This window comes from Anomaloglossus baeobatrachus, chromosome 4 (genome assembly GCF_048569485.1).
Source record: "Anomaloglossus baeobatrachus isolate aAnoBae1 chromosome 4, aAnoBae1.hap1, whole genome shotgun sequence".
In the NCBI taxonomy this organism is placed as follows: Eukaryota; Metazoa; Chordata; class Amphibia; order Anura; family Aromobatidae; genus Anomaloglossus; species Anomaloglossus baeobatrachus.
Window position 1 is genome coordinate 626,296,038 of NC_134356.1, and position 66,167 is coordinate 626,362,204.

The window sequence follows — 66,167 nt, forward strand, 5'->3', positions numbered from 1 at the left end:
ACGGAGGGACAACACAACACCTGGCTGCTCCGCATCACCATCCCCGGGACCCCCGAATTGAGCAGCGGTGGTGAAATCACCACAACCGTGGGTGGCGTCACGAACTATAACAATCCCCCACACCCAACCACAAACCCCTTTCACTCACGGGCGAGGAGTGTCGCTCGAGAAGCCCCGGGATCCGGCCCACAGCTCGAGCCACCACTGAGCAGCTGCCGGACCCGAGCAGAAGGGGTGAGCGTAGTGTGCCGACACCCTCCTCCCCGCCCGCAACACTCACACTTCCCTTCCTTATAGCAGCCAGGAGCTATCCTCTCCTGGTCTGCTCTCCTCACACTCCAAATTCACTCTGCTCCAGCCCCTCCCCTCCTGCTCTGTTTAGCTCTTACACTGGGGGGGGGTGTCTGTCCTGCTGCACTGGTGTGGGATCAGGTTACCAAGGAGGAGTATGGCCTGCACTTTGCTGGATTTATGCAGGCTCTATGACACCCTGGTTTTGCCAGGGCATCACACATGGTGCATAGAGCTAGAGGAGCTGACCAGAAATAATTTTGAAATAAAGGATTTAAGATAACGTTCTTTTAAATCCATGCTCCATGATTAGGACTCCGGTAGGTGGTCCCAGCTAGTAATCAACTATTTCATTATGTAGTCAAAAATGGAAGGATCAATCATTAAATAAGATCATCCATGGACTACAAACAGGGGCGTGAGGGTTGTCCATTGGTGCAGGCACTACTTTTAGACTGATATGCATTTTTGGATGCAAATTCAGATGATTACAGTATTACAGAGAAATGGGCCCCTTGATCCCTACCACGTAATACTTATACCCGCCACAAACCTATCAGAAGCCTTCAGCTGACAGTGGCGCCCCGTCACAGGGGGTTCAATGGTGTCACTGCAGTGCGCCACCTGTTCCGGCTAAAGAGGAGGTAAAGAATGCAGTTCATCGTGAAAGCCGGGACAGGTGAGACGAATGGCTTTTTTTTATGTCTATGGGAAGATTACCAAAATGGGGGAAATTATTATAGTATTGGGTCTAAGACGGGGGCAATATTACAGTATTGGGGCAAAAATAGGGGACATTACTAGTCTATAGGGACTATTGAGGGACATTACTGTATTTGACCAGTTGGGCAACATTTTTACTATTAGGGCCAATTGGAGGATATTTTACTATATGGGTTCAATTTTTTGGACTGTTTAGTGCTAAGTGGGGTACACAATCTGAATGTGGGATTTGGAAACAGATATTACGTGACCCTCTGCATAGATCAAAAATATAATTGGGGGGGGGGGATCCTAGGTCATTTCAACTTGGGCTGGAAATTATTTAGTTATTTAGTATTAGTAATAACTGTACTGTCTGTATATACCAAAAGGTAAACTACAGGTGATCTCGTACGCTGTGCAATCCTGTCTGTGTGGATAGAGATCAAGGAAAGGAACTTTTTGTGGCCACATCAGAATGCAGCATCCTGACCTCAAGAACAGGCAGCCGTCTGTGCCATTATCTATTGTCCTCAGCCACCCCACACACCTTCCCGCTCTCCACCCTTCCCACACACAAACCTCCACCTCACACCCATGTACGGAATTTTCTATGTCTGGATCTCGCCAGCCATAGATACCACCACCAGAATAGGGTTACCATCCAATATAATAAGCTTATGAATGACTAATGTAATGTTTTCTTGGTCAGGAAGCCACCACATGCGTCATGGTTTTTCATGCCCCAAGGTGGTCAAGCCCCCAGTAAAATAGACCTCCCTACCCTCCATGAATAAAATTCTATAGCAAACCTTGTGATGCATCCTCTTCATTCCAGTTTAGAATTTTTAACTAACTGTATTATTGGGATACAGATTTGTAAGTGATCAGATAAGTAGTGCCCTTGGTGTCTAGCAGGAGCTTCACCCCTCATCCAGTGGCTTGGCTTAAAGGGTTATTCCTATATCCAAGATCCTATCCCAATATGTAGTAGGTGTCATAATAATAATAATAATAATAATAATAATAATAATAATAATAATAATAATAATATAATATTATCAAAAACTTCCAATTAGAAATGTAGTATAGTTCTCCTGATTGGCTATGTCTCTTACCTCATGTGCAGGGCATTGCAGCTTAGGTATCCATGGTTAGGACCACAAGCAACTAACTGTCACTATATGAGTGGACATAATTATGGATACCTATGCAATGCCCTGCACATGAGGTAAGAGACGTGGCTAATCAGGAGAACTATACTACATTTATAATTGGAGGTATTTTCTATTATATTATTATTATTATTATTACACCTACTACATATTTGATTCTATTAAAAAGAAAAAGTGCACATAGGGTCTTATCATAAATCACACAGTGGGTAAAGAATCGTCAGATACTCACCCCTGTGGTTGTGTGAAACTAACAGACAAGCATAAGACTAGCAGCTGCAGCCACTGACAAGGATCCAGTCCAAAGAGAAAACAGAGTGGTAATAAGAGAGCCGTGCTCGCCAGTAAGAAGGTCCAGACTCGGTAAAAGAATAATATCTTTATTCTTCCAGTTACCACACTACGCGTTTCGAGGATATGCACTTACCCCTTCATCAGGTGTTTAAATGACCTACAACATATTGGGATAGGCTCTTGAAGATGGGAATAATCCATTAAGGGAATCTAAAAGGGCAGTTACCCCAGCCTCATTCTATGGGGTGCAAAAAATGTGCCCCGGTCTCCATTACCTCTTCTTCTTAAAGTAGTGCAAGGGCACAATGCCTTCCCCGGTAAGCTAAATGAGTAAAGCAGCCAAAGATTGCTACTACACCAAAGGTTCATATTGAGAGCAAACAATTCTGATGATTTTCTCATCGGCTTCTGCAGTCTACATAGATTGCGACCAAAATAACAAAGCTCTCAATATGAACTGAGCTTTGTCTTCTTGACTACTGCCTATGCAGAGCACAGCAGTTGACGACTGCTGAAATCTGCAGATGACAGCAGCTATAGTGCTCTCCCACAACTACCTGTCTTTTTCTCTCACTTGTAACCCAAATTTAAAAAAACTGTTGTCATTAAAAAAAAACCAATATCTTTATAATAAATTTTAAGTTGCTAGGGTTAGGGATAGTGATAGCATTAAGGTTAGGGTTAGAATTAATGGATGATCGAATACCTCAAATATTCGGCTTCGCGAATATTTTCCGAATAGGTCGCCGCTATTCGACTATTCGCAAATATTCGATGCGCAATGTAAGTCTATGGGAAACCCGAATAACAACTATTCAGAACTATTCGGGCTTCCCATAAACTTACATTGCACATCGAACATTCGCATAGCGGCGAGCTATTCGTCAAATATTCACGAAGCCGAATATTTCAGATATTCGATCATCCCTAGTTAGAATGCATACCTGTGTTAGTATTCGGAGGGGCATTCTTCTATCCATGATTTTTTTGTGGACCGTGCGGTTGGTGGAAAATTGTGGAGACCCGTCCAATTTTGATCCTAGGGTTCAATCAAAATCATCAATGCAAGTCTATGGGCGCGTGAAAAAATTGGACCGAAAGAAAGGTTCAGAAACTTTTTTTTTCTCCATATATGACACTCGGACCACACTCGAAGGCTAAGTTCACATGTCCTGTAATCATCCGTTACAAAAGATCCATTGGGAAACTGTTTTCTGCTGCATCCGTTTTTTTAACATGGGAGTCTATGGACAACGGATCAATTAATGGATTGATATTTAGCCAACTGTTGTACTTGCATTTGTAACAGATCCGTTACAAATGGATGATAAATAGCAATACATTAACAGATCCGTTGTCCATAGACACCACATGTTAAAAACTCATCCGGCCGACATCCGTTATTTAACAACGGGCAAAAAAGTTGTTTTTGCACAATTTTTGGCAAATGGATTTCTAATGGATCCGTGATAACGGATGACTACAGGACATGTGAACCCAGTCTAATCAAAGTCTGATCTAAAAATGGAAAAATCGGACGTCGGAATGAGGCCTTAAGGGTAATAAAATATACAAAATTGACACAAATGTAGTTAAAAGAATATAAAAAAAATTGTGTATCTAGTTTTGCAAAAAGTAAAAAAAAAAAAAAACCAAAGGGTCAAAAGAATGTTTATAATTACATCAGTATTTTCAAAAAATATGATACCAAGTGCTTAGGGGATAAGGGGTTCAATACTGGCAGAAGGGATTCTGGGCGTGGTACCGGTCCGTAGACAGCGGGGGCGAAATTATGTTATGCCCTTGGCACCTGTGTCTGACGCTGCACCACTGCCCCTCCTGTAACTGGGAAAATGCAATTAGTGGTTGTCACCAGTGATGGAACAATCACGGTCCAAGGGATCGCAACCATGACTGGGCCCAGGGGTGCGCATCGGAGGCTGCACATCCAGCTGAAATGCATCATGGTGCAGAGACCTGTCTGGTCCCTGTACTGCGATACATGCTGCCGGCCAAACAAGTTGGCAGATTTCATCAGCGTCCAAGTGACTGAGGGTGGCGCATGACAAACCAGGCTGTGTTCATAACCTTTATAGCAGGAGTCTAGCTGCCCAAACATGGAGGTTAGTCCAAATAGTGGCATGTCAAGTTAGATTTTTTAGTCTAGCTGCCCAGACACGGATGTTTTTAACCTAGATAGGGGCATTTAAGTTAGGTACCCAGATTATTAAGATTACCTTGGCATTGGTTTCCGGGCTTACATGCATTGGCCAATACATAAACTAAAATTCTCATTTTTTCATATAGCAGTAATGCAGTACCAGAGTTCCCTTATACATTGTTGGCTTTTTAGTGTGCAGCTGTATGCATCTTATATTGCGCATGACAATGACGTCATGCGTTGCAATAGCACCGACACCAATGAAAGCTGCCGGCCACTGTGCGCTAGCTACACAGGAGGACGCTGTGCAACGTGGGAGCCAGGGAGGGTGAGTACAATATTGTTGTTTTTTGCATTAGACAGAACGGAGACATATTTACCAGGATGGAAACATATATACCAGGAGGGGGACAGTAGCTACCTGTAGGGGCCCAGTATGGGGACACATATACCAGGATGGTGACATATATACCAAAATATTAACATATATACCGGGATGGGGGAAAATTTTACCAGGATGGGGTTACATATACCACGATGTGGGCTAGAATGGGGAACATATATACTAGCATGGAGAACATACCAGGATGGGGGACATATATACAAGGATGGGGACATATATACCAGGATGGGGACATATATGCCAGGATGGTGGACATATTTACCTGGATGGGGGGCATATTTACCAGGAAGTAGCCCAGGATTGGGGACATTTATGAGGCTGGGGTACATGTTTACTAGGAAGGAGCCCAGGATGGGAGACATTAGAAAAGGATAGGTGGGGCAACTCATGTCTTTATAGGATTTAGAACACTAAATGTATACATACATATACATACATCTAACCAACATAAGGTTGGGCCAAGGTCCAAATTTTGCACCAGGGCCCATCAAACTCTAGTTATGCCACTGGTTGTCACCGATCATTTGTTCCCAGAAATATAGAAGGTAGTTATTTTTTTTGTTTAGAGGGCGAAAGTATGCCATATTGAATACTATGAATTTCTTCCCACAGTCTGAAAACACAGGGAAAGGTAATACGAGCTCTCGTGGGACATTGTCCAATGTGACTAAATTCTCTATACTCTGTTGTGTCACGGAACAAAGAAGACATAATTATATGGCCATATTTCATACTGTACATCAGGATTTTAAAGGGGTCCTCCTGTACCCCATGTATAGAAATGAGTGCCCTGCACAAGGCATGCATCCACACACAGAGGCAATGTGAGCCCTTATTTTACGCTGCAGAAATTTCACTTTAGGGAAAATGCGTGAGATTTCTTCATTAATTTTAGCTATACGACCCCCATCAAAAGGAACAAAATACCAACATTAAAGCTTTAGTTATGAATGTAATGCACACATGTTTCTGCCCAGCAGTAATACGTCACTGGTAATGAGCTATAAACTGGCAGAACTGGTGCTCACTTATTTATATACTACCGGAAAACCACAGTATTATGGAAAGAATGTGTAAAACAACATGGCCCGCCGTACAGTCTGTACTCATGAAGTGGAATAGGCCTTTTATTTCAATGGGTGAAAACTGCCTCAGAGAAACGGTGGCCTTGGTGTCTTAGCAACCAATCAGAGTGCAGGGTTCATTTTTTTTTTTTTTAAATTGTCTGGAAAAAATGAGACGTGGATTCTGATTGGTTGCTGTAGACCAGGTGTCTGAAACACGAGGCTGCATCATGCGGCCTGCAGGCACCGTTGACCCTTGACTATCACGCCCCGGTCCATTGGGGCACTGTCGTCAGCACTTTATTTCAGTTCAATTGAAATATATTGCCGGCTCAACACAGAGACAAGTTCTCTGCACAGCAATACCAATGCCAGCCACCGGCCAATCAGAGGCCAGCAGATGACATTGGCTTATGATGTTAGCTGCTGGCTTCTGATTGGCTGGTGGCTGGCATTGCTATAGCTGTGCAGAGAGCTTGTCTCTGTGCGGCGCCGGCAATACAGTATATTTCAATTGAACTGAAATAAAGCGCTGATGATGGCGCCCCCTTGGACTGAGCCACGATCACCAAGGGTCTACGAAGCCTGCAGGCTGCACATGCAGAAAAGAAGAAACCAAGGACAGGTGAGAAGAATCTTTCTTATTTTTATGTGTATGTGAAAAACAGGTTTTGGTCTACAAGTGAGCAACTGAAACACTTCAGGTTTTGGCATAATAGTGAGCGACTGAAACACTTCAGGTTTTAGCGTACAAGTGAGCGACTGAAATACGCTCATAATTCTAGTCGCTCACTTATATGCCAAAACCTGAATATTTGGAATAAATTCTCATGAAGCAAAACTAGAAACAGAAATATAGTGTTCAGTCGTTATGTCACTTATCGAGTTTGGTTGAAGTTAACCTGTCCACTATCACCTTGCTCCACCCAGTGTGTGCACGCCAAACATTTTGAACATTATTTGAAGAACAGCACAATAGGGGAAATTACTACAAGAAGGAAACCAGGAAGGGGAAAATTACTAAAAGATGAGAACAAGGATGTCGACATTACTACAGGCTGAGGACCAGGATGGGGACATTACTACAAGAAGGGGACCAGGATAGGGGACATTAGTGCAAGATGGGGATACGGATGAGCACAGTACTACAAGAAGGGGGCCAGTATGGGCAAATTACTACAAGAAGGGAGCCAGGAAGGGCATATTTCCACAAGAATGGGACCAGTAGGGAGAGCATAACTACAAAAAGGGGACCAGGAAGTGGCACATTTGTACAAGATGAGGACAAGAATGTGGGACATCAATACAAATGGGGACAAGGGTGGGCACATTACTACAAGGGGACTAGGATGGGGAACATTAATACAAGATGGGGAAAAGTATGAGCACATTACTACAAGAAGGAGACCAGGATGGGGGGTATTACTACAAAAAGGGGACAAGGCTGTGGCATATTTCTACAAGATGGGGACATTACAACAAGAAGTAAACCAGAATGGGCACATTAATACAAGATGAGGACAAGAATGGGGGACATTAATACAGATGGGGACAAGGATGGGCACATTACTACAAGATGAGGACCAGAATGGGGACAAAACTATAAGAAGGGGACCAGGATAGGGGACATTAATGCAAGATGGGGACAAGGATGGGCACATTACTACAAACTGGGGACCAGGAAGGAGGACATTACTACAATATAGGGACCAGGATGGGGCATTATTACAAGATGAGGATCAGGATTGGGGACATTACTACATTACAGTACTATATGGTGCTAATTGTAAAGATTTTCTTTAAATAACTTTCAGTAAGCGTGTTCAATAATTTTTCCCTGTATCCTCTCATTGTTACACATCACTAAATTTATGGACATCTATGGTTTCATTACTTACCTGTGTGAGTTGGATGGGTTATTACTGACATCTGGTTAGAAATTCATTTAAATAGCAGCTTTAGAGATATATTTACTTAGAAAATTGGTGACGTGTTCAATACTTATTTAACCCGATGTAAATATCACACAAGAGTTTTTGACATAGATTTTCTAACTCCTTCAAGCTACTTTCCTATGATGAGTATTTGGTTAGTTTTTGATGTTGTAGATTTTCTGCAGCTATTAGATAAATTATGTTACTTGCATTTTTTTAGTACATTTTTTTACTTGCATTTTAATTGCATTTTGATGCTGCATTTTATGTCTCTTGTTGGTATATCATGTTTTAAATAAAACTGCTTAGTTTTTTATACTTCCTGGTATTTGGCTTAGAGAAAACCTTGATACAGTCATGTGTTGCAGCAGAAATGCATTAAAAAACCCTATATTTTTTACCTGCAGATTTTCCGCATCTAATGCAAGTCTAGGGGGAAAATCTGCACCAAAAACTCAGTATCCACAAGAGAAATTGACATGCTGCGGATTTCAAACACGCACCGCAGGTCTGATTATGCAGCATGAAAAAAAAAAAACAAAAAAAAACAAATGGGCGTAAGCTGTTCTCGATGCCGGTGGTGGCAGCAGGTGGTCGGAAATGCTTAGTTCCGTAGCTGCTCCACGTTCTGATAGCAGCCACGGCCGGGATCACAGGGTTTTTCTCCAATATCACACAATTAACAATTAGAGAGAGATGGATGAACAATCCAAAAGAACATTTATTCCAAGCAAAATCAGACGATCCATAAAATTATCCACCACACAGAGGGTAAAGTAGTCCAGTAATGGGATAAATGTTTCAGGGATCAGTCACAATCCTCCAGCAGTCCTTTTCCAGGGAAACTGGGGTTTCTCAATGGCTCTCTGGGGTGCTTACTGTAGCTGCAGCTTCTCCCCCAGAGAATGAATCTTCCTGCTTCTCTCGTGTCTTTCTCACCCAGAAAGAATAATCCCCCAGGTAAGCAGAGAGTTTAGGTGGATCCCAGGCCAAAGAAGGAAGGAAGGCGGCACTTCACAGTGGGGTTCTGAAGTTTTTAATGGGCAATCATATGAAAGTTACATAGGTGGGGAGGGAGGAGTGCAGGTGCGCCGTACGACGGTCGTTTTGCACTGAGGCTAAGTGCTTCCATGGGTCCAAGATCCCAGGCCCCTCTCCCCCAGACTTAGGGACAAAAGCCCAGCAGGGGGTGATTAATCTGCAAACAGGACAATGTACACACAAGGAATACACAAAATGGACAAAGCACCACGCCTAAAATACGAACGTACACAAAATTATTCACAACCCCCCGCCCCCCCATATTCCACCATCACAGCCGGGTACTGCACATCTGCCTCCGATTCAAATCAATAGGAGGCAGGTGTGCAGTACCCAGACGCAGCCACTATCAGAAGACAGACAGAGTAGCTCTGGAACTGAGCATTTCTGGCTGCGTGCTGCTACCAAGAACAGTCGGGTGTTGGACCACGGACGATCAGACATTAATGACAATTCTAAGGATAGGACATCAATGATCAAGTAGTGGACAACCCCTTTAAATTGAATGAAAAGGGGAGAGGACATGCAATAATAATGAAATTGGTTAGTGAGAGGAGCAAAGTGGTGGGGGGTTGAGGACACAAGAAAGTGACTGGTAGTATATCTATATATGTGACTTTTATATTTTCAAAGGCACGGGGATTTATTGGGGCAAACTGTAGTGACCAGGTCACGGCTTTAAAACATCGACATGAAGGTTTGACAAGATTTAGAATCAACAAAGAAAAGCGGCAAGTTACAGGATGCAAATATTTATTCTGTATTAGGGTCGGTTCACACAGACCGACTGGCAGGCAGACAGCAATGAGCGATCATGAGGCTTTACACGCTGCGACATCGATAGTGATCTCGTTAGCGATGTGACACGCCAGATCGCAGATGCAATCTGCCGAGATCGCCCATAGGTCGTTTTTATAGCGCCAGTCACCTGTGCGATCTCGGCAGATTGCATCTGCGATCTGGTGTGTCACATCGCTAACGAGATCGCTATCGATGTCGCAGCGTGTAAAGCACCCTTAAGTGATCTGTAGTAGATTGCTCAGGAAGAATCTTTGATCATTTCACCTGATGAATAAACATTTTGTTTCTCCACTGGGTGATCGGCAGCGTGTTTGCACTGAAAGATTATTATGAAATGAGTGTTTTTAAGAACTCTTATTCACAATTCTCTTTTTATGTAATGCAGTTTTACTTGCAGACAGACGAGAATAGTTCTCTTGTTTGTAAAATAAACTCCTTAATTATGTATAGCGATGTCCCCTAGTATATAGTGTCCTCTCTAGCTATACACGGTGTGCAGAATTACCGTATTAGGCAAATGAGCATTTTGATCACATGATATTTTTTATACATGTCGTCCTACTCCAAGCTGTATAGGCTGAGAACCAACTCCCAATTAAGTAAATCATGTGATGTGCATCTCTGTAATGAGGAGGGGTGTGGTGTAATGACATCAACACCCTATATAAGGTGTGCTTAATTATTAGGCAACTTCCTTTCCTTTGTGAAAATGGGTCAGAAGAGAGATTTGACGGGCTCTGAAAAGTCCAAAATTGTGAGATGTCTTGCAGAGGGATGCAGCAGTCTTGAAATTGCCAAACTTTTGAAGCGTGATCACCGAACAATCAAGCGTTTCATGGTAAATAGCCAACAGGGTCACAAGAAGCGTGTTGGGTAAAAAAGGCGTAAAATAACTGCCCATGAATTGAGGAAAATCAAGCGTGAAGCTGCCAAGATGCCATTTGTCACCATTTTTGCCATATTTCAGAGCTGCAATGTTACTGGAATATAAAAAAACACAAGATGTGCCATACTCCGGGACATGGCCAAGGTAAGGAAGGCTGAAAAACCACCACCTCTGAACAAGAAACATAAGATAAAACGTCAAGACTGGGCCAAGAAATATCTTAAGACTGATTTTTCAAAGGTTTTATGGACTGATGAAATGAGAGTGAGTCTTGATGGGCCAGATGGATGGGCCAGAGGCTGGATCAGTAAAGGGCAGAGAGCTCCACTCCGACTCAGACGCCAGCAAGGTGGAGGAGGGGTACTGGTATGGCCTGGTATCATCAAAGATGAACTTGTGGGACCTTTTTAGGTGAAGCTCAACTCCCAGACCTACTGCCAGTTTCTGGAAGACAACTTCTTCAAGCAGTGGTACAGGAAGAAGTCGGTATCGTTCAAGAAAAACATGATTTTCATGCAGGACAATGCTTCATCACATGCATCCAACTACTCCACAGCGTGGCTGGCCAGTAAAGGTCTAAAAGATGAAAAAATGACATGGCCCCCTTGTCCACCTGATCTGAACCCCATAGAGAACCTGTGGTCCCTCATAAAATGTGGGATCTACAGGGAGGGAAAACAGTCCACCTCTCGGAACAGTGTCTGGGAGGCTGTGGTGGCTGCTGCACGCAATGTTGATCGTAAACAGATCAAGCAACTGACAATCTATGGATGGTAGGCTGTTGAGTATCATCATAAAGAAAGGTGGCTATATTGGTCACTAATGTTTTTGGGTTTTGTTTTTGCATGTCAGAAATGTTTATTTCTAAATTTTGTGCAGTTATATTGGCTTACCTGGTGAAAATAAACAAGTGAGATGGGAATATATTTGGTTTTTATTAAGTTGCCTAATAATTCTGTACAGTAATAGTTACCTGCACAAACAGATATCCTCCTAAGATAGCCAAATCTAAAAAAAACCCACTCCAACTTCCAAAAATATTAAGCTTTGATATTTATGAGTCTTTTGTGTTGATTGAGAACATAGTTGTTGATCAATAATAAAAAAAACCCCTCTAATATACAACTTGCCTAATAATTCTGCACACGGTGTATGTAATGCTGTTGCTTAATATATAGTATCCTCTCTTATAGTATATAGAGCGATGTGTCTTATTCCATAGCATCCCCTCTTGTTACGTATAGCACTATCCTTTAGTACATAGCCTTTCTTTCTCCTTGTTATATATACATATCATTCCCTCTTGTTATGTGTAGCGCTGTCCCTTATTACATAGCATCCTCTTTTGTCATATGTAGCCGATCCCACATGCCCCCTGCTGTGATTGATGCCTCCAGTCAATACACAATCTCTACTAAGAAACAGCTCTGCTACACTCAAATTTGAGATAAAGTCAGAACGCTTGCACCCTGTCATCTAAGTTAAACAAGTTTAGATTCAGAATCTCTTTGCCTACATTTTGCTGCTCTCAGATGAAGTAGAAAAAATCTGGTGACAGATTCCCTTTAAATGTCGTTGTGTGCTCATACCCGGCAGAAAACCCTACAAGTATGTGCCCTTATCATATGTTCTAACTGCATGTTTTGCAGGCAAAAAGCGCCTGAAAAAAACACTTAATAGATGGATTTCTATGTAAAAACGACTTGCTATGCTCATGTTTAGGCTTCTGAAAGTCTATTACCTGCTTTAGATCTCTAAAATCGGCAAACAGTTATAAGAATTGACCCGACCATTCCGCTTGAAAGATGCTCTTTATTTTACAATGCAAGTCATAGGGCTGGAGTGGTCCTTTGAATGCAAGTCCCCTGCCCCATGTCATATACTCTCCTGCTGCCATCTTCATCTGTTTACAGCGTTGCTCCGGTCGGTCTTCTGCAATTTGTGACCTGCCGGCAGATCCTGTGTTTCATGGAGCGTGCCGGAGATCACAACTCAATACAAGTCTATGGGAGCTCTCATAGACTTGTGTCTGTAAGGCTGCTTTCACATTTCATTTTTACCTATGTTCACTGGTCCCGTCGGAGCTTCCATCCGAAAACCCCCGCAAAACGGGTTTCGGACGCAGGTGGGGCCATTGACTATAATGGAGCAGACAGAGTCAGTGTGTACTAAGTCTTATACCATTTTCAAGCATATACACTATCTGCAGGCGGACACCCAGATGTAGCAGCCAGCTGTTACATCACAAGCTCCCAAGACAAATCTATGAGAACCAGGATGAGGCTGTCATAGACTTGGATTGAGTTGTGACCTCGACTCCATGAAACTCTGGAGCTGCCAGCAGGTCACAGATTGCCGGTGTGACCCTGGAAAATGATGACGACAGTGGAGGGTGATATAAGACCGGGGGCAGGGGACTTAGATTTAAAGCACCACTCTGGCAGGACTATAAAAATTAAAAATAAAAAAATGCTGGAGTGGTGCTGTAAAGATAATGGGGAGTTTTTAAAGGGAATCTGTCTCCAGGTTTTTGCCACCTAATTAAGAGGATGATAATAAAGCAGATTAGTGCAGGCAGCACAGTGCTGTGCACACTTAACTCTCTCTGATGATATACACAGGCTGCACAGCACTGTGCACACTTGTAGCTCTCTCTGATGATACCCTGCTCCTTATGGATGATATATACAGGCTGCACAGCACTGAGCACACCTGTAGCTGTCTCTGATGATACCCTGCACCCTATAGATTATACACACTGGCTGTACAGTGCTGTGCACACTTGTAGCTGTCTCTGATGATACCCTGCACCCTATAGATTATACACACTGGCTGTACAGCGCTGTGCACACTTGTAGCTGTCTCTGATGATACCCCTGCTCCTTATGGATGATATACACAGCGCTGTGCACACTTGTAGCTGTCTCTGATGATACCCTGCTCCTTATGGATGATATACACAGCGCTGTGCACACTTGTAGCTGTCTCTGATGATACCCTGCACCCTATAGATTATACACACTGTCTGTACAGCGCTGTGCACACTTGTAGCTGTCTCTGATGATACCCTGCTCCTTATGGATGATATACACAGCGCTGTGCACACTTGTAGCTGTCTCTGATGATACCCTGCACCCTATAGATTATACACACTGGCTGTACAGCGCTGTGCACACTTGTAGCTGTCTCTGATGATACCCCTGCTCCTTATGGATGATATACACAGCGCTGTGCACACTTGTAGCTGTCTCTGATGATACCCTGCTCCTTATGGATGATATACACAGCGCTGTGCACACTTGTAGCTGTCTCTGATGATACCCTGCACCCTATAGATTATACACACTGTCTGTACAGCGCTGTGCACACTTGTAGCTGTCTCTGATGATACCCTGCTCCTTATGGATGATATACACAGCGCTGTGCACACTTGTAGCTGTCTCTGATGATACCCTGCACCCTATAGATTATACACACTGTCTGTACAGCGCTGTGCACACTTGTAGCTGTCTCTGATGATACCCCTGCTCCTTATGGATGATATACACAGCGCTGTGCACACTTGTAGCTGTCTCTGATGATACCCTGCACCCTATAGATTATACACACTGTCTGTACAGCGCTGTGCACACTTGTAGCTGTCTCTGATGATACCCCTGCTCCTTATGGATGATATACACAGCGCTGTGCACACTTGTAGCTGTCTCTGATGATACCCCTGCTCCTTATGGATGATATACACAGCGCTGTGCACACTTGTAGCTGTCTCTGATGATACCCCTGCTCCTTATGGATGATATACACAGCGCTGTGCACACTTGTAGCTGTCTCTGATGATACCCCTGCTCCTTATGGATGATATACACAGCGCTGTGCACACTTGTAGCTGTCTCTGATGATACCCTGCTCCTTATGGATGATATACACAGCGCTGTGCACACTTGTAGCTGTCCTCAGCTGCTGTAGTGATCACCCTGGAGGTGTGGAGCCGGCCCCTCCCTGTCCCTTCCTCCTCCTCACTGTGCGCTCAGTGATCCCGGAGCCGGTGACTCCCCCTCCTGTAGCCGCAGCATGGTCCGGCCCGGCAGGAGATGAGGCTCCGCTCTGTGTGAGTCCGGAGTTGGGATCCGTCCTGGTAAGTCCAAATCCGGGGATGAGGGGGGATCGCTGCTACCTATATATACTTCTCCCACTACCTGTATACAGGGAGCAATGTGAGACACATATCAGCCCCACGTATCTGATCACAACTGCTGATATGAGTGTACAGAGTAGGACTACAACTCCCAGCATGCAGCATTAATGGCAGTGCTGCTGGAACACAGTAACATTAGTCATGGTGTAATAAGTAATGATGGTCCAGTGGGTTCAGCAGCAGTCTGCTGGTGGTTGTAGTACTTCACTGGTAATTACTGCAGGAGTTAGTGATGCTGCTGCATAATGTGCTGTGATTATTCTGCCATTATAGTATTATGGTATTGATGGCGGTGTCAGTAATGTAATGAGTGGTAGTATCGGGTCCAGCACTGATACTGTGGGACTGATGTATAGGGCTGGAGCCTGTATGTGGGGGATGGGGAAGTAAATCATGGAGCTGGGTGTCTGGGTCAGATGAGGGTAGTAGTCCTATAGTCCTGTACCTCAGGGCTCTGTATATATACTGTATATGCTGCTGGTATACGGCCGCCTCGCACGCTCCTTCACGGTGTCATATAAACTTTCAGAAAATCCCACTAGGTTTACCAATTGAACCAAGTAAGAAAAATCCATCATGGTGAGAAAAGTGTCTGCACCCCACCCCTCCCCTCCCCCGAGTACCACGACCCCTGTCAATCGGCGGATCATGGTGACGCTAATCCTCGGACCCCACTAATGTAAAGCCAACTTGTTTAAAAACCTGGATAACCGATTTTAATTTCAAACGGGTGACATTTTTTTGTGTATTAATCGTCAACGGGAAAAACTCCGAGGTCCCCGGTGGCCCCTGTACTGGGCCATGTCTGGCCTTGCTCTGGAAAGGGTCACACGTGCGCCATTTGCAATGTTCGGACTGAAAATGGGTCTCTAAGCGTCAAACCTGAGACGTCCGTCCGCCCTCGGCCCGTCCGTCCGCCCTCGGCCCGTCCGTCGACCCTCGGCCCGTCCGTCGACCCTCGGCCCGTCCGTCGACCCTCGGCCCGTCCGTCGACCCTCGGCCCGTCCGTCGACCCTCGGCCCGTCCGTCGACCCTCGGCCCGTCCGTCGACCCTCGGCCCGTCCAGCCACCCTCGGCCCGTCCGTCCACCCTCGGCCCGTCCGTCCACCCTCGGCCCGTGAACATCGTATGTGTGAAACGAGTCTTGTCCAGAGATGCATTCACAATTCTACGAGCTTCACAGCTGAAATCCCTTCGCCTTTCCTGCTGGCTCAGAGTCTCAAAGTAAGGAAAGATGTTATTTCCCTGTATTATAGGAGCTCTAAGACTGTTCACATTAGTACACAGCTTTCCACTGAGCACTACACCAGGTTTCTGTATCCCCAAAAAACAGGATCCTCCTCCAAGGAGCCATTCACCTTAATGAAGTTGCCGGAGTCACTGGTAGAATTCGGCAGAAAATGTTTTTGTACAAATTTTGGAAAAAGATGAATACCTCTGAACCCAGAGAGTGTTCACTGTGACTCAGTCAGCTTCATTCACTTAGGTGTCTCTCTTGGTAACCCCCCCCCCCTTTTTTTTTTCCCCCTCCAAGGATTTAAACAGAGATACCAATGTTCAATCAGAATTGTGAATTCAGCTCCGGAGGCTATTACAGGTTCAGAAATGTGTCCTTTTAAGTGCTTTTAAAATGTTCCTAGTAAAATATATATAGATAACAGTATCTCCAAAATATGAAAAAAAAATAAATAAATATACTGTATATAATAATGGGTGGGTACCAAGATGGGGATAAGTTCCCAATTATTGAGGGTCTAAATGCTCCTTCATGAAATCTGTTGGGTTCCCAGTAACTGGCATGTTGTCCTCTATCCCATGGATGGGGTATAAAGTCCAAACTTACAGCCATATAGTAGAGTAGAGGGATCGGTGGTCACTGCGGGGGCCAGTGGGGCATGTTCTCTAGTAGGTGGGCCATCAGCTTCTGTAGACAACAATAGAAAATAACCCAAAAAATGTAAATAAATTGCCCCTGTGACTCCTGTCCTTAGCAGACGTTGCTGTATGTTTTCTGATCTGCGATCTCACGTGTCTCTATGTAAATATCTTACCTAAGAATCTAAGCAATCTGCCGACTTCCTCTAGACATAAAGGCAAATCTTCCAGCGCTGCCTCTGTACCGGGACCTGGTGGGGAACAGTCAGGCTCCATAAGTGTTGGCAGTCACTAAAAGCTACAGGTGACCCAACATTCTCACTTTCTTCCTAGGAGTTAATATAAGGAATGCTTAGCCTGGTTTTTTACTAGGCATACAATTTTACTTTTCTTATTTCTGTATTGTGGCAAGAGCCGCTTTCTTCTACAAAGCTCCATACCTCCTGTATAGACACAAATGATAAAAATTGTCTCCCAGCAGCGGCCACTAGAGGGAGCTCATTGTAAACTGATCTAAAATAGAAGACAAATGCACTGAGCTCCCCCTAGTGGTGACTACCAGCTGACTGAATTCTATCTTTTAACTGCATGTTGTCTACGGGAGGGAAGGGGAGGGGGGGAATTTAAGTTTTGTATTAGAGCAAACCTTTACAGGAGTTTTCTACAAAATTGATATTGATCACCTATCCTTAGACTAGGTCATCAATATCAGATTGGTGGGAGGTCAGACAACCCCAGGTTCAGCTCTTACTAGTCAGATGGAAATGGTGAGTAGAGCAGAACTCCTCAGCTCCATCACGTTCAATGGCCTCTAATGTATGTGGACTCTAATTCCGTAAATAGGACAAGTGCACGATACCTGCCAATGGTGCATATTGTCCATTACTGATCACTTCTGCATCTGGAGGTCAGCAACCCTCACGGTCAGCCCTTACCAGCCGGATGGAAATAGTGAGTGGAGCAGAACTCCACAGCCCGGACACGTTCAGTGGCCACTAATGCATATGGACTCTAATTCCGTGAATAGGACAAGTACATGCTTGGTCCAGTACTTATTATTATTATTATTATTATTTATTATTATAGCGCCATTTATTCCATGGCGCTTTACAAGTGAAAGAGGGTATACGTACAACAATCATTAACAGTACAAGACAGACTGGTACAGGAGGAGAGAGGACCCTGCCCGCGAGGGCTCACAGTCTACAGGGAATGGGTGATGGTACAATAGGTGAGGACTTATCACTTCTGCATCTGGAGGTCAGCAACCATCAGCGTTCCTCACCTCCTGATGCAGAGGAGATCATGTTGGACAATCCTTTTAAGCAAATAAGTGGCGGGGGGTCTTAATATTTTGGGGTTCTTCTACAACCAAGATGGAGAAATTACACAGAAGTCTTATGATCCCAGGGGTCAAACACTTGGCCACAGCTGTGAACTCCCTACTATTGGGGTCAGGTTTATAGCCATTTTTTTTCCTTGTATGTGTATCTTAATATATAGAATACCTGTGTCTTTAAAAATCCATGTTCTCAAAAAAAAAAAAAAAAGCAGAGGTTGGAGTCAAGCACCGAGAGGCCCCTTTTAGCAAGGGAAGGGTTAATGGGTAAGCAAACAAGGACTAGCCCCTATAGCGCATCCTGCATGCTTCCCTACACCGTGCATACAGTGGGGCCTGACACGACGTGCTGGGACAGGCCGGGCCTTTCACGTATCCGCTCTTGCGTGCTTATAGAATTGCTAATATATTAAAAGACTAAAAGCCCTGCGCAGAAGTTATGCTGCTCACAGCTGAGGGTTTGCAGATTCTAGGGTCCTCTAGCAGCACAGGATGGAGTTTTGCTCTGTCGTAAAAACCCCAGCTGTGAGAGTTTTGTCTAAATGGAAGAATGTCCTTATTCACGAACTGCAACCAGAATGTGAAATACAAAAGGGATTACCGGTACCTATTACCACCATTTTGTATACTTGATTAAGACCAAGATCGGTTTTACAGTGGCATAACTGCTTTTAAAGGATGGGCCTCCAAAAATGTAATAAAATGGGCCCCCGTCGCTTAATTCAAACGGCAGCCCATCCTAGTCACACGTCAGGATGAGCTGTAGTATGATGAAACGCAGCTCCCAAGACCTGTGTCTCAACTGACAGAGGAGCTGTATTGTAAGCATAAGGCTGGAGTCACATTTGCATGTGACTTGCACGAGGATCACATTGCCCTGCCCGGACCGGCCGCAGCTTCATGTATTTATATGTAGCTGACATGCTCCTTTCAAGAGAGCCTGCAGCCGGTCCAGGCAGTGCTATGCCATGCTTGCGTGAGTCACACGCACGCAAGTGTGATTGCAGCCCAAATATTGGAGTTGCTGGAGAAGGGCTGTGACAGGAGAAGACATAAATGTTCTCAGCTGCCTAGGCATGGAAGAATGAGGCTGGAGAAAACAATCATTTGTGCTCAGTCAGCAGAGGAGGAAAAAAGTGACATGACCCTATATCTCCAGAGACCCCCATATAAATTTCATGACTGTCCATCAAACCTGTTGATTTCAATGGGGTTGGGTGGCAATCTGATTTTTATGGGGGACTGATGACGCTCTCCTGACAGATGATGTTTTGGGGGAGAGGGGCGAAGGCTTGGACCGTTGAGAAGGCTCGGACCATTGGAATTTCAATGCCTGATCTTTTCTTTTTGGGTGAAATAACTGACTGGCAGACACCTATTTTCTATTCCTCGTGTTGACAATGCTTGAAAGCTCGGTTGAAGGAACGTTGGAGTATGAAGTGGCCAAAAGTCCAAATGACCAAAATCATTTGACATCGATGAGAATCTCCAGCTTAACTCTAGGGATAGTTTCCATTCTTTTTGAATGTGAAGTGGCTGATAGAAGAGAAAACTGCCTACATACAGCTGTAAGGATGTGATATATATTTTTTTTAACGTCCTTCAGATCGATCTTACGATCTCGAGCCTTGTCGACTTGATGGATGAACGCTCTGTAGGAAGATCGATCTTGTGGAATCCAAGATAGGTCCACCAAGGTGTTCTCCACCGTTTTGTTGATAGTATCAAACCATCAGGTGGTTGGTCTTCCTCTTCACCTTGTTTTTTCGATTCTCCCGAACATGATGTGTCCTTCTCCAGTGATTGCTCTCTTTGTATGATGTGTCCAAAGTAGGCAAGTCATAGCTTGGTGATCATTGCTTCAAGTGACATGTCTGGATGATGTGACTACAGTGCTAAACATATTGTATATCTCTGAAGATCATTATCATAGACAACCAGGGAGTCTCTCATAGATGTGATGAAAGAGAACAATACCTCACTCAGTGGTCAATACAATGACTAATCTCTAGCTGGGGGGAGGGGGAAGCGTTATCGTAGATGGTTTCTAATTCACTTTCTTTGAGTCACTTTCTCTTGGTGCAGTCCGTAATCAGGATCTGTGGTTCATTGTGGGAATGTGCCCGGGTCAATGTTTCACTAGTGATTTCTCTGTAGCTACTGTGGATATGTGTTATCTTCATGATAAGATTAGAAAAACCTCATTACTACAGTTTATAGTCAGTGGCCTCCAGCGGCGCACCCATTCATACACCTGATTATATCCGTGCTGCTCGCTATCAGCATGTGATCCCCATAAACGCTAAAGGGGCCCTCCAAAAGTAGTACGCTCTAATGTCATCTGTGGGGTCAGTTTTTAAAAGAACCTGTAACCAGTTTTTGGTCTTATTTTATTCCTGTTGCTTTCTTGAGTAATCCAATTAGGCCTAGGACACTTGGCAAGAAAAACGGTGCGAGTGGAATGCGATAAAAAAAATCGCATTCCACTCAGACCAATATTAGTCTGTGCCCGCTCCCATGAGCGATTATTTTGTCAGCCCTAATCGGACCGAGAAAACAGTTGCAGCAGGTGTACCCGGTCTTGTTCCACTTGCACCCATTCAAGTCTAGGGGCCGAGAGAAACATCACATTGCTCTCACGTTACACCGGTGGAACGCGAGAGCAGTGCGATTCTCGCATCAGCCGGCAACGGAGGAGAGAGGGAGAGAAATCCCTCCGTCCCCTCCTCGTATGACCCTCGGCTTCCGATGTGCTGCGAGCGTGAGCCGAATGTCATGCAAGGATCGCACATAACCCCCTTGTGGCCTCGGCCTTATACTGCCATACAGTTTCAGAGGTTTTTGGTGCTAATTTCCTTGGTCTTTTCCAAGAAGTCCTTAGCTCCACCCATGAACTGGTGTAAAAAGGCCAAAAGTCACCAAATTTTTGTGCAATTTTTTTTTATGACTTTTTCAAACGTTTTACTCCAATTTTCCTTTCCTATGTAAAAGCTTTGATCAGTTGGTCCCTCTGTGTTTACGTTTCATGGTAACATGGCCTACAAGCAAGCCCACCTTCATTACAGCAGTTTCCAAAAAGATTGATACCATCCTTATGGGTTTAGGTTGGTAGACACCCGGCTGAGCTGGGATTTGCAGTTGTAAGGCACGTACGGAAAAAAAAAATGAATTGCTGTGATCACACGGGTGTTAACATAATGGGGCTCGCCATGTCCCCAAATTGCAGATGTGACTTGGCCCAGATGCATCGTGAATGGGTGTAGGATCTGCCTGTGATTTACTATTTTTTTTTTGTCCATTTTAATGTACGGTATGTTGGGTTTTTTTTCCCCCACGTGGAAAATATCTCGTGTGGACCTAAGTTGGCCGACATTTCATTCCCTCTGTCTGGGGGGGGTGCATTGTGCACACAGATATTACATAGACTGAAAGTACAGTTGTGTAAACCTGGTCATAATACAGGTGACAGTGGCTGATGGTGACGTCACCATCTGACGTTTAAATATCCATTGAAGGGCAGAAAAAAAGTCATAAAGTAAACACGCAGTTACACGTCACCCTAAGACACCAAAAACAAACACGAGAATGAAGCTTTGGGAAAACAAGACCTGTCTGTCCTCTTTGTGTCTTCTAGGGTTGACTAGACTGAGGCGCGGGTTTAACTTACCGTATCTGATCACACTGTTTATGACCAAATAATGAGGGAGGTTGCTGCTGCAGCATGCTGCTTCTCAGCCAGAGATGGTAAACGTACTAAAATACTAGATTTAGATGAGCAGACTCCCCCCTCCCCCATACACATTAGACAAATATAGACCAAACTTACCGATATCTGTGGGTTCAGTCTGCAGTCTGTCTATGGGAGCTCAGAAACACTGATTGGGGAGTTAGTGGTTGTCCTCTACTAGGGCAGGCCGTGCTCATCCCTAATGTTTTCCTCAGGTAAAATTGAAAAGCTTACACTTGCCTCCTGTACCGGCACTGATTTAGTGATGTTGGCACTCACTCTCCCACTTCAAGAGCTGCAGATGGTCACTCACTTTCTGTGAATTACTTGTATGTCTGAAGGCTGGGAGAGGGAAGCCGGCGGTGATTTGGTACAGGCTCGTGTAACCTCACGTGAGTGCCGACACTGCTGCAACCGCGCCGTTGTGGGAGGCAAGTGAGCTTTTTTTTTTTTTTTACTTTAATGGGGGCAAACATTGGGAATAAGAAGTGGACAACCCCTTTAAGGATGCCGATTCTTTTGTTCTGCAGATAAGCCACCACCAGAGATGTCAGGCGATGGCTCTCCCTCTTGGCCGAATGACCTGTGTGTGTGGGGGAGATGGCAGCCAAAAACCACCTGTGTATGGGGGGGCATAAGACCCTTAAATTGTGCCAGTGGCCTGCACAGTGTCGATAGCCACTTAAGGAAGGACTTGTACTCCTCTATTGTCTTCTTATTGACATAAGTGGAAATTCCCTTTTAAGAAATCTAAATAGAAAATAACTGAAGTGATGCGTGGGTTAATAAGTCAGGCTGAGGTTGCACCCTTCTTCTTGTAAATGTAAATTAATGCTACTTACCTCCATAAAGGACATAGTTATATTTAATCACTTTTCTGTACTATAGCTGAGGGTGAGGCCTAGAGACGGGAATTGGGGAGGGCTGACGTCATTTAGCACCATGTAATGCACCATGATACACTACAGTCCCTGGTGCGGATCATTGTACTCGTCTACAGTCCCTGGTGCGGATCATTGTACTCGTCTACAGTCCCCGGTGCAGATCATTGTACTCGTCTACAGTCCCCGGTGCGGATCATTGTACTCGTCTACAGTCCCCGGTGCGGATCATTGTACTAGTCTACAGTCCCCGGTGCGGATCATTGTACTAGTCTACAGTCCCCGGTGCGGATCATTGTACTAGTCTACAGTCCCCGGTGCGGATCATTGTACTAGTCTACAGTCCCCGGTGCGGATCATTGTACTAGTCTACAGTCCCCGGTGCGGATCATTGTACTCGTCTACAGTCCCCGGTGCGGATCATTGTACTCGTCTACAGTCCCCGGTGCGGATCATTGTACTCGTCTACAGTCCCCGGTGCGGATCATTGTACTCGTCTACAGTCCCCGGTGCGGATCATTGTAGTCGTCTACAGTCCCCGGTGCGGATCATTGTAGTCGTCTACAGTCCCCGGTGCGGATCATTGTACTCGTGACTACAGGCAGTTATGGTTGTTTCTGAATCCATATCAGGCTTAAGGGGGAGGTTGGACTGAAGATTCCCTTTAGCAAAAAAAAGATATACTGGCGCGGCCCCCTTTAATGGGATAGTATTCAATTGTTTTTGACTTTCCGATACTTGAAACCTTTTATAGTTGGCAAACATGATTGTCTGAGAACTTTTACCTCACCTTTTGGGACCTGCCCAAATCTCCACATCAAGCATCCCCTAACCCCTACCTTCATTCTCCGCACATGTCCATGGTGCATAACTACTTGCATTGCTGTTGGCTAATGAAGACCCTCAAATCCTGATTGCTATGACCCCAATTAAAACATGACTGTCCGCTTTGGGAAGGGGGGGGTGTTAAACTCTGCTCGTTTTGGCTAAGGACAGACTAATTTGTACTGATTATGTAATGACCCAGAAGAAGCCATTACAAAAGTTTCTGCATTCATAGGAGTCTGTAGAATAATTTATGATTTGATGTATTGCCTGGTGTCATTCTGTAAAATGTACTGTAAGTTGTTGCTCTGTAATACCACTGCAGACCAGCAGGTGGTGGTATAAGTGTTGGCAAGGGACTGTATTGGAGGATGTCTGGTCAATATCCTCTATAGCCTGGTCACTATGGTAACCAGGGAGAGATGACAGTTGGCAGTTGAGACAAGCCGGGCTGGAGGTGATGAGCAGGTGACAAGGGCGGTAATGTCCTGTACCTGCCACACAGGCTTTTCAGAGCCCATAGCAGCAAGGACAACATACCCCGGCAGATTTTTTTGCTTTCTTGGCCTTTTTTCAGAGAATATGAATGTTAGCACAAAACCCTTTTTCCCACTCATGGTTAGTGGTTGGGTGAAGCCATTTATAGTCAAACTACTGTGTTTTTTCTTTTTTTAAATTATAATGACAACCAAAGACCTCCAAATGACCCTGATGAAAAGTTCTCATACCCCACTTCTGAATACTGTGCACTGCCTCCTCTAACAATGATGACAGCTTAAAGTCTTTTGTGGTAGTTGTGGATGAGGCTCTTTATTTTCTCAGATGGTAAAGCTGCCCATTCTTCTTGGCAAAAAGCCTCCAGTTCCTGTAAAATTCCTGGGCTTTCTTACATGAACTGCACGCTTGAGTTCTCCCCAGAGTGACTCAATGATATTGAGGTCAGGAGACTGAGATGGCCACTCCAGAACCTTCACTTTGTTCTGCTGTAGCCAATAACAGGTCGACTTGGCCTTGTTTTTTGGATCGTTGTCATGTTGGAACATCCCAGTATGTCCCAATAATACTAAAGGATAACTGAAGTGAGCACCAATATGTATATATGTATACAGAGTGCAAGCCAAAAAATACATAATCAATAAAGATGAAGGCTGCACACACATCCAATAATATGATAATGGTATAATGCTACAAGCATGCTGACAATTATAATGAAAAATGCAATTTGCTAACTGGAAAGTGAACATGTGAATAATGATATGCATACCTGCCAAGACTATTAGGAAAATAGAGATATTTAGCAATCGCATTGATCAATGTAACTGAGCCACAATACCTTGCCAAGGTATATCTCTATATTGGGGTCCCTAGCTCTGTGACCCTAACTCTGTGTCATCTCATTGCAATTAAAAACTGCTGTGTGTGGAGAGGGGTAACCAAGGACTTGCTTATATAGGAGATGGGAAAAAAATACATGGCCGAAAAGGGCGGAGCTGTGTTCACATTTAGAAAAAAAAAGTCATTATACTTAAGGACGTCCCATGCGCAGCTTCCGGGCTGATGAATGCAAATTTGCTTCCAGTATTTGCTGATCACGTGCTGCTTTCATTTTTCCTTTAATTTTGACCAAGTTTACTGTGCCTTTTGTAGCTCACACATCCCCACATCATCGCGATCCACCTCCATGCCTTACAGTAGGAATGGTGTTCCTTTCATCATAGACCTTGTTGACACCTCTCTAAATGTAACGTTTTTTCTTGTGGCCAAAAAGTTTGATTTTGGTCTCATCACTTCAAATTACCTTGTTCCAGAAGTTTGGCGGCTTGTCTCTGTGCGGTTTGGCGTATTATAGGTGAGATACTTTATGGCATGGGTCCCCGACTCCAGTCCTCGAGGGCCGCCAACAGTGCATGTTTTCAGGATTTCCTTAGTATTGCACAGGTGATAATTTAATCACCTGCACAGTTGATGATTCCAACACCCATGCAATGCTAAGGAAATCCTGAAAACATGCACTGTTGGCGGCCCTCGAGGACTGGAGTTGGGGAACCCTGCTTTATGGCATTTGTGCAGTAATGGCTTTCTTCTGGCGACTCGACCATGCAAGTACTCGACCATGCAAGTACTCGACCATGCAAGTACTCGACCATGCAAGTGTTTTCAAGTGCCTCCTTATTGTGCATCTTTACACAGCCACACTGCTAGTTTTCAGTGAGCCCTGTATTTCAACTGATGTTATTTGTGGGTTTCTCTTTTTATCCCAAACAATTGTCCTGGCAGTTGTGGCCAAAATTCTTGTTGGTCTACCTGATCATAGCTTGGTTTTTACAGAGCCCTTAATTTTCCATTTGTTAATCACAGTTTTAACATTGCTGACTTTCATTATAAATTCCTTGAATATCTCCTTTGTATCCCTTTCCTGTTTTATATAGTTCAACTATCTTTTACTGTAGATCTGTTGACAATTCTTTTGCTTTCCCAATGACTCATAATCCAGAAACACGAGTAGCTGGATGAAAGATGCAAGAGTCTGTCTGGATCCAAGAAACTCACTCAGCTTTTATGCACACCCACTGATTACAAGCAAACAGGTCACAGTGAGGATGTTACCTTTATTAGCCATTCACACCCATTTGTGTTAACTTCTGTGTATGTTATCAGGCCAAAATCACTCTGGTATGTAAACTTTTGATCAGGGTTATTTGGATGTTTGTGGTCATTATGATTTAACATGAGAAAACACGTGTGTATGTATGTATGTGTATGTGTATATATATATATATATATATATATATATGTGCATAATTATATACCATACATACATAAACGCATGGTCCCATCTGTGTTATTTCCTGCGCTCAGCTCCTGTAAGAAAGCCCAGGAACTTATAGGAACTGGAGGCTTTGTGCCAAGAAGAATGGGCAGCTGCTTCTGTACCTACTCGATCAATGTATTTTGAATGGAATTTGGTAATGAAAAGTCTTGGCATTTTTACCAGCATCCTGTTTCCATCTAGTCATTGTTGAATCAACGTATTTTTCACATATATATTATATATTTTGATTCCTCACTTCACCAATTAGTCATTTTTTTGATGACCGATCACTGAGAAGTTACCTAATTGGGACAGTTAGCTGCCGGAATATCCTGTATTTTTTCAGTACTTGCCTTGGTGAGATGTGCGCCCCTCACAGGCTTATCGTAGGTGGGATACCAGTGCACATACAGAGCACATAGATTGGGGGAGAGAGATTTTCTCCATAAAACTTCTCGTAAAATGCAGCCAGATGTGGTTGTTGGCTTACATTTACCGTTACTGAGCCCTGTTGTGTTTCCGTCATTAATATGCTGAATGCAGGCATTGTCCCTTTAAATGCCAGACCTATTAAAGCTCTCAGGTTACACGCAAGCCTTCCAGCAAAACGGCCCAACCTACACGCATAGCAGGAGGAGAATGGTATAGAAACACTATAGCAGATGAGAGCAAGTCCTACGAGTTCCTTGGACAGGACCGTACCGCCAGCATGTGTCCTGAATATCCGCATGCAGACTTATAATGATCGGGAATTACATTGCTGACCAGAAGTCACTTATCGCACAGCAAACTGTATAATGTGGTGAGTATAATGTCCTCGATAGATCATTTTTGGGGTTGTAGTGTTTTTTGTATATAGGATAACAGATCTATATTCTGGTCATGTCTACTGGTTGGCCGACATGGAAATGCTTAATTTTGCAGCCCTTTTCTGACCAATTGTATATACATGTACTTGCTATGGTGGGAACCTCCATCTAATGGCAATATCCACCCTTTTTATGGGACAATCTACTAATTACCCAAGCCATCATTTATCCATAATCTTGGATTATTCCTCTACGTCCTTGGAAAGCTCTCCGTGGTCCGTGCCGTGCTGGGCAGCCCTGGGCATGGATGTCGTGAGGAGCAGAATCCAGTATTAATGGCACATTCAGCCAGAGGAACAGCTGTGTAGGGAGTGGAAACGTATCCCCTCCTGGAATGTACCATCGTTATGTGGAATGGTTTTGATGGTTCAGTATAATTGTGCTTAGCCGAGATTTATTGAGAGGAATTTCCAGAGAAACTTGGTCTGCAAACTAATACACGTCCCTGGTAAAATGCTCTCCTGAATGGCAGCTCTTCATGTATATAGTCATTCCTCCCAGCGGGAGCCTGCGACAGATGGGCAACAAGACCCGCAGGAGCTGAAGAGGCGGACATATTCCTACTTAAAAAATTAAAGTATCAGATGATCACTGGGTCTTTCTTTTTCTTTTTTTTTTCTTCCGAGATCCCAAACGATCAGTGATCATCTGTAGAGGAACCATGGCAGCAAGTAGTTTCACCGTGAGAGGAATGAAGCATTACGCACTGATACTTGAAAATATTGGGCGGTTGATATAACGTATTCATGGGCCGGGTCCTCCTGAGCGAGATTTGTGTGGCTGTTACCGGTGTTAGGTGTCACGGGTGACGGACACTCGTGGTTTCTGGCCATAGAAGGTCACAGCGTTTGGCTGAGCAGAATGCTCCCTGACTTTCCATTACTCCTGTTGTCAGTATTCATTGGTATAGGTAGCTTTTTTGCTGGATTCATGTCTCCCCCTTTTTGACCCAGCAGGAGCTCGCCTTCCACCCAGCTGCTGATCATCGGCATTATCTTGGTGCTTAAATACCCCTACAGAATTACTTATACTTGATTTTGTATGAAATTCTCTTTTTCAATAAACATTTTTGAAAAATAAAAAAAATACCCCTTCCTTCTTGCACTAATGCTGGTGATATTTTCAGTTTATTTAAGCCTTGGTTGCAAGCAGGTAGCGTGTACTCTCTGTGGTATCGTTGCTGAATACTTTGCAGAACTTCTACGTGTGTCATCTGTAGATAAGTTGTTCATGCATTTTCCCCCTGTGTGTCCTCCTTTTGTTGTCTATAGTTGTTTAGTGGGGTTGACGAACAGCTCATCCCATCCGTTCCCTATTTAGACCCCAGCACTAGGCATATCTAGGGTCAAGTATCTGGCTCGGTGCAGAACCTATCTAGGGTGGTAAGGGACCCCAGCAGAAGGTGTGGTCTGGGGTCACCATCTTCCCTTTCCCTATACACAGGGTTTCCCTTCCATTTCGCAGTTCGCTTGGTACTTCCCGGGATTTAGTGTGACACTAGGGATCTGGACTGTCCCCACCAGGTGAGGATGCACCAAGGTGACTGTTGACCATCAGTGTCCTACTGTGCTGATAGAAAAAAAACGATCAAGGCAGCACTCCATAAATTGCATAAAGGAAAGACCCTTATTGGCCCATGAAGTGTGACCGCAACGTTTCGGTTCCTGAGAACCTTTCTGAAGCTGTGCCGATATCTGTCTCAAAAAGTTGACTCTCTACCAAAGGCTGTCCAACTTCTGGGTTCATGTGGGGTTGCATATGTTGAGGGGGGAAGGAGATAGTGGAAAAACAAACTGTGGGTCATATAAAGTGCCAGTATATCCCTTCCAACTTATTGTGATTTATACTGATATTGAAGGCTATGTTTTATCGGTCTGGTAACTAAGACGCTTGGCGAATTCTCACATCTGTGTAAAGTGTCAGATATTATTTTATATATATCTATAGATAATGGTACACGGAACCTTTTAGGGTTTCATTGATCTATTCACAAGTTTCTGAATGTTACAGATCTGAGTGGGACATCAAAGAAGGTCCTATTCTGATCTGATTTTAGGATCAGTCTAGAATGTGTGCTAAAGGTCTGCACAACGACACTTCTCAACAATGTGTGAATGAGTCTTTACAGGCGATTTCCTTGCCTCTGTGTCCTCCATGATGTCATTGAACTCTGGCTACGGCCTAGTTAATAGGAAGCCCTTTGAGATGTCATCAGGACAGACCCCGGTCACGTATTCTCTTCCCATCAGCATCATTAGCTAATTGAATGAGGAAGTCTTTAAACCATAAAGTGGCTGGGAACAGCAGACTGGTAATACTGATATTGTCCAGGTCCTTTAGTGTTGTCTTGTTTGGTAATTTTTGTAATTTGTTTGTGCCAATTGCCAACATTTTAATTTGGAAGATCGCGTGTAACACTGAGATGATGAGGACCTCATTTATTACAATTGCGAAACTGCGTAAGACTGTTCTGATGGTACGAAAATTACTATACTTTGTAGTGTTCTCGTCTAGACATTGCCATTCATGTATTAGTCCTTAGAATCCCTAAATGTCGCCATAGGCGTATAATATTAGTGAGCAGACATCAGTCAGATGGGACATCAGATAAACTGTTAAGGAAATTCCGAGCCTTAGGGTACCGTCTCACTAAACGACGTACCAGCGATTCCAACCACGATACGACCTGGTCAGGATCGCTGGTGCGTCACTACAGGGTCGCTAGTCAGCTGTCAATCAGGCAGATCTCACCAGTGACCAGCCACCAGCGACTCGTGTAATGATGCTGCGCTTGGTAACCAGGGTAAATATCGGGTAACTAAGCAAAGCGCTTTGCTTGGTTACCCGATTTTTACCCTGGTTACCAGTGTACACCGCTTACAGGCTGCCAGCGCTGGCTCCCTGTATATGTAGCTAGGGTACACATCTGGTTACTATGCAAAGCGTTTTGCTTAGTTACCTGATATTTACCCTGGCTACGTGTACAGGGAGCCAGCGCTGGCAGCCTGTAATGAACCAGAACAGTCTGTGACGATCAGCGATTTCACAGCAGGGACCAGGTCGCTGCTTAGTGTCACACACAGCGAGATCGCTGATGAGGTCACTGGTACGTCACAAAACCTGTGACTCGGCAGCGATCTCGCTGTGTGAGAAGTACCCCTTAGCTACCTGGCCGAAGTGGGTTTTATTTGCTTTCCCTGATAAGTAGTGGTGTCTGGCACCCAATCATTACCCATGCTCTGTTGAAATAAGACCTCTTTCACATGTCCGTGGTTGTGGAATGTGTGGCATCTGTTTTTCACCACAGATACCCATTATAACCCATGGGGCTGCTCACTTGTCCATGTTTTTCTGGCAGCACGGATGACACTGGCCAATACAAATCTATGGGTCTGTGAAAAACGTGTACAGCACACGGATGGCGTCTGTGTACAGTCCACGTGCTGTACGTGTTTGAAATTACAAAGCCTCTTCTATACTTTGCAATGTTATCCTTTCTTTATCCACTCCGGAAAAAACACTGATGATAAAAATGGACATGCTGATGACAGATTCAAAACACTGATGACACCGGTACAGTTTTTCACTGACCTGTTTTAGGCTTTGTGTGCACTGGAAAATGGAATTTTCTCAAGAAAATTCCGCAAGCACTGAAAGATTACCGCACCCGCGGTAAAAAAACGCGGCAAACCGCATGCGGTTTGCTGCGGCTTTATCGCGGTATTGCCGCGGTTTTGCCGCGTGCGGGTTGGTACATGTGCTTTAATGCATTCAATGCAATAAAGCACATTGAAAAAAAAAAAAAAAAATTTCCATAGATGGATAGAAGAATAGATAGATAGCTAGATAGTTAGAGGGATAGACAGAGTCCCTGTGAGCACACGCTGCATTTCTCACGGTCGGTAATGTGGTTACATTACCGGCCGTGGGAAGTGCCCTGTGGTCACCTCTGCTGTCTCGCTGCGAGGCTGCATTCAGCGCTGTGTCTGTGTCAGTCGCGGCTGGATGCAAGCATCGGAGGACGTGGATTACGCCGGAGCTGTGTGGATTACGCCGGAGCTGTGTGGATTACGCCGGAGCTGTGTGTTTCGGGGGGGTTAATAAACGGGTGAACCAGGAGCTTTTTTGTGTTTTATTTAAAATAAAGGATTTTTCGGTGTCTGTGTTTTTTCACTTTACTTACGGGTTGATCATGTCAGCTGTCACATAGATGCTGCCATGATGAAGCCTGGACTTAGTGGCGGCGATCCGCTGCCATTAACTTCTTATTACCTGGATCGCCACCGTATCACGGCATCTAGAAGAGCTGGGGACACTCCGGTACTGCCGCATAATGGATGCGACAGTCCCGAGGCAGCTGCGGCTGATATTCTCGGCTGCGGGAGGTGGGAGGGAGGCGGGGGACATTAACCCTGCCCCTCGCCCTCCCCAGCCTGAGAATACCGGGCCACCGCTGTGTGTTTACCTCGGCTGAAAGGTAAAAATACAGCGGAGCCCACGTGTTTTTTTTTTTTTTTTTTTTTTTTTTCTTCTTTCTATATTTCCGTTTGCTTTCTATGTGTATTCTATATATGTGTGTGTGTGTGTGTGTGTGTGTGTGTGTGTGTGTTTACTCTGCACGGCTTCCTTTTCCTGTCATAATGACATCACTTCCCTGCAAACCGCAGGCAGCGATGTACATTACCGCAGGTAAACCGCGAAATACCGGAGGGTATAACGCAGGAAAACGCAATGAATCGCACAGAATTTGCTGCCTGCGTTATTCCCTGCGGGATTTCACAATTACATGGCAGTCAATGGAGTGAAATCCTGCAGCGACGTGCGGAAAAGAAGTGACATGCAATTGTTTTTGCTGCGGGAATCCCGCAGCAAAACATGCAGCTGTCAAATTCCGCATAGTGCGCACAGGATTTTTTTGTTCCATAGGTTTTGCTGGTGATTCACTGCAGAGATGTTATGAACATTTTCTGCCGCAAAACCGCAGGAAATACCGGTAAGTGCGCACAGGGCCTTATACTGCCTGGTGAAGGCAACCTATCGCACATACTTGGCCAAAATTATGATTTCCACAGGTCTCATTTTGACAAGTGCATCACAACTGATGAATGTCCCCAAAGAGACATTGATTCATGGATTCCATGGTTTGGTCAAAAATGAGTCTAGAACGTGTAAGTTTTGGAATGATGAAATCTAGCTAAGAATGAAAGAGGTTGTCCACTACTTTAATATTGATGGCCAAACCTTAGGATAGGTCATCTATGTCTGATTGGCAGGAGTCCGACACCCCGTACCTCCACCGATTAGCCATTTTCAGTTGTTGTTGGTGGCAGCAAACAGCTGGAAATGCTCAGTTCCGGAGCTGCCACATCCTTTGATAGTAGCTATGGATGTGCAGTACCCAGCCACTATCAGAAGAAGGGGCAGCTTTGGAACTGAGCATTTTTGTCTGCCACCACCGGCACCGAGAACCGCTTATCGGTGGGAGTACCGGGCGTCTGACCCCGGACGATCACACATTGATGGCCTTAGGGTAGGTCATCACTGTTAGAGTAGTGGCCAGCCCTTTTAACTTGAGTTCCGGAATGATGTTCTGTACAATAGTTACATCAGCCAATGGTTTAACAATCATGGGATGACTAGGCATGACGTCTCCCTGTATGACACATCACAGTTCCATTACTTGCTTCAATATAATGCTCCGATTTGGCATTCTGTGGCTCTAGTGATTACTTGCTACTGGCTGCGAATATTTACATGTGACTAATTCTTAAGACAAAAATGAAATGGCCTTTGTAGTGATATGGTCCAGAGACTAGGCAGCTAACGCCACGTTTATTGCCAGACTATTGAGTTTACACAAAGCAACTTAGAAAATTAATAGTCTGAGGCCCGAGAATCTTGTCCAGGAAAAGAAAAGTAAAAAATGAACTTTTTATTTCATTATTATTATTTTTTTTTATTCCATTTAACAGTATTTGAAAAAAGCCAAGCAACTGGTGTAACCAAAATGTGTGAAGACAAATAGTAAAATATAACTTTTAATAATCACAGATTAAAATATTTTACACACACAACATAAATGGTTGTAAAACCAACCCATAATTACAGTACAAGGAGCTGATGTTATTCAAAGCCCCCACTGTATACACAGAGGACAAGAACAGTAAGGCCCTGTGCGCACTAGACATTTTTGCTGCGTTTTTTTTGCAGCGTATTTAACGCGTTTTTGTGCTGAAAACTGTGACATTGCTTCCCCAGCAATGTCTATTTTTCAGAAGTGCTGTCCGCACACAGCGTTTTTTTGTAGCTGTGTTTTTGTGGTGACCACAAAACGCAGCATGTCAATTATTATTGCGTTTTTCAAAGCGTTTTTCACTCATTGAATTCAATGAAAAATGCAGTGCACAAAAACGCAGCCAAAAATGGATTTCGTTTTTACCGCGGGTGCGTTTTTGTGTGTTTTTTGCGGACAAAAACGCACAAACGCAGCGTGAAATAAACTCCTAGTGCGCACATAGCCTAAGAGAACCTGGTCCTAAAGAATTTTCTCACTGTGTACACAAGTATGATTTGCCCAATATAACATCAATTGTATCCAACCAATGTCTCTAACTGTGTACGCCAGAATCTGATAATCATAATCTAAAACACCTAACAGTGTTGAGAAATGTCATCAAAACATGCATATGGTCATAAAACACTGAGGTGATATAAATCAAAATAAGACGCGTTGTCTAGTAGGGGGGGGGCAAAACAGCCTCACAATACTGCTCAAAGGCAACAATCTGACCTTATACGCTCCTGGGCCTCCCGACGCGTTTCGTAAATGGCTTACTCATCAGGGGACACTGGCCAAGAAAGCGAATGCTTTAGAATAGTACAGACCTCCACCATAGTATGTCCGGGCATATCATAGTGCACTATGCTATGCCCAGACATACTATGGTGGAGGTCCGTACTATTCTGAAGCTTTTGCTTTCTTGGCCAGGGTCCCCTGATGACTAAGTTGCTCTTCTCGATCTCGCCATTCAAATTACATGCCAATTAAGTAGTCCACGGACCTGTCTTGACGCTGGCTGACACAGACCGAAAAGGACCCCTGTGCAAGAACAGTATACGGGCCTCTATGCAGTCCAATAGGTCCTCATAATACACAAGTCCACCTGGTTTGGAGGTGGGAATGGGCCCCGTACCTCTTAGGCACAGGTTGCACCAATGATACGTCCGCTTCTTTCTCTTTAGCAGCCAGGATGCTTCATGTGTCTACTTGCACTGTGCATGACGTCAATGCCTTTTGTAGTTTTCCATTACTGAGGGCCTCTGAGCCCCGGCCGACACTACAAATGAGGAGACTAGAAGGTCTAAAGAAAAATGTAAAATCTTTCTAATAGAACATGGTAATTAAACCAGAATTAGTGAAGTGTTATATCAAGAAAGGAGTCAACCCCGAGGAGCTCAGGCGAAACTAAACACAAAGTAATGTGAACAATAATTCTGTTCCACCTCGGTGATCTCCAGGAAACCAGAGGCGAGAAAAGATGAATCGCTGCCTGCACTACGCACACCATGAAATTCTAGTACCAATTAAAGACCAAAAAATGTCACACCGGTCCCATGGCCCTTCTAAGTAAAGGTTCACGTACAAGATTGATCATTGATCTAGGGTTTATAAGAAAATTCGTTCCTGATCATTGCCTCTTAAAAACATGCCACTGATCAGACGACGAACAAGAAAAATGGGCTGATTGGATCCTTTACGCAGGCAAAAAATCGTTGGCAGCACATTGCTCCAACAACAATATGCATGCTGTACTTGGACAAAATGATCGTAACGACTGTCGTGTTCCGTAAAGATTTTGTTGGCTCATATGAACTGGCCAAATTGTATAGAGGTTGGCGTTGGTTCCTGGGCTAAAATTGGTCTTTGTATTGGTCTAGTAGTGGAAACCCCTTCCTAACTGTAATGTGTCATCAGAAAATGACCTATTGTTTAACCTCATAACGACGGCCGTACGACTTAAAGCGGCGGCAAAACAGGGTACTTATTCTGTTCCGCCGCTTTAAAGCGGCGGCCCGAAAAAACCCTGTAGCGCCCCCCAGCGACCGAAAATCTCGGGGGTTTCAGCTACCGGGGGTAGCTGAGACCCCCCAGATTATGAATCGGGGTGTTTTTTTTGGACCCCGATAATGTGATCGGCGGTATACACCGTATACCGACGAACACATGAAAAAAAAAGAAATGGCCGGTAAAACTGATTTCTTTTTCATCTGACATGATCAAACATGTCAGATGAGAAAGAAATCTAACCCCCTAGTGCCCCCAAAGCCCCCGGTACCGGAGAGTCCCCCCACCCCCACCCCTACCCCCACCGGACATCCAAAATGGCGCCGAAGCGCACAGAAAACTGCCGCCTGCGCCGGCTCTGCAGTCATTTCCCTCCGATCTGAAATGATCAAACATTTCAGATCGGAGGGAAATGTCCTCCCCCTGACCCCTCCTCCGGTACACCGGAGCCCTCTGGTCACCGGAGCCCCCTCCGGTCTCCAGAGCCGCCTCCCCCCTCCCCCCTCCGGAGCGTGGAAGATGGCGGCGCACAGCGCGCGGCCGCCTTCATTCTGCTCTTTCTGCCGCATGTGACACGTCACATGCGGCAGAAAGGTGTCCCCAGGTCCCACTAGGTCACCCGTCACCCCCCCCCCCCCCCAAGCCCCCGGTTATACGTTACCTGTCTGCCGCTCCGGGCCCGCGATCGCCGCCTCCTTCTTCTTCAATGCTGTCGGCGCATGCGCAGACAGCGGCTGTCAGCTGGATCCCTGCAAGCAGGAATCCTGCTGACGTCGCTGATGCACAGGCTCCACTGTGGACCGGGGGAGGGTGAGCGCAGTGATCTGCAGCCACACTCCTCACATGGAGAGGCTGCTGTTCCAGAAAATGGGGGGTACGTTCTGTGAGCGTGCCCCTCATATTCTGGAATGAGGTTACTGCAGGTCACTCTGCCCTAGGTTGGACCGGGGCAGTGTGAGTGCAGTATTCTCAGATTACTGCACCCACACTGCTCATGGGGAGCTTGCTCTTCCAGAAAATGGGGGATACGTTCCCTGAACGTGCCCCCCATATTCTAGAAGATCCAGAGCCGGCGTGGGACCTCCAAAATGGATTACAGCGACCGGAATTTCTTTATTTTCAATAAATTGGTAAAAGAGGAATGTTTCGGGGAGTGTTTTTTCAAATAAATTTTTTTTTTGTCTTTTTTTTTTCTATTACTGACTGGGTTAGTGATGTCGGGTATCTGTTCAGATGCCGTGACATCACTAACCCCAGGGCTTGATGCCAGGTGACATTACAGCTGGTATCAACCCCATATATTACCCCGTCTGCCACCGCACCAGGGCGCGGGATGAGCTGGGGCGAAGCGCCAGGATTGGCGCATCTAATGGATGCGCCACTTCTGGGGCGGCTGCGGCCTGCTATTTTTAGGCTGGGAAGAGTCCAATAACCATGGCTCTTCCCACCCTGAGAATACCAGACCCCAGCTGTCCGCTTCACCTTGGCTGGTGATCTAATTTGGGGGGGACCCCACGTTTTTTTTTTTTTTTAAAAAACGCCTGGGGAGCCCTCCAAATTAATCACCAGCCAAGGTGAAGCTGTCAGCTGTGGTTTGCAGGCTACAGCTGTCTGCTTTACCCTAGCTGGCTATCAAAAATAGGGGGGACCCCACGTCGTTTATTTTAATTATTAATTTTTTGGGGGGCTAAATACAAGGCTAGGCACCCTTTAGTGCCACATGAAAGGCACTAAAGGGCGCCAGCTTAGAATATGCAGGGGAATGGGACGTTATATATGTTTGACATCTATCCATTCATCCATTGTAGCATTTTACGCTGTGTGCCCACAATCAGGGTTTGCAGCGTTTTGGGCGCAGAGTGTTTTCCCTGTGTCCATGACGCTGCGTTGTGCAGTAGAAGCACAGTGGAAGGATTTTTAGAAATCCCATGCCCAATGTGCTTCTTTTCTCCGCAGCATAAACCGACCTGTGGCGCAGCTTCCCGAGCCTCAGCATGTCAATTTATGCTGCGGAGATGAGTGTTCTCTGCAGGTAGCATAGAGCTCCACAGCGGCCTGAACCCAAATCGTGGGCTTGGGCAGCTGCGTTCTCCCGTGGACAACACTCACATCTCTGCAGGAGGCTGACACTGTGTACTAGATGCCGTGTCGCTGGATCATGGCCACATAGCCTAACAGTGAGACATTTGTTGCTACAGCAACATTTTTGTGAAGTACCTGTGGATTCAAAATGCTTACTATACTCCTGAATAAAATCCAGTTTCCAAAATGGGGTCACTTGTGGGGGTTTTCTGATGTATAGGTACCCAAGGGGCCCTGCAAATGTGACATGGTGCCCGCAATTTATTTCAACTTTTCCAGAATTCAAATGGTGCTCCCTCCATTCCAAGCCCTCTCATTTATCCAAACAGAGGTTTTTGGCCACATGTGGGGTATCCCTGTGCTCATAAGACATTGGATAACAACCTGTGGGGTCCACGGTTTGTTGTTGTCTCTTGAAAAAGTGAGAAATTTGATGCTAAAGCAACAGTTTTGTGAAAAAAATGAAAATTTTCAATATGGCAACCTAAGCTTATCAAATTCTGTGAAGTACTCGTGGATTCAAACTGCTCACTATACACCTTGATAAAAGCCTTGAGGTGTCTTGTTTCCAGAATGAAGTCACTTGTGGGGGACCGCCACTGTTTAGGCACCTCAGGGGCTCTCCAAATGCAACCTGGCGTCCGCTATTGATTCCAGCCAATTTTGCAGTCAAATGGCACTCCTTCCCTTCCGAGCCCTGCCATGCGCCCAAACAGTTGATTTCCACCACATATAAGGTATCGCCAAACTCAGGAGAAATTGCACAATAAATGTTATGCTGAATTTTTTCCTTTTACTCTTGTAAAAAAAAAAGCTACCTGGTTGAAATAACAATTTTGTGGTAAAATTTTATTTTTTTTTTTTCATGGCTCAACGTTATAAAATTCTGTGAAGCACCTGGGGGTTCAGGGTACTCACCAAACATCTAGATAAATTCCTTGAGGGGCCTAGTTTCCAAAATGGGGCCACTTGTGCGGGGTTTCTGCTGTTTAGGTACCTTAGGGGACCTCCAAATGCGACATGGTGCCCGCAATCTTTTTCAGCCAAATTTCCTTTCTAAAATTCAAATATTGCTCCTTTCGTTCCAAGCCCTCCCATTTGTCCAAACAAAGGTTTCAGACCACATGTGAGGTATCACCGCGCTCATAAAAAAGTGGTTAACAAACCTTGAGGTCAAATTTTTGGAATTACCTCTTGAAAAAGTGAGAAAATTGATGCTAAAGCAACATTTTTGAGAAAATTATTAAAATTTTCAATATGACAACGTAACGTTAACAAAATCTGTGAAGTACCTGTGGATCCAAAATGCTCACTATACCCCTAGATAGAAGCCTTGAGGGGTCTAGTTTCCAAAATGGTGTCACTTGTGAGGGATTTCTTCTGTTTAGGTACCTTAGCGGACCTGTAAATGCAACATGGTGCTCGCAATCTATTTCAGCCAAATTTGCTTTCCAAAATTCAAATATTGCTCCTTCTGTTCCGAGCCCTCCCATTTGTCCAAACAGAGGTTTCTGACCACATGTGGGGTATCGGCGCGCTCATAAGAAAGTGGGGAACAAGTTTTGGGGTCCATTTTGTTGTGTTATTTCTTCTAAAAGTGAATAAATTTGGGTTAGAGCAACATTTTTAGGTAAAATTTAATTTTTGCTTTTTTTCATTCCACATTGCTTTTGTTCATGTGAAGCACCTGAAGGGTTAATAAACTTCTTGAATGTGGTTTTGAGTACTTTGGGGGGTGCAGTTTTTAGAATGGTGTCACTTTTGGGTATTTTCTGTCATCTAGGCCTATTGAAGTCACTTCAAATGTGATGTGGTCCCTAAAAAACTGGTTTTGTAAATTTTGATGTAAAAATGAGAAATTGCTGATAAACTTTGAACCCCTCTAACTTCCTAACGAAAAAAAATTTTGTTTCCAAAATTGTGCTGATGTAAAGTAGACATGTGGGAAATGTTATTTATTAACTATTTTGTGTCACAGAAATCTCTGGTTTAACGGTATAAAAATTCAAAAGTTGAAAATTGCTAAATTTTCAAAATTTTTGCCAATATTCAATTTTTTTCATAAATAAACACAAAAAATATTGTCCTAAATTTGGTACTAACATGAAGTCCAATATGTGACGAAAAAACAATCTCAGAATCACCGGGATCCGTTGAAGCGTTCCAGAGTTATAACCTCATGAAGTGACACTGGTCAGAATTGCAAAATTTGGTCTGGTCATTAAGGTGAAAATTAGCTCCGTCACTAAAGGGTTAAATTAGGTTTTTGTGTTTAACTGTATTTCTACATTTTGTTCTTTCTTTGTTTGGGGGGGATGCATTTTATTTTCTTGTCCTAAGTATATCTAGACCTGTATTACAAAATTAGAAATCTTGTCATTTTCACTGGGACACTGGAGTAATTTTGGACTCCTTTCAAGAGGGGTTTTCATCAGTTTCATTATCAAGGGCAGGATTACACTGACAGGTAACACCTCTATACCAGCTGATGACAGTATCCACCAATCACTATAGTTGCTGTCACACATGATCCTGCTCCCCCTCTCTTCACAATACCCTTTGCACATTCTCATTTTATATTTTAATACATAAGATAATGTCTTAGTCAGCCCATTGCTTTTATTGTGGATCGTCTGAAAGAATAAGGCTAAGAACGCACTTTGCGTTCTCCTACTTGCAGTTCTAAATGCACATTTTTGGCTTAATTGATTTCACCAAAGTTGCCTTTTTGAGAACTTTAGCGCTGAAAACGCATGCGTATTTCCCGCGTTTTCAGCGCTTTTTGAATGCTTTTTCACCTGTGTTTTGACAGATGCATTTTGAACATCAAGACACTGCTAAATAAAGTTTAAACAGTCAAACGGAATAAAAAAAGAGAAAAAAAATGATCAAATCTTTATTAATGGGAAAAATAATGAAAATAGATATATTTCATAAAATTATAGCGGTAATATACATTTTATCGCTAAAATAGCAATAAATGCATATTTTTCTTAAATTTAATTGTCGGATTATGTGTGTGTGTAAAGGGAGATATCAAATCATTATTTTTCTGTCCAAAAAGCATGCGTTTTGGAAGTCCAAAACACATGTTTTCTGCACATAAAAAGCAGGTAAAACGCAGGAATTTGAAGGAAACTTGGCTTTTGCCATTTCTCATTGACTTCAATGTTAGCAAAACGCACCCAAAATGGCAAAAACAACTGACATGTTGCTTCTTTGAGCGCATGGTTCTTGCCACAAAATATGCAAATTAAACGCAGCGTTTAGAAACGCAAAGTGCGGTCTAAAAATCACCATTTTCCATTGACTTTGCTGGAAAATCAAAACGCATGCCTTTTGGCATGAAAAAAGGTGCTTCTCAAAACGCTGCGGAAACGCAGGTGAAAACGCAAAGTGCGTTCTTAGCCAAAATGTACAAGTCTAGAAGAGGCCTAGTAACCAATGTGGGTTTAATTGATAGTTTGTTTTTTTTTGTTTTTTTTTTTAATACAAATTGTGATATGGAAAAACTTGCCAATATTTTATTTTTGTTTACATCAGATTTTTTGAGAAATATAATTTTAAAAGATAGTCTTATTTTCTGATGCCACATTCCGTTTCACTGTAGATGGCAGCTCTGACAAAATACTGAAAGGGTGGAATGGTGCCAGACTGTGTAAGGCTAGGTTCGCACACTGCGTCTTTTTGACGCTGCGTTTTTAGCCGCTAAAACCGCACAAAAACGCACCTGCGTCGAAAAAACGCATCAAAAAACACATGCGTTTTTGCCGCGATTTGGTGCGTTTTTGGCTGCGTTTTGCTGCGTTTTTGATCTCTGCGTTTTGCTGCGTTTTTCCAATGCATTGCATGGGGGGAAAACGCAGAAAAACGCAGGAAAGAACTGACATGTCCATTTTTTTTTTTTAACTCAAAAACGCAGGTAAAAAAAACAGATGTGTGCGAACAGCAAAAATGAAAACTCATAGGCTAGGTTCGCACACTGCGTCTTTTTGATGCTGCGTTTTTGTGCGTTTTTGGCCGCTAAAATCGCACAAAAACGCACCTGCGTCGAAAAAAAACCGATGTGTGCGGACAGCAAAAATGAAAACTCATAGACTTTGCTGGGGAAGCAAAGTCCTGCAGTTTTGAGGCCAAAAATGCACCCGAAAAACGCCGCGAAAAACGCACTGTGCGCACATAGCCTAATGATGCTGCTCCACTGATTCTGTAACACGCCGAGCCAGACTACAGCTGTGAACTGCTCTGTGGGAGTTTCCTTTTTCCCCTCTATGAAATGACCATCTCTTGATTGGCCAACTTCATGCAGGAGAAAAAGCAAACGCCCACAGAGAAGTTCTACAGTCTACACCCAGCTAGTTGAAGGGAAACCTTGCATCTTTATTACTGGAGAGGGGGTGGGGGGGCAAATCTTTGGAAGAGAGGGACACAGAAGAAAAAGTAACTGTCTGAGGATCAATGGATAAACATCAATTGGAGGTGTAGTCAGGTTAAATTAATTAAAAATAAATGGAGGAACATCTAGTGAAAGGGTTGTCCAATGGTGGTCCCAATGTTTCAGAAGAGACCACCAGTCTTTATACTGAAGTTCCAACCCTGGATTTCCAAGATTTCCTTTTTCACTGTGAAGATATAAATATTTAACATTACTGAAGGAGAAATGGCCTGTTCATAGTCGGAAAACCCAGGAGCTGAGGTGGTAACCTGATCTACACCCTAGAAGCACAGTAGCTCATCGTTCCCACGTGCTGTAGGAAGGAGCACAGCTTTAGTCTCCTCGCCCTAGAAGCAACTAATCCTTGGCTGCTGCTCCAGGTTTTAGTAAAGAAATGCACCAGAAGAATGTTAATCCTCCATTGTTCTTGATCACGAGGGAGGAATATTCTCTGCCTGAACATTACCGGAATAAAAGTTCCTGAATGATGGTAAAGAGTTGTAGGTGTTTACATTTTTTTGCTTGGATCCAACTTTAGCACCATTGATGACATTGCCGTAAAAGTTTGGGGCACCTAAATAGTAACCAGTGTACAATGATCAGCAGTGCCCCCAAGAGCAGAAGACTGTAGAGTCTTGGCCTACGAGGTTGGATGGAGAGTGATTATAGGTCTCTGTGGATCTGTTGAGGTTCTTCCTGGAGGTGGCACTTTTCCTTTACGCCTCGCGTCCTGTTTGTTATCCTGAGTCACTCTGTAAGGATGCGTGCAAGCCAACTGGGGTCCATTAACTATTTTTATGATTTCCTTCTTTTCTAGAAACATTCGTCATAAAATCAAACCTAACATTTCTTTGCCCATAATTTTCTTTCGTGTTGATTCCTTATTAGAGATGTTTGGTTACTGGAAGAGACAGGCCCTGATTCCTCATCGCCTTTACACCTGTTTTTGTTTTGTGCTTTTTTTTTTTTGTTTTGTGTGGGTTATTTTTTTCTTTCAATTCATTATTCTATTTATAGTCTACTTTTATATATGATATCCTGGAAAAAAATATCCCATTTTTGGCCTTGTTTTTAATTGAGTGCTCACTTTATTTTTGTGCCAAATTCATAAAAATGAACTAATAGCCCAAAACAAAAAAGGAAAATGACTAAAAACAAATTAAAATGATGAATCGAGGCCTCTGTTTTTAGGTGTGAAGATCTGATTGCACAATGCCCTTCATGGTCGGATGATCCAATTTTCCAAGCTACGAGAAGTAGTGAAATGCACTTCATATGGTATGGAAACCCATAGGTGGCAGTTTGTCACAATTTCTGGCCTATCAGATGCTGGTTCAAAGCACCACTCCAGCAATGTTGTGTTGTGTGTGATGGTGGTGTTTTTTTTGTTTTTTTTTTTTTGTCCTGGAGTGGGGCTTTTCATCGAAGTCCCTAGTCTTGTACGCACCCTTCCATGTTTTCCCTTTTTGTTCTGCATCACTTCAGGCCCATGGGATCTCCTTTTGACCACATCTTCTCACTGGCTGGAAGTCAGAAGTTACATCACAAACTTTCAATGAGAATCTATGAGAGCCAGAACGAGGCTCTCAGACTTGCATCGAAGTCACCTACGGCACCCCTCGATGAAACACTGGAGCTGCTGGTAGGTGACAAAGTGCGAGAGACCAACTGGAGAGGCGATGATTGAAGGTGTAGATACCAGAGGGCAAGGACACACCACTATAGCAGCGAGGGGGGGGGGGGGGACACACACTGGAGTGGTGCTTTAAAGGGAATAACTAACTTAAATCACGATTATGCTCCTTTTTCTTTGTTCTCATCCTAACCTTCTGTTCCCTTTTTAACTTTTCCACCATAGATTAGGATGCTTTGCTTTGGCCATTGGTGCCCTATATACTTGCGAAACATTTCGGTTAGCTCAGGTTGATGCACTTTGGTGTGGCCAAAGATTTTAAATGGGTTGTCTAGAACTTTAACATTGATGACCTATATTAGAAGTATTGGTCATCAAGGTTTGATCAGTGGGGGTTCGACAACCGGTAGCTCTTCCCAGTGCTGCCGGAACTACTCCGTTGCGGATTTGCACAGCTCTGTCAACTCTATAGCGGCCACAATGGGTGCTGCATATCCACCTACTATTCGAATAAATATGGAGTGGTTGCGCGATATACGGTCGTGGCAAACATTCTGTCGGACGGAAGTGTGCTGTGCAGCTTCGTAATCGAGTAGTTACAGCTGATGGTGGCATCGGTAACAGAGCGGATGTCAGTTGTCGGACCCCCACCGATTAGACCTTGATGACCAATACTCCTAAAATGGGTCATCAATGTTAAAGTCCTAGATAGTTCTAGTAGTTACTCGATTTTTAAAGTCCCGGGTAACCCTTTTAAGTGCACCTTCCCACCTACTTATGTTCCATGCATTTGGGCCCTTTTCTGACAATTATGGAAGGTGAGAGTTGAGATAAATAAAAATGAAGTAGATGTGAAGGTGTACTGGATTGTTGGTTCAAACCAAATACATGTGCTTGGTGCCCCCTTGCAGTAACCAGTCATTTTCTGTTGACAGATTTTAACATAGCTGTTGTTTATGCAGTTTTGTGTTTGTGTTTTTTTGTTTGTTTTTTTATTTGCCTAAACCAAGTTAAAGGCAGTCTGCCAGCACAAAGACTGTTCAAACTAAGCACAAGAACCTTGGTGTAGCTATACGGTTCAGTGCACCACCTTCTCTGCCTCCATTTCTTCCCCCTCTTCCATTATTGACAACTTTGGCTTTACAGAAGACAGAAGGAATCCCAGAAACATGGGAAACAAGTAGGTGGGAAGGTGCTCTGAACTGTTTGGCTACACCAAGGGTGCACCATGTGTCTGGGCTTGGTTTGAATAGTCATTTTGCCCTAACAGTCCTTTTAAAAAAAATAAATTCTGTCTAGGAGAACCCATTGCATACAGACGTATGGATTACTCTGTGTACTGCGCTAACCCAAGAGGTTTTTGGAGATGGAGCAGTTAATTTCCGAGACCCATAGCAGCAATGTGATGCATTTTCAGACTTGTATGTCTCAGATGTGGGTAGTAACTGGCTTGCAGTCACACAATGCTCTGGCACTAGGCCTGTTTTGGGCCCCCTTTGGCCACATTAGAAGACCAGTCATAATATATGTAGAACGGTGATGCTTTAAAAATGAACTGTACTTTCAAGAAACATTTACATATTCTAATAATACGGCGGCTAAAAGAAACCGTAATGTATCTTATCAGATAAATCAGCTTCCGTTCTTACTTATCAGATACTTCTTACCCTCCCTCGCCTCTGAACTTGTCATTCACTGAAAAAGCAGCTCAAGTCCATCTTTCTCATCGGAGACGGCAAGATTCATGTGACAGAGCCCATGATTTTGTATGTAGAGGAGGAGTGAAGTGCAGGGAAGGGAGCAGACAGAAAAACATTGTGCAGAGCTCTGTAACAAGTGTTTTACCTCATCAGAGCGTGATTCAAGTCAACACACCTCAGCTCTGCTGTGTGATGGCCTCCATGTAGCTGCAGCTCTACTTTTGTGAGCTAAAGTGAATGGAGAGCAGGTATTCCCCTCCATGGTGTGCTGTCTAATTGAGACATCACTGCAGCTCCTCTCCCAGCGCCAGTGGATTGCAAGTTAGAGTATGGAGAGGGGAAAACTAGGTGGCAGTGGCAGGAGCCCGGAAATGCTCAGTTCTGGGGCTGCCCCTTCTTCTAATAGCAGCCATGCCCGGGTACTGCCCATCTGCCTCCTATTGATTTGAATGTGCGGTGGATGTGCAGCTCCTTAATAGCGATGGGCGAACCCCCCCCATGTTCGGGATCAGGGGACTAGCCCGAGCTTTTTGTACAGTTTGAGGCCGGAGATAATGCGAACTTGCGTCCGAACCCCAAGCTTGGACTTTACAGTTATGGGAGGGGGGGGGGGGTTGTAAAATAAAAAATAAAGTTAATAAAAACATCGTCATTATACTTACCAGTCCTACGATGCGTCCTGCAGACCCGCTATATCCCGGCCGCTTCTGTTTCCGGGTCCAATTATTAGCTTCCTGCAGTGCACTACGTCAGTGCACTACTCGTCACTCAGCAGTCTTCGGCTTTTTTCGGCCATGTTCCCAGTGACGCCAGGGTTCACCCGAGTCCATGGCTAAGCCATTGATTGAGGTCTGACCGTCAGTGTCAGCCTGCTTCTCGTTCTATATAGATGCTTGTCTGTACAAAGCGATGAAGCAGAGCTGACATTGCTCTCCCTGTTTTTTGTTTTTGTTTTTTTTTTGTTTCGAAGAAAAAATGTTTTTCTATGTGTTTTTGTGTTTTTTGTTTTTTTTTTTTTACTGTTTACAAGAAATTCATGGAGGCCATGTCTAATTTGGCGTGACACCATGAAATCTCAGTACCAGCTGAGAATACAAAGCTGGTATTAACCCCTTTATTACCCCAGGGCCGCTGGACGTGCCGGGTAAAGCGCCTGGAAATGCGCCATCCAGTGGCAGACTGTGGTTTTTAGCAGGGGGCGCCCAGAACGCTTGGGCCATACCACGCTTTTTCTTCGCAAAATGTATGGGCTGATTTCAGGTTACTCCAGCATCCAATCAGACGCCCATACTGTGACAGCGTCTGTGATTCTGTTGGGTCCCTCACACATAAAGTAGTTTAAAAATAAATAAATTTAAAAAAATTACGTAGCGCTCCGTGGTATTTTTGATTCTCAGCGCAGATAAAGCAGATGGCTACAGGCTACCACCGCCAAATGCTTGGCTGGCAATCAAAATACAGGAAGCCCATTAATTTTTTAATTTAAAAAACAATTTTTTTAAAAAGAAATGTGTGGGCTCCCACCATATTTTTATCGCCAGGCAGCTGGGGGCTGGGATTCTCAGCATGGTAAAGCCCAAGCGTTCTGGGCCCCCACGCTAAAAACCACAGCCGCCCCTGCAAGTGGTGCATTGTTTCTTGGCACAGTTTCCAGGTGCTTTACCCTGCTCATCCAGCGGCCCTGATGGCGGTGGCACGCTGAGTAATAAAGGGGTTAGGGCTAGCTTTGCATTAGCAGCTGGCACTAAGCCACAAATTCATCGAGTCATGCCAAATTAGACATGACCATCATGAATTTCTAGTAAACCATAAAAAAAACCCAGCACATATAATTTTTTTTTTTTATTAGCAATAAAACAAAAAAGACATTTAGAGACTCAATCTTTATTATAAAAAAAATCCTTTGTCCGCAGGCAGAGCAATGTCAGCTCTGCTTCATCACGTGTACATACAAGCATCTCTACAGAGCAAGAAGCAGGCTGAGGCCAGAGTTCCACTTGCGTATGACTTGTGTGAGTCTCTCATCGGTATCACCCCGCACACTCTCCGGACATGAGCGCCTCAGCTGCATTGAAATACATGCAGCCGACCCGCTCCTGTCAGGAGATTGTGCAACTGTGCCAGGTGATACTGATGCGAGACTCGCACGAGTTATATGCAAGTAGAACCGTACCCTGACAGTGATAGTCAAAGTTCATTCGAGCCATGGACTCGGGTGAACCCTGACGTCAACGTGAACAAGGCCGGAAAAAGCCAAAGACTGCCGAGTAACGAGCAGTGCAGTGAATACCCCCCGGAAGTTAATGTTCGGACCCGGAAGCAGAAGTGGCCGGGAGATAGAGTCTGCAGGACGTGTCGCGGAAACGGTAACTATAATCATAATGTTTTTTTAAGTGGTTGTTTTTTTCCAGCCCCTGGACCCGAACTGGAACACGGTTTTCCGAGGAAAACTCGTGTTTGGGACCTTGTGCATGAACACTATGTGTTCAGTACGGACCCCGAACTTTACAGTTCTGGTACGGCCATCACTACTCCTGAACTGAGCATTTCCAGGAACAGTTGATCGGTGGGGGTGCCACGTGTTAGCCCCCGGCCAATCAGACATTGATGACATATCCTAAGAAGAGTCCATCAATGTAAAAGTAGTGGACAACCTCTTTTCAAGGAGAGGAAGGATTCAGCAATAATTTAAAACTGTTTTGGGCTGATGGGAGGAGAAGTGCTCCACCAAATATGGAGGAAGACAAAATCTCCAACAGTATACTACAATGAGACAAGAAATTGACCAGCTCATATTATCAAAATGAAGCAAGTGTGAACAGGTGCAAGCTGTACTATATGCAAACCAAAGAATGAAGCAGCCACTGTACATAGTGTCATAGTTTATACGGCTGACGTGTGTGTATATATGAGTGAAATATAATGTATATATATATATATATATATATATATATATATATATATATATATATATATATATATATATATATATATATATATATATATATATATATATATATATATATATATATATATATATTTAACATATAAAGCTGAATGTGTGTGTATGTATGTCCGGGATTGGCATCTGCACCGTTGCAGCTACAGCCACAAAATTTTGCACTCACACACTTCTGGACCCCGAGAGTGACATAGGCTATGTTTTGAGGGGAAATTTTAACCCCGCGCTTTAGTTATTCACCAAAAGACCTGCCTCCATTAAAGCGAATGGAGCTGGGAGCCACAGTGCAGCCAGAACTACAGAAGAATGCGCAGCCACGCCCTTATATGAAATGTTGGCATGTCACAATGCAGCCAGGGAAAGAGACAGACAGACAGGGAAAGAGGCAGACAGAGTCAGACACAGACAAAGAGACAGACAGAGAAAGAGAGAGACAGGTTAAGAGACAGACAGAGACAGAGTCAGACACAGGGAAAAAGACAGACAGGGAAAGAGAGGGAAAGAGACAGACAGGGTAAGAGACAGACAGACAAAGCGAGAGAGAGACAGATATATACAGAGGGGGAGACTGGGAGAGAAACAGAGAGACAGTTACTATCCCAGGCAGCGCCGGGTGCTATGTTGTGAGGTGAAATTTTAACCCAGCGCGTTCCAATTTACGAATCTATTTTGCCCCTATCTACATAATGGGGAAAAAGTGAAACGAAAAGTGTTGGGGGCAAATTGACAGCTGCCAGATGTGAACAAGGGGGACTTAAAGAATGAGAGCGATAGCGCAAAAGAGTATATACCGTACAGTTGCTAAGGTGGGGCCCCGACATGGGATACTCACCACACTCGGGGATATGAACACACACACAAAATGCGCCACACACTACCACGTGGTTGAACACATATACCACCCTCAGCACACATTTCACCACACATACACCAACCTCACCACATAATCGCCCTAAACACACACAAGTCTGGTATTCTCCTTCAAAAATAAAAATCTGAATAATAAGCAGCCAAACTACAGGAACAACAAATGTACCATATAGGAAATACGGCAGCTGTCAGTCACATGACATGTCTATATGTGTATGTCTGAGCTAATATATACTGTCAGGGGGAGGGCTTTCTGTTGCCTGGAGATTTATCAGGCTGCCAATAGCAACCAATCACAGCTTAGCTTCTATTTTGCTACAGTTAATTAATCTGAGCTCTGATTGGTTAATATAGGCAACAATTTAATAATTACATTTCTATTTGTTTTGTGGGTTTTGTGTGCAGAATACACTATTGTTAATACATTCTATTTTAACAGCAGATAGTAACCCGGGCGAAGCTGGGTAGTACAGCTAGTGTGTGTATGTGTATATATATATATGTGTGTGTGTATGTATGTATGTATGTATGTATGTGTGTATATATATGTGTGTATATATATGTGTGTGTATATATATATATATATATATATATATATATATATATATATATATATATATATATATATATATATATATATATATATATATATATATATATATATATATATATATATATATATATATATATATATATATAATTTATTTACACACAGAAACACATAGAAACGCACCTTACGGTAATATATATAATTACCGTAAGGTGTGTTGACATGTGTTTCATTGTGTGTGTATATATACGTGTCATATATATATATATATATATATATATATATATATATATATATATATATATATATATATATATATATATATATATATATATATATATATATATATATATATATATATATATAATATGTGCAGTGGTTGGTGTTCACCTTTTATTCTGCTGCAGGGATCCAGGCAGGGAGTGTGCCCAAACAAATAGAAATGTAGGAGAATTAGGATCCAGCAAAAGGATGAAATTTCACCAGAATTTTAAAAACTTCTTCTTTATTAATCCATTGAGTCATATAAAAGTATGAGGAACTCCAATCAATTAATAGCACTCCAGCAAGGGACTACATGTACATGTTTCAGCACTATGTGCCTTCTTCACGGTCCACCACAGATATATATATATACTGTACATGTGATGGTTTCCTTTCCACTAGAGAGAGAGAGAAAAAATATTTTGGATAAGTGCAGATAGTAATGAATATATTATAATATAATCTCATGTCTGTCAAGTCTTTTTCACCATGGCAGCCCCCTTGTAAAGCATCCTACTGTTCCGATTCTGGAGGTTCCTAACCCCTACATATATTGGGTGGAGGGGTCTGTGGGGACTGATAAGGGCGGGTGCCATCACACAGATAACATGAGCTGTACTTGGTGCTGTAATGGTGGGGGAGCTGCGGAGCGCCTGCGTGCTGCACAGCACCATACATAAGACTGTGGGTCGGTTGTATCACTAGTGTGGACAGGCTGGGGGGGGGGTTACAGAGGACACTATGGGAATTCATACTATACTTTCCTGTTTCTCTGCAGTGTGAGCCGTAGTCACCATGATTCCTGTAGCAGAGTTCAAGCAGTTCACGGAGCAGCAGCCGGCCTTCAAAGTACTCAAACCCTGGTGGGATGTCCTGGCCGAATACATCACGGTTGCCATGCTCATGATCGGGGTCTTCGGCTGCACCCTGCAGGTAGGCCATCGTTGGACACTACATTTTAATATTTCTTCTTTCTATGAAGTTCTTTATAGCACGAACCTGAAGATCAACTTTACTCCTTGTGAAGCTGTTCTGCAGCAGCTCGGGGCATTGCACCCTACAGTGTACCTTACACTATAGCTGCTGCAGAACCTCTTTAGAGATTCTTCTCTTTCTCAAAGTAACCAATTGTATCGCATGAAATTCACTTTTAAAAGTATCAACCTGCATAAAAATATTTAGTGTGTGTCCACTTCTGCTGTTTGGATGTCCGATTTTCTTACATGTCACGGGGGCAGGCTTCTTTATGTTGATTACATCCATGTGGTGGCTGGTAGTGGATGCATCCTGGAACTGGCCTCCCAAAGTGCTGAAAACGCGCTGATAAAAATCAAAATATATTTGCCATTCTTCGTGAGCCCTTTTGACTATTCTACACAGGGAGTCACAAACTCAGACTCATGTTTGATAAAACATTGGACATGAGTAATTGAATGGGCACTTGTTTTTATGAAAACTTAAAATTTAATTTTTCATCTAATATTAACCTGATTTTACTTTTATGATCTATTTTCATAGTGGTTAAAGCTCCATTTTCAGGTAACAGAACGTCAAACCCCTTGCTTAGACATAGAATTATGTAAGAAGTTGTTATGCAGCCACCACTAGAGGGAGCTCGGGAGCATACTGCATACTCCTACTCTGCACTTGTAAGAAAACATTGTGAATTTAGCTCCACCTAGTGGTGGCAAAGTGAGTTGCCACCAAAGATCCAGCACGTTTTGGATTCTTCAAATGTCCATAAAACAGACAGCTGACAAATGTCATAATTAGTGGCAGGGGGCGACTGGATCTTTTAGCTTTACATCTTCTTACTCCTTTATTTGCACAACCACCCCTCCCCTCTTTCCAACTCTGAAGCATCACATATCTTCTGAGATTGATAATAGGGGGTGATAGAAGAAAAGTTCCTGTAGCCTTCCTCTGGGATTACTAGTGACTGTATAGGAGATGGCAGTGACACATTTTGATCTGTCACTTATGGCACCATTCCTCATATCCTCTTTTTCTAACCCCAATGCAGAACAAGCAGCTGAAACTTTATAGCCTGTTCCCTGTGTTTGAATAGAGTGTGGCGCATTGTGGAACTTTGCATCAATTCTGAGCTTCAAAATGGAGCGACAACAAAGATTTAGACGCTTGTATCCCTGTCGTGGAAAGTTGTTTAATGTCTTGATATTTAAATGGGTTACCTGTCCTGTCACAATGTGCTTAAAGGGAACCTGTCATGTTGTTTTTTGATATTAAACCGCCCCCAGTGAGCTTTTTTAAATGGTGCAATGTGCATCACTAACCTAACATGGTTAAAAAAAAAAAAAAGTCATAGGGGCGGAGCTTTTGCTGGGATCAGTCACTGTCACTCAAGTTGAGGTACAATTGTTTTTTAACTTGGGCACGTCCCCAGATTACACCGCAGGTACTTTACCATCACTTCTCTGCTGAGCTCCACCAATTACAGTCACATGATCATGAAATCAGCATCGGACCTTCACGACTATTTCACCAATGTTGAACTCCGGGGAGGAGCTCAGCAGAGAGGGGATGTTGATGGACCTATGGTGTAATCAATTACAATGTGTGTTGGGGGGAGGTGGGGGGGTGACTAAGTTCAAAAAATAATTGTCTGAACCTGAGTGACAGTGACTGATCCCGGCAAATGCTTCACCTCTATGACTGAAAACCATGTTAGTTATGCACATTGCATAATTTAAAACACATTAAGGGGGCGGTTTAATATAAAAAAAAAAACAAAAAACAAAAAAAAAACCTGCATGACGAGTTCAATTTAAGAGACTTGATGTAGTACAGGATATAGCAGGAAATATACTTTCAACTATACCTATTCAGGCATTTTCCGTAATTCATGTTTTACTCGTATGCAAATTAGGCCTACAAGTGCACTGGTAGAAGTATCTGTGCACTTGCAGTCTTTGGCTCCTTTTTTGCTTTTTCCGACTGGCGCCTTCCCCTGCCCTTTCCCGATTTCTTGGACAGTGAAGACAAGATCCCTGCTGCTAATCACCATCAATAAAGACTAGAGTTGAGCGGATTGGTAATAATCCGGGTCCGGCGGATCAGTGTCGGGTTGACATGGAAGTCCGAGATCTGATCGATATCCGAGAGAGGGGGCTATCTGAGAGAGAGAGAGGGGGCTATCTGAGAGAGAGAGAGGGGGCTATCTGAGAGAGAGAGAGGGGGCTATCTGAGAGAGAGAGAGGGGGCTATCTGAGAGAGAGAGAGGGGGCTATCTGAGAGAGAGAGGGGGGGCTATCTGAGAGAGAGAGGGGGGGCTATCTGAGAGAGAGAGGGGGGGCTATCTGAGAGAGAGAGGGGGGGCTATCTGAGAGAGAGAGGGGGGGCTATCTGAGAGAGAGAGGGGGGGCTATCTGAGAGAGAGAGGGGGGGCTATCTGAGAGAGAGAGGGGGGGCTATCTGAGAGAGAGAGGGGGGGCTATCTGAGAGAGAGAGGGGGGGCTATCTGAGAGAGAGAGGGGGGGCTATCTGAGAGAGAGAGGGGGGGCTATCTGAGAGAGAGAGGGGGGGCTATCTGAGAGAGAGAGGGGGGGCTATCTGAGAGAGAGAGGGGGGGCTATCTGAGAGAGAGAAGGGGGGCTATCTGAGAGAGAGAGAGGGGGCTATCTGAGAGAGAGAGAGGGGGCTATCTGAGAGAGAGAGAGGGGGCTATCTGAGAGAGAGAGAGGGGGCTATCTGAGAGAGAGAGAGGGGGCTATCTGAGAGAGAGAGAGGGGGCTATCTGAGAGAGAGAGAGGGGGCTATCTGAGAGAGAGAGAGGGGGCTATCTGAGAGAGAGAGAGGGGGCTATCTGAGAGAGAGAGAGGGGGCTATCTGAGAGAGAGAGAGGGGGCTATCTGAGAGTGGTGGCCATCGATCTGAGAGTGGGGGCCATCGATCTGAGAGTGGGGGCCATCGATCTGAGAGTGGGGGCCATCGATCTGAGAGTGGGGGCCATCGATCTGTGAGAGGGCGACATCTGGGTCCGCTCAACACTAATGAAGACACAAGGACAGCGCTGGTGGGGAGAAGTGAGGATGAGCTGATGTTGATGTGCCCACCAGTGGACTTGGGAGCCTAGTTTTCATAAGATTAAATCATGGATTTCGGCACAATGGTGCGTTGGGTAATGACTGACTGGGTATGGTTCGAAATGTTTCCCTGCCCTGTCCTACAGTATCTCAGGTTTCCTATGTACTTGTAGGTTCATTCCAATATATGGTTTTGGAAGCGAAGGGGGTAATGCGGGGCAATACCACCAGCCCATCTGCAATAATATAGTGAATGATCCCTCGACATCAAATCAGGAGCAACGTTGGTGTCTGGGAAAAATTCTGAGTGCTTTTTAACAGTGTTGGCAACAGACAGTGCCTCTAAAAATATTCTGTATGGAGAGGGAGTAAAAAAACTCTGTTGTAATTAGCCTAGATATACTCTGAATCAGTGATGATTGGAGTAATTGGTTACATTACAACCATTCCTTTGGGGCGAACGCATCTCAAGTCAGACTCCACTAATGGGCCTTGTAAAAATGGCGATGTTCCCATTTTCTGCTGCATTATGACTTTTCTCACATTGATCTTCCTTCGTGTGTGTGAACCTTTTAAGAGTTCATTCTTCATCTCCTATGCATTAACCTGTGCACTCTCCTCAATAACGCCTGACCATTCTTCAGAATTGTTTTCTCTCCTTTCGTTAATCTGATTTATTAAAAAAAATCCTTCCGACTTCATGTGATTTTTCTGTTCCTCCCCAGATAACTCAGGATAAGATCATCTGTCTGCCGAACCACACCTCTGCCGACTATGTTTCTCAGATCACCTGCAAAGAGTACTCAAAAAACTCTCAAGTCGTAAATGCTAGCGAAGAAGAGCAGGCCATTGCCACTCCTTCTCCAGCTTCTTCCAGTGCCCCGCGTGAGATGAGCGGTCTCCGTAATAACTTGGACCTTCAGCAGTACAGCTTCATTAACCAAATGTGCTATGAAACGGCATTGCATTGGTATGCCAAGTACTTCCCATACCTTGTGGTCATTCACACACTCATCTTCATCATTTGTGGAAATTTCTGGTTCAAGTTCCCCGGCACAAGCTCCAAAATTGAACACTTCATCTCCATCTTGGGCAAGTGTTTTGATTCTCCATGGACAACTCGTGCTCTCTCTGAGGTTTCGGGGGAGACAACGCAAGAAAAACCTGCTGACCGAGACCTTTCAAAGATCAATTTTGATGAAACGAGTCCAGCAACTGCCGATCTTCCGGTTCCTGAGAAACTTGTGGCGGACACCCCTTCAGCAAGTGTCCTGGATAAAAAAGAAGGTGAACAAGCCAAGGCCTTATTCGAAAAGGTGAAGAAATTCCGGCACCATGTGGAGGAAGGAGATATTCTCTATTCCATGTACATGCGTCAAACCATATTAAAAGTCTGCAAATTTGTTCTAATAACCACATACAATGCTGCCTTGGTGGGACAAATCCACTTTATCGTCCCATGTAGCGTGCACACAGAGGACATGACTGGATACAACAGTTTTTGCTGCAACCACACTAAAGCCCACCTCTTCTCCAAGCTGGCCTTTAGCTACTTGTGCTTCCTGAGCGCCTATGGATTAACCTGCTTTTATACACTCTATTGGCTTTTTCGTCGTCCCTTGAAGGAGTACTCATTCAGAACAGTGCGAGAAGAAACCGGGATTGGGGATATCCCTGACGTGAAAAACGACTTTGCGTTTGTTCTTCATTTAGTGGATCAATACGATTCCCTCTATTCTAAACGATTTGCGGTCTTCTTGTCAGAAGTTAGTGAAAGTCGTCTGAGGCAACTTAATCTCAACCATGAATGGCCAGCAGATAAACTCAGGCAGAAACTTCAGCATACGCCGGAAGGCCGACTGGAACTTCATCTCTTCAAGCTGCCGGGGTTGCCAGATACCGTTTTTGAGGTGACTGAGATGGAGTCTCTTAAACTGGAACTGCTCAATGATGTAGTCATCCCTCCACTGGTGTCCAAATTGGTCAGGTTAGAAGAGTTGTCTTTGTATAACTGCCCAGCTAAAGTCCAACATGCGTCGCTGACTTACCTCCGGGATAATCTTAGGGTTCTTCAGATTAAGTTTGATGAAGTCAAAGAGATTCCACTCTGGGTTTTTAGTCTTCGAGCCTTGGAGGAGCTGCACCTGTTCGGCTACCTGTCCCAAGATGTCTCCAAAAATGCTTCTCTTGAAAGCTTGAGGGAGTTAAAAAGTCTCAAGGTGCTGATCTTGAAAAGCAATATTTCCAAAGTGCCTCAGACAGTCGCAGAAGTGGCTAGCCATCTGCAGAAACTGAGTATCCAAAATGACGGCACCAAGCTCCTTACGCTTAACGCCTTAAAGAGGCTTTCATTATTGAAAGATTTGGAGTTGATTCGATGTGACCTAGAGCGGATTCCTCATGCAGTTTTCAGTCTCAACAATCTCCAGATGTTGGACTTGAAAGAGAACAGCTTGCACACCATAGAGGAAATCATAAGCTTGCAGCACTGCCGGAAACTAAGCATTTTACGATTGTGGCACAACCAAATTGCCTACATCCCTGAGCACATCCGCAAACTGAAGGGTCTTGAAGAGCTGTGCCTAAATCGCAACAAGATCCTTATACTGCCTCCTGCACTTTTCCTGTGCACCAAACTCCGCCACCTTGACCTCTCTTACAACGAGATCCGAGAGTTGCCACCAGAAGTGGGAGTTTTGCAGATGCTGCAGTACTTTGCTTTAACTGGAAACTTTTTAGAAGATCTCCCCAATGAGCTATTTTTCTGCCACAGACTTAAGACTTTGAAGTTGGGACAGAACAAACTTACAAGTCTGTCACCCAAAATTGGATCCTTGACCTCACTAGTAAGACTGGATATAAAAGGGAACAGGATTGACATGCTGCCTCCAGAACTTGGGTCATGCACCAGTCTTAAAAAGCCTGGTTTTATTGTGGAGCATTCCCTTTTCGAGACCCTGCCGCTCGACGTGAGAGAGGCGCTGAGTGAGGAATCCTAGAAGGGTCGGATGCCACAACCGTAATATGAGAATTATATTCTAGACAGATGTTTTTATCATGCCCCCTCAAAAAAAAAAAAAAGAAAAAATCATGTCTGAGTAAGTACCAATAGATAACCAGGTCATGAGAAGAGAAGATCAAATAGTTTTCCATTGGAGTCCTGTCGATGAATGTCGCCCGTCTTCCTTCCGTTACTCCGCATGCATTGTGTATTCTTACCTCAATAATGGCCTTATTAAAAGTGAACATTCTTTAGAATAACTTTCAAGACCAAGTAGCAGCCGTAGCTCAGGAATATGCTATATGTACCAAAACAATGGAGAGATGCCAGTTGGTGATATGTAGAATTTTTTTTTCCCTTTTTTCTTAAAGCTGTAGACGTGTGCTCTTGGTTTTACTTAAAGGAGAGCTTTCACCTGCCATAGATAAAAATAAAAAAATAAAATATATATATATATATATATATATATATATATATATATATATATATATATATATATATATATATTATATATAATGTGTATGTATGTACATATATATATATTTATAATTATAATTTTTTTTTATTTTCTTCCCCTAGCCTTGTGTAAATTTTGCTGCATTCCGGAGTCTGATATTGTTTTGCTTTTGTCCCTGCACCTCTCCATTCCTGAGATACGGTCCCCTCTTCCCTGTATATAAGTTTGATCTTGTTATCCAAGTGGGCGTGATCCTCAACTTTTCTTGAGAGCCACTCCCACTTCATAAAGACTAGATTTATATGCAGGGAAGATGGGAACATATCTAAGGAAAGGAGAGGCGTAGGAATGACAGAAAAATAGCATCAGATATTGGAAAACAGTGGCATTTTACAGATAAAACAATAGAAGTCCTCTTTAAAGGGAATTTGTCAGCAGGTTTTTGTTACCTCTTTTGAGAGCAGCATAATGTATGGAAAGCTACCCCAATTCCAGCAATGTGTCACTTAGTTTACTGGGTGCAGCAGTTGTGATAATAATCATTTTTTTTCTCTGCTGCAGTGCTTGGAGTGCTGAGCTCCATATAACCCCGCCCACATCACTCACTAGCAGTTTTCTGCAGTGCTTGGAGTGCTGAGCTCCATATAACCCCACCCACACCACTGACTAGCAATTTTCTGCCATTGAGAGGTGGGGCGGGATTACACAAAACAGCTGATTAGGAGATCCAAAACAGTCCTGTAGTGATAATCTCCATATGATAAAACACTGATTTTTATTGAAACAGCCACACACAGCCCAATAAAGTGACATTTCCCTGGAATCGGGGTCTCAGCCCCTATATCAAGCTGCTCTCAAATTATATAGCAAAAATCTGCTGATGTATTTTCTTTTTAAGGACAACCTTATCTAAACAGGTTTTGTTATATTTTTGTTTTTTTTGTTTTTTAATAGTTGTTGGCCTATCCTTTAGGATACTTGACTGCTAGGATTAAGCTGTAGTACCAAGCCATCTACCCTAGCTAACAAGCCACTTTTCCCTGCTTATGTATTGAAGAGGATCCTAGGGTCAAATCTTACAATAAATTATGGATGGGAAATCTTAAGGTTGGGCCATCAGTATGACCTGAACCTGGTCCTGAGCAGAGGCCAAAGTCTGTGGGACTGAGAGGATAGCCGAGCGATGCCGTATTTCCATCATTTGCACAGAATGAGTGGCGAGACACAGATACCGTTTTCTGGTAATTTACTGACGGTCCCAGTCGTCAATCTAGCAGTTATATAGGTGATATCTTATTTTTGTTATTCTTGAAACCCCTTTACGTTTTAAAGAAATTATCCAGTATGTAAGCTTTCTTTTATGAATCAAGAACATTTGTAATATATCTTATGCGAGAAAACTGTTTATTTTCCTGCCAGGACTGATCATTCTTTTGTAAAATGTTCAATTAATGGGGAAAATCTGTGTTCAGAAGGCCGACTGTTACATTATTGAGATAGGGGGTGACAGTTGGTTCCTTTAAGATTCTATGTAGTAGAGAGGAGCTTTGCACAAGCTCCACCTTCCTCCCCTACACAAAATCCAATCAGTAGAGAGAAGGGAGGAGCTAGAGAAGAGCTCCTCCCTCCTTCCCTTCTACATAGAATCTTATAAGAACCAACCGCTAGCTCCTTTCTCGGTAATAGAACAATCTGTATTCACTGAAGACAGATTTTTACCTGTGAATTGAGTGAAAAATCAATCCTGGCTGAGAAAGAAGCTGTTTTCTCTGATCAGATGTATTAGAAAGCTGCGTATTTTCACGTGTACTATTGATTTATGAACACGGCTACTCCTTTAAAGGACATGCGACTTTTTAGAATATAATGTTTTACATTGACCGGCATATGGCCTGTAAGGTTTTTGTTTTTTTGTTTTTTAATAAATATTTTAAAAAATGAGTTATTTCTTCTCTTGTGTCCGTTTCACACTGCTGGATTGAACCGGGAAGGTCATGTAGTGCCCTATACGGGCGACTAGCCTGTAGGACTAGCCCATACTATTAAATAAGGTGGGTGACGCAGCAACTCAAGTACGTACACCCCTCCTGGATTGTGAGGGTTTGGATGTTCATCAGTATTGTGCACCTCCATTATACAATTGGGGTCTGTCTGCATCCTGCAGGGAACTGGTATTTTAACCATGTATTGGGCAGTATGGCCTTTTTTATTTCCTGTAGTCTTCAAACTTATAGTATTGAATTAAATACTTCCATTTATCAGGCCTAATAGTAATTCTGTGGCCCCCGGCTCATCAGAAAACCCCTGTATATGGGAATAGGTTGCTGCTTCTTTTTCCTGCAGTGGCCACTACAGGTGAAAGTTAGAACTGCGGGCGCCAATTCAGATTGGGGTCACTTTGCTTGCGGCTCCCTATAATTTTTAGAGAGGGGTCAGGAGATGCTGTCCTGATACAACAATAATATTTGTTAACTGCAGCCTGTGCTGGGAATTTGGAATTTAATAGCGGGGAGGGGGGGAGATTACATTCCTGTACTTCTTGCAAGGTTTGTATGTCACTGAGCAGCCTGAGGCAGTGGTGCCCGACACCGGGATTCAATGACATCCAGAGAAAATCTCGTGCAGTGCCTCCTTTACTGATAAAATAGGTAAGTGTGTTTGATCGTGCCATGCACCCAGCATAGTCTGTCAATGGCAGCCCCCTACTATGCCATGCTGCGTCATGCAATGATACACAGTTCAAGCCCCCCCAAAATGTGTGTGTGTGAAAGAAATAAATATAAATATATATATATATATATATATATATATATATATATATATATATATATATATATATATATATATATATATATATATATATATATAATTTCTCAATGTGTGTATGTGTATATACAGTTGAAACCAAAAGATTCCATCCGCGCACTATGACACATCTGCAGGTTTTTCTCACTATCTGACATGAGATCAGAATAAACCTTTCCCGTTTTTAGGCCAATTAGGGACCAAAATTATTTGCATTTGCCAAATGCAGAATAATGAGAGAGAGACTGTTTGAAGGCCGCTTTCACAATTTCGTTCATCGCAATTTGCCGCTATGGAAAATAGCGCAGTCCGTTAACGCACTGCGCTATTTTCCATAGACTTGTATTGACGACGCACTGTGACGCAAGTGTCTGCGTTGCATCCGCTGGCTGACGCTGAGTTGTTATTTTGACTGAGCACCGGGTGGAGGGAACGCAGCTTGTAGCGTTTTTGGTGTCGTTAAAACAACGCAACTTGGCGGATTCTGTTGTAATCCGCCAAGGTGTCTAATGATTGTCTATGGTGGCGGAATCCGCTAACTGATTCCGTCACGTTCTGCTGAGCATGCTCAGCATGTCCAGCAGAACGATCTAAATCGTTTAAACTCACTCCTGGTCTCTCTCTCTCTCTCTCTGTCGGTCGGTCTCTCTCTCTATCTCTCTCTCTCTGTCGTCTCTCCCTCTCACCCCCTCTCTCATACTCACCGATCACGGGCATGGCGCTTCACAGCTGTCACACTGCTCTGGCGGCTTCTACTCTTTTGAAAATGCCGGCCGCTCATTATTGCATCTCGTATTCCCCGCTCCCCCCACCCACCGGTGCCTATGATTGGTTGCATTAAGGAATAACGTTTGGAACTCCATTCTATGTCTGAACTGGGTGCAAAAAACCTAAAAAACATCACTATGGGGAGATAAGGTATGCACACCAGTGACTATGGAAGGGGAATACATGGAATAGCAGAAACTGCTGTGTGAATACTGACATGAAAAATTCAATAGCTATTTGTAAGAATGAAATGTGAAAAATGGAATCTGCATTACTGCCATGAATATATGAATAAAGAGAAATTTAGCTACTGAATTGATCAATGCAGAAGAGCCCCAACACTACGCCAAAGTATTTCTCTACGTTGGGGTCCCTAGCTTGTGTGTGTCCTCTCATGCAGTTAAAAAACTTACCGTGTATGGGTCTCAGCGTCCCATACACGGTAAGTTTTTTAACTGCATGAGAGGACACACACAAGCTAGGGACCCCAACGTAGAGAAATACTTTGGCGTAGTGTTGGGGCTCTTCTGCATTGATCAATTCAGTAGCTAAATTTCTCTTTATTCATATATTCATGGCAGTAATGCAGGTTCCATTTTTCACATTTCATTCTTACAAATAGCTATTGAATTTTTCATGTCAGTATTCACACAGCAGTTTCTGCTATTCCATGTATTCCCCTTCCATAGTCACTGGTGTGCATACCTTATCTCCCCATTATGATTGGTTGCAGTCAGACACGCCCCCACGCTGAGTGACAGCTGTCTCACTGCAACCAACCACAGCTGCCAGTGGGCGGGTCTATATCGTGCAGTGCAATAAATAATTACAAAAAAACGGCGTGCAGTTCCCCCTCCTCCCCCAATTTTGATACCAGCCAAGGTAAAGCCACACAGCTGAAGGCTGGTATTCTCAGGATGGGGATCCCCACGTTATAGGGAGCCCCCCAGCCTTAAAATATCAGCCAGCAGCCGCCCGGAATTGGCACATCCATTAGATGCGACAGTCCCAGGACTCATCCCGGCTCATCCCGAATTGCCCTGGTGCAGTGACAATCGGGGTTGTAAGAAGTTAATGGCAGCCCATAGCTGCCACTAAGTCCTAGGTTAATCATGGCAGGCATCTATGAGCCACCTCCCCCCCCATGATTAACCTGTAAGTGAAAGTAAATAAACACATACACCCAAAAAAATCCTTTATTTGAAATAAAAGACAAAAATACACCCTCTTTCACCATTTTATTAAAATCCACAGAGGTCCCACGACGCTTTGAGCAGGGATGTCACTGAGGTAGAGCCGGGGTGTGTGCGGTGATGATGGGGGCGGTAGTGCCGGTGTGTGCGGTGATGATGGGGGCTCTCTCTCCCTGTAATATAACGCAACGTGTTATTTTACAGGAAACTACCTTTATCACACAGGAATCGGTTTCCTTTATTATCACACTATTTACAACACATGCGTCTTACAACACATTGTGACGGTTGCCAAACGATGCAAGTGTGAAAGTTGCCTTAAGCGGGCTTTACACGCAGCGACATCGCTAGCCAAAGCACCCGCCCCCGTCTGTTGTGCGTCACGGGCAAATCACTGCCTGTTGCGCACAACATCGCTAGGCCCCGTCACATATACCTGCCTAGCGACGTCGCTGTGACCGGCGAACCGCCACCTTTGTAAAGGGGCGGTTCGTGCGGCGTCACATGGCGGGCGTCCAATAGAAGCGGAGGGGAGGAGAGCAGATGAAGGTAAGACATGCCCAACTCGCTGTTGGAGGACGCAGGTGCGGTGTTTTTCGTCGTTCCTGCGGTGTCACACATAGCGATGTGTACTGCTGCAGGAACGACAAACAACCTGTCTTGCAACAGCAACGATATTTGGGATTTGAACGATGTATCAACGATAAGGTAAGTAATTTTGATCGTTAGCAGTTGTTCATAGCTGTCACACGCTACGACGACGCTAACTAGGCCGGATGTGTGTCACGAACTCCGTGACCCCAACGACATCTCGTTAGCGATGTCGCAGCGTGTGAAGCCCACTTTAGGCTAATAATAATTATTAATAAGCGACAGAGAGAATGTTTTAAGGCATTTCTATTACTTTCTGAAAAGTCAAAAGTTTCCATTAGTATTTGGTACCATTACCCTTACACTGTATGACTTGGGTCAAACGGTTTGGATCTCCTTCCACAAGCTTCTCACAATAGCTTGTGAGGAATGGGCCCAAATTCTTCTGACAGAACTGATGTAACTGAACCATGTTTGTAGGTGTTCTTGCTCGCATCGACCTTTTCAGCTTTGCCCATTAATTTTCAATAGGATTGAGATCAGGGCTTTGTGATGGCCACTCCAAAACATTGACTTGGTTATCTTTAAGGCACTTTGTAACCAGTTTGGCAATATGTTTTGGATCATTGTCCATTAGGAAAGCCCATTTCAGGCCAAGCTATAAGTTCCTGGCTGATGTTTTGAGATGTTTCAGTGTGGCCACATAATCCTCTTTCCTCTTGATGCCATGTATTTTGTGAAGTGCACCAGTCACTCCTGCAGCAAAACAGCCCCATACCATGATGCTGTCACCCCTGTGTTTCACAGTTGGGATAGTGTTCTCAGGCTTCAAAGCTTCTCCCTTTTTCCTCCATGATCATTATGGCCAAACAGTTAAATTTTACTTTCATCAGACCACAGGACATGTCTCCAAAAATTCAGTTCTTTGTTCCTGTGTGCATTTGCAAACATTAATCTGGCTTTTTTGTGTTTCTTTTGGAGTAATGGCTTCTTCCTGGCAGAGTGGCCTTTCCAGTCCCTGTGGGTAGGCCCTGCATCTATGTCAGGATGCAGTACCCAGTAGTGACCTGAGGGATTCAGGGGCGCTACACTGTCCCATATTGTTTAAAGGAATAGTACTCTTAGTGTATGTAAACTTTTGATTTTGCAGAAAGTAATAAAAATACCTTAAAAGATTCTCTCATTAATCTGCAATTTGGCAAATATAATTTTGGTTCCTAATTGGCCTAAAATGGGAAAGGTTTATCCTGACTTCATGTGATGTCAGATAGTGAGAAAAACGAGGAGATGTGTGGGGGGGAGGGAGGGGTTACGTAGTATATGTAAACTTCTGGTTTCAACTGTATATTCATACACTGTTTTTTGTTTGTTTTTTTTGTTGTGCATATGTATAACGTTATGCATAACTTAGAAGAAAAAAAAAACTTTTACAACTGTTTTTGGATGGATAGGCAATATGTAGCGTCACCCTTCTCTCTCTCCACTTACTCCACTTTAGATGACCACCTTGGGTTGCTTATTGTCATAGTATGGCAGTCAGGGTACCAAATTTGCCCAAAAGGCAGGGGTTCTCAGAAGTGGAACCTCCACTAAACATTACTTTTGTCAAATGAAACTCTACAAAGGCAAAACCATGATCTTGGCCATACAAGAAGCAATGTAAGGGGACAGGCCGTCTTTGAAATTGGGTGACCGAATGGAAATGGTCAAGAGAAGAATATTCTGGATAGATAAATCTATAGGTCCATACACTCCTTACATTAAAGTAGGCCAAACCCAATGATAGTCTGGTATGTATGGAGGCCTCCTGACTCCACTGACAGGTGATGGTATGAGAGAGAAGGATTCGGCTCGTTGAATTTTATCTCCTGATTCTCCGGTTTTCAAGAGGTACACAGCTACCGGAGGAACTTCTCTTAAGGCAATGTGCACATGTTGTGTTTGGTGAGCGTTTACCTCAGTATTTGTAGCCAAAATCAGGAGTAGAAAAATCAGAGGAAAAGTATAATAGATACACGGCCACCACCTCTGTATTTATCACCCACTCCTGGTGTTGGCTACAAATACTGAGGTAAAAAAACCTCACCAAATACTCAATGTGTGAACGTGACCTTATAGAAAATACCAGAACACTCAGTGGAGTAAAGTGTTCGTGTGTCTGGAGGAATTGGGAGAGCAAAACGATTTCCCAATAATTGTTTTGCCAATGGCTCCATGAATGTGTATGGGGCTTTAGAGGCCGACACAGCACTCACAAAGTCCTTGTGGCTCCTGGCTGTGGGATTGCAGGAGCTTTGTTGACTTATACCATAAAGGTCATATACTAGTTGATAGTTGCTGACCTTTCCTGGCCTTACGGCGCTTGCACCCACCATGTGCCATTTTTAAAACTTGTCCTCTGATGTGCCAGAGGTTTCTTTGGATCTCTTTAGGCAATAAAATCTGGTTTAACCGTTACGCTTGTCCGTGGGATAACGATGCCACAGGATCTGCTAATTTAGCCAAGCACAGTCCTACGGCCCCATTATAACCAGCACCCATAGACACCAAGTCATATTGCGGTGTGTGTAGCTTCATCCATGTTCTATAATTTATGCATCGGTGTAGGAGTTATCATATAGAGCTGCAAATGCGCAATGTTAGGGGCGAGTGCGATTTATATAAATCTGTGGATTCTACAGACCAGTGCAGGCCGCTGCTCCAGGAACCGTGTGTGTATGTGGATGGGAAACTAGGGAGGGCGCAGGTACGCCTCTGTAATTGGGAAAAGTGGCGTCTGTGATTACAGACTGGTCTAAATGAGTCATGATTCTGTCACGCACACTGCCTTACTGGGAGAGGCAATAGTAGAGGGACATCTAGTGGTGACAATGGAGAACTGCCACAATAAAAGCTGTAAAAAACAGTCTCTCAAGAGAATGAGCACCACTCCTTAGGCCATGTGCACATTGAGTATTTGGTGAGTTTTTACCTCAGTATTTGTATCCAAAACCAGGAGTGGAGCAATCAGAGGGAAAATATAATAGAAACACGGGCACCATTATGCTCAACATAAAATTAGATATATATGCAAATGATAAGTAGGGATAATAACATTGTTCTGTCTTAAAGGGAACCAATCATCAGGATTTTCGTGTATAAGGTGCAGCCAGTGCAGTACTGGCACTATCATGCACAGTGTGTACATACCATCAGGGGGCAGCTCGGGTGTTTAGGCAGTGAAATACAACTTTATAAAGTTTGAAATTTCGTGCACTTTTTGATTGACGTGTGCACCTCTCTGTTAATGTCCGGGCGGGTTATGCAGGAGTTCCCCGCCCCGCCACCAGCCTGTTCCTCCCTCTCTCCGGGCTGGTTATGCACGTGTTCCCCACCCCCCCACGCTGCCTGTTCCTCCCTCCCTCTGGCTGTATGTAAATATCTAATCTTCAGAAACATGGCGCCGAAGTGGGCCTCTGCGCACAGCGCTTATC

The 66,167-nt window shown here is 43.8% G+C and overlaps 1 protein-coding gene across 5 annotated transcripts; it reads left to right on the top strand.

Annotated features, from left to right (window-relative positions):
* The first annotated feature begins 14,802 nt into the window (after positions 1 to 14,802).
* On the top strand, positions 14,803 to 59,278 carry LRRC8E (leucine rich repeat containing 8 VRAC subunit E). Of its 5 annotated transcripts, XM_075346330.1 has the most exons (5): positions 14,818 to 14,887; positions 43,049 to 43,135; positions 43,343 to 43,499; positions 50,615 to 50,769; positions 54,605 to 59,278. In XM_075346330.1, the coding sequence occupies exons 4-5, from the start codon at positions 50,632 to 50,634 to the stop codon at positions 56,876 to 56,878; spliced, it is 2,412 nt and encodes an 803-aa protein (XP_075202445.1). In that variant the 5' UTR covers positions 14,818 to 14,887; positions 43,049 to 43,135; positions 43,343 to 43,499; positions 50,615 to 50,631; the 3' UTR covers positions 56,879 to 59,278. The 5 variants fall into 5 exon arrangements, with proteins under 5 accessions (XP_075202446.1, XP_075202445.1, XP_075202447.1 ...); XM_075346332.1 differs by lacking the exons at positions 14,818 to 14,887; positions 43,049 to 43,135 and adding an exon at positions 27,052 to 27,208; XM_075346331.1 differs by lacking the exons at positions 43,049 to 43,135; positions 43,343 to 43,499 and having other exon boundaries at positions 14,803 to 14,887.
* Positions 59,279 to 66,167: the final 6,889 nt, after the last annotated feature.

Bases quoted from the DNA above. Each gene is read 5' to 3' on its own strand.
- LRRC8E (XM_075346331.1), top strand. From the start codon at position 50,632: ATGATTCCTGTAGCAGAGTTCAAGCAGTTCACGGAGCAGCAGCCGGCC. The intron at 50,770-54,604 runs GTAGGCCATCGT...GTTCCTCCCCAG, and splicing joins TCTTCGGCTGCACCCTGCAG to ATAACTCAGGATAAGATCAT.